The sequence below is a fragment of the Anastrepha obliqua genome, chromosome 4 (genome assembly GCF_027943255.1).
Source record: "Anastrepha obliqua isolate idAnaObli1 chromosome 4, idAnaObli1_1.0, whole genome shotgun sequence".
Taxonomy (NCBI): Eukaryota; Metazoa; Arthropoda; class Insecta; order Diptera; family Tephritidae; genus Anastrepha; species Anastrepha obliqua.
Genome location: NC_072895.1, coordinates 126,212,221 through 126,281,103, shown reverse-complemented (window position 1 = coordinate 126,281,103; position 68,883 = coordinate 126,212,221). Strand labels below are relative to the sequence as shown.

Genomic DNA, 68,883 nt, shown 5'->3' with positions numbered 1-68,883 from the left:
AAAAATGAATTTTGAGGGGGAAGGTTTAAACAAATTAATTGGTTATTTGTAACAATTAATTGATTCAAAAAAAAAAAAAAATTTTCGAAATGTTGTTTGATCTAGGGGTACGGTAATAGACGTGATTTAATATCTGGTACGAAGGCATTGAGTGATCCACTGTAAAAGTCCACCTCGTTGTGCAGAGAGTTGTATATAAATAGAACTTTTGGAAAATATATACATATATATTTAAAATATTTGTACATCCTTTTTTATTTACATATATATATTCATAAAAATTGTATACATGTACTAGCAAACCCGGGCCGCTTCGCTGGGCAAAGACACGGCGGGTCCACGTTTTGGCATATATTTCGAGACCCTAGTCATCAATAGGTATGAAAATTACCCCGTATTAAAGCACTTATCAACAGCTTTCATTTGATATCCATATTGTACATACACAACCAAAGGTTACCCGCTTCCACGTTTTGACTTTTATCTCGAGACCCTAGTCACGGAGCGGCATGAAAAATACTCTGTACTAAAGCATTCACCAACAGCTTCCATTTGATATCCATATTGTACAAACACATTCTAGGGTCCACGTTTTGGTCTCTATCTCGAGACCCTAGTCACGGAGCGGCATGAAAAATACTCCGAACTAAAGCATTCACCAACAGCATCCATTTGATACCCGTATTGTACATACACATCCGAAGGTTACCCGGGTCCACGTTTTGACCTATATCTCGAGACCCCAGTCTCGGAGCAGCATGAAAAATACTCTGTACTAAAGCATTCACCAACAGCTTCAATTTGATATCCATATTGTACAAACACATTCTAGGCTCCACGTTTTGGTTTCTACCTCGAGACCCTAGTCACGGAGCGGCATGAAAAATACTCTGAACTAAAGCATTCACCAACAGCTTCCATTTGATGCCCATATTGTACATACACATCCGAAGGTTACCCGGGTCCACGTTTTGATTCGAGCCCTATCCACCAATAGGCATCCAAACTATACGTAAACCATCTTCAATACCTACTTAACAATGTGTGTAAGTTTGGTTTAATTCGGTGCAAAGACACTAACCGGCCGCGAACACACACAAAAAGTTGACTTTATTTTATATATAAGATATATCACCATAACGTAATGGCTTGGTTAGTGACTACCATTCAGTAGAACCCGGGTTCGAAACACCGGGCATGGAACCCCAAATTATAGTTTTTTTTAATAGCGGTCGCTCCTCGGTAGGCAGTTGTAAACCGCCGAGTGTAGTAGGTCCCTCCGTTTGTGGATAGACCTCCAGACGCACACCACAAAATAGAGGAGGGACTGGGCCAAACGTTCACGAAAGGGTGTAAGCACCGCTATATGTAGATAGGTATATATGCAAATTTTGTACCTTCTATTGAAATATATTGCAATGTTTTAAACGAAATAATCAACCTTTTTTATTAATCTGAATAATTCTTCATATGTGTGCTTTATATACACAAATAAGATGGTTAGGATTTCCATAGGTCAAGATTACAGGCAGAGGAGGGTGGCGCAAAACGGCCATTGTGCCTTCTTGAAATGTTGGGATTTATACTAATGTAAGATTACAAACGCTTCAGATATTTGTGTTTAAATGAAAAATTGAAGTATTTTAAAGTACATATGTATATATATTGTTTTACTTACCTAGAAATGTAATTATATTTGTATAATCCTGAAATACTCTTTTCACGTGTGCATGTACAATATACCCATAATTTTGTATATCTTTCTTCCTTTCTCTTATACTATTGTTAGTGCACTTTTATAATACAAATGAATATTATCGCAATATTTTCAGATATGTTTATTTAATTAAGTTCACATATTTCTTCCCATATGTACTATTTAACTGTTCCACTAGACAACAAATTTATAACTCACTCTTTCAGAACTTTACGATAATAATTTAATGTACTTATAGTCGGATCATATAGCCAATTCAAATTAATAAGGTATGCCTGCATGGTGTGAAGCTTATTGAACTAGAGCAGGCAATGGATGAAACTCATAAAAATGAAGTCAAATAAACCGTGCGAAACTTGTGGTACTCCGTTGCAAACGTATTCCATTTCCTGTTCTAATGGGCATTTGTGTATATGAACATGTTTTTTGTGCCTAAATGACGAAATCGTCATTAGAATTCTCATTCGCTTTTGAAATTAGATATAAGAATTCTTCAATCCGATACCAGTGCGTATAGGATATATGCATGTGTGAATATAAACTTTATTCTCCTCGATCACGTATATATATTTGAGCTTATTGGTTACACATTTGCAATTTTTAATAAAAGAGTTTTTCTTTTCTCTAAAACAACAGCGACGTATTTATAAAATCAACGAAACAAAATTTCAGAACCTCTTATTGTTATTAATATTAATTAGTAATTTTTACAGCAATTGCAAAATATCGCAAAATGGAAAACGCCATTTTTATTGAACAATTTCTTATCGGGATTCCCTTTTATTATTCCTTCGTGGGGAATTTGAAGCTATTGTGAATATTAATTCAAACAAGGTTGCTTTTAAGAATATTAAGAAATCTCACAAAGTCCCGATTTACACGAGGAGACATCTGGAAGGGAGACACTGGAAATTCTCTTTTGATGTTTCATTCGCGCACACACGGGCAAAAATGTTTCCGTGACATTTTGACATTTAATACTTTAGCATGTTGTTGTTGTTTTAACAGCATAGTAAGCCCTGTCAGTGTAAGTATATCATCGGTCGTCTTCGTCTAGCTCATCTAAGGGTAGGCCCAGGAAACATGCTGTTTCGACAGGTTGGGTCCAGAGGAAGAGGGGGGTTAGATGAGTCGGTTTGAGGGGGCATGTGAAGAGGTGGTTAGTGTCGTGCGGGGTACCTTCACATGCCGGACATGTGTTTGGTATGTCGGGGTCAATTCTGGATATATAGGAGTTTAACCTGCTACAGTATCCAGAACGTAATTGTGCCAATGTTACACGAGTCTCAAGGGGAAGCTGGAGCTCTTCATCTGCGATAGGTGGTGGTTGGACTCCGATTACGGCATTCACAGGACGGGAGTTCATGAAGGTGGTAACGGTCTCCCGGTGAATGTCGTTTATTGACTATCTAAATACTGTCCGGTCCAGTAGGTTTCGGTCAGTTTTGTCCTGGAGTTCGTCAGCGTAGTCTAGGAGGTATCTCCTGACGTGCCTGGGAGGCGGCTCAGGCTCAAGCAGGTGTCTGCAGAATGAAAAATGCAAACTGGTTAAATAATAAATAATTTGTTTGTTTTTTTTTATTGAAATATATTTATTAAGAATTTATACTTGAATAAAAAAAATTAAATTAAAAATACTTCATATGTAAATAGTTAACTTAAAATTAACTTGAGTACCTAGATGCAGGGAAAAATTAGAAATCAACATAAACATGTCCCATAACTATTTTAAATTATACCTACTTTACTAGCAAAAATAATCGTGCATTTCCCAAGCAGGGTTCGGATGTTTGTCATCGTTGTTATCTTCCGTTTGATTGAAAACCAACACATAACTTAGAACTTTCTTCCACAAAAGAAGAAAACGAATGAAGCAACTGTCAAAAATTGCTTTAAGATAAGAAATACGAATAAGAAGAGCAAAGCGTGTCGCCGAGTACGGGAGACAAAATCCCTTCTCTCTTCCCCGACCGTCCTTCGCCCTTGAACAAAATGTTTCCCTTCTCCTCGTGTAAATCTGGTCAAAGGGACTCTAAACAAGATAATATCAGTAGTACAAAAATAAAATTTCTAACAACCAATAGAAGTTACTGGTAATAAGTCGCTTGTAAGCAAGCAAATTTTTCATTGCTTTCAAAGGTCAATTTCAACGAAATTGTCAATCAAGACAGCAAATTGAATGAATTTGGCAATTCATGCCATGATGTCTTGAATAAGTCATCTGTGAAGCAATAGGCTTTCATGTTGAATGATTGACAGCTAATTGGTATTTTTTGTGATGCTCACTTTGGCAGCGTCTTGATTAATTATAGTTTTCCAGACTATGCAACAAGTCTTTTCAAAAAGGACTCTCCAAGAACTTGGCCGAGCGCGAATACAACGTACTGTCTAACTTGACCGCATTTTCAAAACGCCGATAACGTATCATGGTAATGTCCGCACATTACGAGCAAATTTTTCCTATCAGAAATATACTCGAACCGCTATTAGAAAAATTCGAACATACGTTCTCTCTGTGAACTCCTACTTATATGTGAACGTATTATAAGTCCCCTTCACGCGCCTCAGCCGGCTATATACCAATTTTTATAAATTATAAACCTAAAATTAAAGAAATCGCTGGCGGCCACTCGAAAATAGTCAATTGTGTAATATTTCTCATTTTTTTAAATTGTCACCGACAGTTTGCATGTGAGAGGGCATTCCCTGGTTGACGTTCGAAAAGAGTGGTCGTCGGTTCGTTGTTCTGTGTATTTCTTTTAATTAATTATAACTTACAAGTTTTTTTAAATATAAATTTTAACCAGAATAAATATAAATTTGTTATTCTTGACAGAATTATTTGTCAAAATGTGTTGAATCGTGAATTTAGTCATGGAGATTGCCGTTACTATATGTGTATTAATTTACAAATATGTGTGTTAATTTACGAAAAAGACAAGGAATATTAAATAAGTGCTTATATTTTCATTATGAAGAGTTACAGAAATGCTTAGCGAATTACTCATTTTGTATTGTTATAATTCGTGCTTTAACAAGCGGAACTTTATTACTTTATTTTGATTAAAAATCACAGTAATCACCAAGCCCTTTACTGAATATTCACAAACAACTAAGTTCTATTCCTTTTGTCTACAGTACTGACGTCATTGGTGGACAAAATCGCGAAAAATAAAGTAACGGTTTTCGGAAGGCGCCACCCTCCGTATTCTGTACACCCATCGCATATCACCGCACTTTTCAGTTTACATTTACTTTCGCTTATTTTTCCTCTCATTTTTGGTTTTTTTTTATTCGCAGCTCTGATGTAAAGACAAATTAAGACGGCGCAATCTTGTATTCTATCATTTTGGTTAATCACCTCTGATAAATTCACTTATTCCAATGTCCATTTTATTCAAAGTGCGGGAAAATTTGGCAAATAGTTATACTTTAGATCTTCATTTTTTACCAGCTAAAGTAAACGGGGACGGTACAACAGACGTAAATAATTACTTCAATTCTTATACAAGTGTGGAGCATGACGGCATTTTAACAAACGCTGTTCGTGGTTTTCCACTAAAGGGTGAAACACTGGAGGTGCCTGAAACACACAAGGCATTCATATTGCAAGAATCCCAAAAGCCTTTGAATGCTGAAAACCGCAATTTATATGTAACAGGTAACTTCGAAAAGTTCTGCTACTGGAATTATGATAAAATACCAACTAAAGCTGACACATACAAGCAAGCCTTGCAATTGCTCGATATATGTGAAGAGGTATTTTTAAACCATACAAATCCGTGTAATTTTTATAATAATGTGTATATGTATATCCTTCCAGTTTACTGCATCTATATCAGACACATCGCTACAAGCTGAGATAGAGAAAAAAAGGAGATGTGAAGCAAAGGAAAATACATTTTAGCATGCGTTCCCTCCCGACAGCCGGTTCTACATTACCGGAACGACTCGTATTTACTATATTATATATCCAGCCAAGGGAGGTCACTACATCGGCACTCCCGTACATGAATGGGGAATGTTTTATCCTACAATAATAACTTTTTAGCATTGAAGATACCGCTTTGTACTGACCATATCCATAAACGACTTAAAAAAATATACATTCAAACTTTAATTAGAAAAATTATGGATGAGGAATATTTATTCAGAAATTTCTAAGTACTAAATTATTAATTTAGATTAGTTGTAATGGTTACTCCTCCGCATCGGCAAATCGTTCATCGTTTAAATTTAAGTTACGCATTCCCCCTTGAGCTTCTTCAGCATCATCTCTTCCACCATTCCCAGCCGGACCAATGCCATTACCAAAACTCTCGCCATCTTCATCGTCCATAAAATCGCTTTCTTCAGAAATACTGTCTGCTGAATCATGATGTAATGCTTGACATTCATTCATTGCTTGAAACATAATATCAACGGTGTTCACATCATCCGGAATAAGCCAGCATTCAGTCAATTGGTCACTATTATGTTCGTCTTCCTCATCAGTAGCATTACCTTCATCTACATCCCCATCGCTTTCATTATCTAGTTGCTGCTCCATAGGAAAACCATTATTATCCCCCTGACCACCTTCTGCGCCATCAACATTGCCATTGTGATTAATATTGGCAGACACCCGCGTTGCCTTATCATATACCCCGCGCCACTCAAGATTGTGGTCTAGCATGAAATATATGCATTTGCTTGGATTTGCTGATATACCATGTATACTAATTTGTTTCCAAAATATGGATATACCTTCGTTCATATCTTCCGCTTGCCACCCTAAAGAACTAAAAAAAGTAGATACATATAATGTCTAACATACACCATTCAATCGAATCATACTTTTGACTTATATATAATGATCCCTTTCCAATAATCTTCTCGCCAATTTTTAACTTTATATTTCTAGCAGTGTAAATCAGACCTTCTGCAGGTGGGGTTATATGTGCTATTAAAGCCATTACTCTGAACGATTTGCAAACTTTAAGCAACAAAAAAAGCCGGCACTTTATAGTGAACGAAAAACAATAGTCCACGGCGGTTAACAGTAAAAATGTATTAGGGTGCTTTCACATCACTCGAAAGAATATTGTCAAGCTTGTCATTGATATGTAGGAACCAAGGCGAATTTATTACAGGTGACAGCAACCACATATACGCAAAACTCCACATGTATTTGTTGTTGCCTTTGGTACAAGCATCAAGTAAAAATACAATACAATACGAATGTAAACATACCAATGCATACAAACAAAGCATATCATTTTGACGTAAGCCATATCGATGGCGAAAAATTCAGCTGGGTGAATTCTGTCACCTATAATAAATCCACCTTGGTAGGAACCTTCAAATAGGTGCGGTACGGTATACCACTGTATCAAAGTGTACAGAATACATAAGGTTGCCCATTCCTAAAACAGTTACTTTATTTTCCGCGATTTTATAAACCACTGACGCCACTGCTGCGAATAAACAAATACAAGAAAAATAAGTTACTTGTTTGTGAATGTTGAGTGAATAGCTTGTTGAATATTGTGATTTTTATTAAACACCTGTTAAATCGTGAAATAAATGTAAATAATAACTATACCTTCAAACGATTTGTTTTTTGCTTTTTTGCGATATATTTAACAGTTTTTCCTTCGTTCGTTTACTTTTCCTCTTCTTTTGTTTGTGTATTTGCAGCATTGACGTCACGGCAATTTCGGAAGGCGTAAATTTGTATTCTATCATTCTTGTTACGCAATGACGAATGCAAAACAAAATTGTGTTTGAAACAGATGAAACTTGTTCTAAGAAATGAGAACACAATAGTCCATAGCCATTGCCCAACGTTAAAACACATTTTAGTTTAAACCCACTTCTAGCTTAAAATCGGTTTTTAAAATTTTATGAACCATAGTTTTTCTCTAATAAACGGGTCCATAACTTTTCCGAATTCTTTCACTGGATTGCTACATAAGCAAATGGTAAAACATCTTCCTTGATTTATTTAGTTTCAATCTCTAGTCACTTTATATCACTTTCTTCAATTTAAGACTCATTCCCTTGCACGCGTTCTCCTTTGCTTATAGTTATACATGTGCTTAACAACTATTTTAATTTCTACGTATGACAGCTCACATTTTCGATCCTCCGAGAAATTTGCCCTCCCGTATGCTTGAACAGGAATAATCATCTCAATGCTGCATGGTCTGTTCTAACTGGAATCATCGACCGCATAAGTATTTGTGAAAATGTTTTAAGAACTCCTCCTGTTCCGTACGCGCCAGCATCTCCATCCACATCGAACTCTTCTGCCGCGACCGGATACGCCAACGTAGGCGCAGTACAAAGAAGCTTTTTCAGCTGCTGGAACGCTCCTCTAAGTATTTTTGAAAATGTTTTAAGTACTCCTCCTGTTCCGTACGCGCTAGCATCTCTATCCACATCGAACTTTTCTGCTGCGACCGGATACGCCCACATAGACGCAGTACAAAGAATATTTTTCAGCTGCTGGAACACTCCCTGTTGTTCTTTTTGCCACACAAAAATTAAATTTTTTTCTCAGTGAGATTGTGAAAACTCTGGGCAACATTTGTGAATCTTGGAACAAAACGACGGTAATACGTGCACGGTCCAACGAAACTTCGCATATCGTAATACCGCGGTCGCTCAAATTTTTACCCATGCTGATGACGTCATCCAAGTGCGTTGCATAATCCGATAGGCATCTCAGAAAACTGCCACAAATGATCTCCTATGTTCAAGGCTGATAGTAATTCTCAACTTCTGCCTTCCAGTAACCACTTTTTAAATAAAGCGTGGAAAACCATTTCGCACTGGATAAAGTGTCGAGAGTGTCATATATTAGTGGTAATGCGTAGCTGGCATTTTTCGTGATTTCATTAAACTTGCTATTGAATAGGCTCCGCATTCGTTTATCTCCACAGCACAATGCGGCTAATGGTGTTAGGTCAGAATATTGTACAGATGATACGGAGGTATTTGTTGACGAAAGCCTCGTTGTGATGGATTTGGACCAACCACGTTTCACTTCCGTTAAACTACACAGATTTCACACATGAACTGAATATTCGCAGTTTCGCTGGTACGATGTTGACCTCTAGTCCGGCAGTGCCAACCAACGTGACTATTCTGTTCATCTTCGCTTGCATGTCAGTGAGTTTGTGAGAGAGGAGGCAGATGTCATTGGCTAAATCCAGGTCCCCAAGATATATGGTGAAACTCCATATGATGCCTCTTTTGTACAGGGTAAATTGGGTCGTAACGTCCTCTAGGGCGATGGCGAAGAAAGGGGTGTCAGGGCGACCTTGCCTTACGCCTGCATTGGTGGTGAATGGGTCACTCACTGATGTTGCCATGTGCAAAATAAAAATTTCTCAAAGTGACACAATTTAGCACGAACTATGAATATCCCAAGGATCATAACCTTCACCATGAACCTTAATTCAAGCTCAAGGATGATAGAATACAAAGCTGTGCCTTCCGAATTCGCTGTGTTGTCAGGCTCCACAGAGAACGTTAAATATAGAGAAGTCTCACGAGCTACGAATGGTGTGAATTGTCAAAAATGAAGTCTAACCGCGGCCGGGGTTTAACAGAGCTGATTGCAGTGAATTCTCTCTTCCTATATTGGCTCTGCACACAGAGAACGTTCTCTGTATATCATAACGTTCTCTGCTTTTGCTTCTGTAGAAAATCAAATTGACGATTAGCCGACGGCATTTTGCAAAGAATTTGCTTGTTCATTTCTACATATGTTCCCTTGATGAATGAAAATTTATTCAACTAAATGATTATTGATGAATAATTTGAATATTTATTATATGCGCCAACATTTCAAATCAAAGTAACTTTAATATTTTGATTTAATTTAAAAAAATGCACTATAAAACGACCTCTCACATCTTGGTATGTGCATTTTAGTAAATTGAAAACTATACAAATTTGATGAAAATTTTTACATACAAGTGCTTTGGTATTTTGACATATGTATGTAAATATATGTATATCAATATATACATATGTATATGTATTATGTTAGCTATGTTTGTGCAAAAGTTCAATTGGATCTTCAATTCTTATAGTGTTACATATGTATGTATATACCATATTTACATTTGAATATGCATTCATTTGTTCCTTTGCAAACGAAATTTTTTTCAATTTAGATTTATTACATGGAATAATATATGTATGCATTTTATAGATAGTATAAAACTTTGAAATTTAAAATAAATAAAAGAAAACTTCAAAGAAACGTATGTATTTGCATATACATATATATTTGTTATTTTTGGACAAAAAGAAATTGGGCATTGTTATACATACATTTGTTTGAAATAAAATTGACTGACAGCATTTTGCAAGGCATTTGAGGCATTACGTTTTTATTTCCGTTCTGTAATTTTTCATCCACATCCTATTGCAGGAGGTATACAAGCATGGTTTGTATACAAGTTTTGATATTCAAAATAAATAAAAGAATAATTTTAACAAACCCAAGATATCCTCCATATTTACATATTTTATAGGATAAAAAAGCATATTCGTATGTTACCGTAAGTATGTATATTTGGATTAGTAACAAAATCTGTTTAAACTGTTTCTTACTACAAACATATGTATGTACATGTATGCATACACATGTAAGAAACAATTAAGCAAAAGTTCAATGTACTGAAGCAACCATGACCTACCTCACGTATTGGCATATTGATGCCCTATTGTATGTATGTCCGTACATACATATACATACATTCTCGACTCCCAGCAAAACTATGCTTATTAGTATATACATACATATGTATGTACATACAACAGCACACACAAAGCACTGGCTTTATGCCTCTGCACGCGTATGTTTCCAAAGCTAAAATTATAAGCCGAGCGACTGCAAGAACAAAATATGTACATTCATAGGCGCAGTCGCAGCGGTCAGATTTTTTTAGTCGCAACGACGCTGAAAAATCCAAAATATTCTATAACACTAAGTTCGAGCTCATATGCCCATATGCCCATATGCCAATTTTCTCGCCAATTCGAAAATAGTCAATATTGTAATATTTCGCGTTGAATTATTTGCCAATATTTGGTAAATCTTCAATTTTTGTGAAGTCGAGTGGCCGCGGCTCCGTACATATGTATGCATCAATATATGTATGTAAATATGTGTTCTAAATTCTCGACAACAATAGCAAATCGAAATATTTTTTCTGTCGAATGTGCTCGCAGTCTCATATGCAAGTATGTCTATGGCAGTTTGTATGCATGTATTTATGTACTATATATGTGTGTTTGCTTTTGCACGTCCATAGGAACGATTTTTCATATGCAGATATTTATTTTATTGAGCTGAACGAATATATTGATATTGTAATGAAATCCTGTCGAATTATATTATTGGTATATGTTTCTTTAAGTTCCTCTTACCAAATAAATATTATTATCCTTAAGAAAATGAAATACTAGTTTTTTTAATTTTAATTTTTTATTTTTATTCACAGAAATTTAAGTAATCTTATATGTATATGTATATGTACATATATGTATATATATTACAATGCTATAAATAATAGGTATTTACATTTCCTGAAATGAAAAAAAAATATATATAAAATTGTTAAAGCACGAATTACGAAATTGTTCTCATACTACAACAATTTCTCACACTACTTCGATATTGACATCGATTAAGTCATTGCGATTTACCTGATTTTTAAAACACTACTCTCAATCCATCATGATTAAGAAAAAATTGTAGTGCTTTAAAAATCTAGGCTCGTATAATAATTCAATGAAGGTTATAGGCATATTTTTATTATGGAAATCCCTTCCCACAGCCCCCAGGCCGCGCCACCATTCTCATTCATCACTAATAATCGAATATTGCTGAATGTACTTTAAATCTCTTCATATTAGTCCCTACTCCTACTACTACTATTTTTACCTTACTTTCCTTTTAATACTTTATCTTTACTACTATCTGTAATTTTAATTTAAATTTTGATTTTACTGTTAATCCTTTTATGTAAACTATTCTTAAGGTCAATCATTGTAAAAATAACCTACGGTTGTATGTTTTGACTTTAATAATAATAAATAAATAATATTTGCTTAAATTTAATCTAAAAACTCTTAGTCTTCCCTATTTCCCACTATTTATAGCACACTCTAGACTTCATAATCCGCATAAGCTGTTCAAATGCAAAGTTCAAAAACGGTTTGAGATAGAAAATTAATAAAAATAATTTTGCTTGATATTTTTCTGATTGGTTGTTTTGATTTTATTCAACAAGGCATAGCAACGGGTATTGTAATATTATGGTTATTAATAAAAAATTATTTTCTATGAAATATATGCACATACACATTCAAAAATAATTTAAATTTCTTAACTTCCTCCACTTTCCTGCCTCAAAACTCTAATGCTACCAGTTAGCAAACCTCACCCTCAATAAAACCTATCCACCCTAATATTATATCAAATGTATGCAATAAAACCTATCCACCCTAATATTATATCAAATGCATGCAATACATATGTAGGTATGTGTGTTTGATATTCTTGTAGGTTCGCTTTAGCGAAATCAAAAGTTTTTCTCAAACTAAAGTTCATTAGACTCTTTTGGTTTGACATGGAAATTTTGGCGCAAATTACGCAAAATCAATTGAAATTTAAAAATGAATTTTCATGCAAATAAAGAGACAAAAAGCACCTGTAACCTAACTTTGGCACAAAACGGAAAGTTTCCAAAAAAAAGCTCTTAATTCTCAAAAGCTGTTAAATTTCTGCAGTTGAGCATATTTCTGTTAACGTTCTGTGAAAAATGTCGCTGTTGTGTACCACGCGCGCAAAACGAGTACCCCTGAAAAGTGCTGCCATTTCAGTCATTGAGACTTCTCTATATTTAACGTTCTCTGGGCTCCATGAATAAACCAACAAAAGCAAGGGAATTATTTGTTTGTGAAGAGGAATAGTAGGCGAAAACAATAAAAGCTTTCAAACTCAAGAAATTATACACACACATACGCATTCTTGCCACGGCATCATCTGCATAAAAAGAAAAAAAAACTGGATGTGAAGGCATTACATTCATGTATGCTCTTATAATTTAACCGTTTTCATTAATTTGTTTAGTTTATATATCACAAATCACAGGGTACCAAACCATTTACTAAGTTTTCACAAGCATGCAAGTTCTCTTCCTTCTTTTGTTTTGTTCGTTTGACTTGTATTGGAAAGGTGCCTGACGTCATACTTCTCGAAAAATAAAGTAACTGTTTTGAGAAGATGCCACCTTCAGTATTCAATTCGCCTTGATTCAAACTGATGAATTTTTGGCTGACGAACATGTTCACTAATGTGGCAATCAATAGAGCGGTTATCGATAAGTTCAATGATTACTGAAGAAGTTCTCCTCTCCAAAAAATTGACTTTTTGGAAGTGTTCGCAATTTATTGTCGTCATTTGTTTTTTCTCAGCGAAAAGTAATTAGTTTTGTACAATACTTGTTTAAAAAAATGGGCAAGCGTCGAAAGCAAACTTTAATCGATTCTGAGGACGATTCTAGTGATAATGAGTCTAATCTCGAGTCGGTATGAACAGCATTTGCAGAAAATCTATATTAATCACATATCCAGATTTATATTTTATGGAAAAAAAATAATTTCAATCCATTTTGTAGGAATTACTGTCTTTAGCTAAGAAAAAGCCCAAAACAAATATGGTTCAAAATAATGCAACTGCTTTGTCCGAATCTGATTCAGACTCGGATTGGGCGCAGGGTGCAAGCACTTCTACTGCTGGAAAGAAGAAACGAATAAAAAAAGTTAACAAAGAATCTGACTCCTCTGATCTAGAAGAAAATAATAACCGAAATGAAAACAATACAATAGAAACTGAACCTACAAATAGAGAGGAAGGAGAAGTTTCGGACAGTGATGATAGAGATGATGGCAATTCAACCGATTCAGGTTCATCCGGAGAAAGTACAGATAGTAGTTCTGATTCTGAATTTGATGACGGTTATGATGAAAATCTCATGGGAGATGAGGAAGATCGCAAACGTCTCAATGGTTTGTCTGAAAAAGAGCGTGAAACTGAGATTTTTAAACGAATTGAACAAAGAGATTTGTTAAAAACGCGCTGGGAAATTGAACGAAAATTAAAACTTGCACGACGTGGGGATAAGACCACAAAAATAAGTGGAAAAAAAGATAAAAAGAAGAAAGTGCTGAAAAAATCTAAACAGAAGCAGAAGGAAGAGCCAATTGAACCGAAAAAGGTTGACATAGTTGCTGAAAAAGAGCCAGACGGAGAAAAGGAATCACCAAATGTGGTTCAAGATGATGGGGAGCAAACATCATTAGCTGGGGAAACCTTGGTTGACCGAAAGTCTTCTATAGATGATCAGAATGCTGTGGACAATTTAGATCATAAAGAGCGTTCCAAAGAGCGTAAGAAAAATGTTGAAATGAATCGGACTGACGATAAGCGTAGTACTGCTATGGCAATGCTAAAAGCGAAGCGTGAAGGCAAAGCTAAACGAGGTAAACCTTGTATATACTCGCACCATTTTGTACATACATATATACAAATAAAAACATGCTTTCATTTTTTAAAAATATTTTTTTTAGAGGAAGAAGAGGCTAAGCGTCAGGCGGAACGCGACCGAGAGGATGAGAAAGAAGAGCTGGAAGGTGTTTCTGGAGGAAAATCATCCGTAAAACTTAAAGCTTCTGAAATATACTCGGATGATTCAGGCAGTAGTGATTCTGATGACGAGAAGCCATCAGAGAAGCGTTCACGCTCAGCGAGTAGCAGTAAATCTTCTAGCGAATCTGAAGACGAAGATGATACAATAAGATCACCAGTATATATTAGCACTCGAGAAGAACTAAACAAATTACGGTTATCAAGGTTCAAAATGGAACGGTTTATTAATCTCCCCATGTTCGAGCGCACAGTTATGAACTGTTTTGTGCGCATCAGTATTGGCAACAACGGTCAAAAACCAGTTTATAGGGTAGCTGAAATAGTTGGAGTAGTAGAAACTGCAAAAATTTACAGCCTGGGAAAAACTCGAACAAATCGTGGTTTGAGGCTTAAACACGGTACACAGGAACGTGTGTTTCGTTTAGAGTTTATTTCAAATCAAGAGTTCACAGAAAGTGAATATACTAAATGGCGCGATATATGTACACAACAAAACGTGACGATGCCAACAGTAGACATGATAGAGCGGAAGCAACAAGATATTAAGGAAGCACTTAATTACGAGTTCAAGGATGAAGACGTTGACAAAATAATTGAGGAAAAAAATCGGTTTCGAAATAGACCGACTAATTATGCAATGAGAAAGACATGTCTGATGAAAGAGAGAGATGCAGCAATGTTGCGTGGTGACTACGATGTAGCACAAGATCTAGGCCAGCAAATTGACGAACTTGAAAGTCGTGCTTCAGAACTTGATAAAAAGCGGTCTAGCAGCATTAGTTTAATCTCTTATATAAATGATCGCAATAGAAAACGAAACGTAGAGGATGCTGAAAAGGCAATTTTGGAAGAAGCTCGTGCTAATAGAGGTTTAAAAATTTCGGATCCATTCACACGGCGTATTACACAACCGCGCATGGGCTTCAAATCTGCTGATAAAAAAGAAGAACTTTCCGTTCACCAGTCACCAGCTCCTCCAGCGGTAAAACGAAAAGTAGAGGAAAGTGCTACTACTTCAAAACCAACCGAACCCAAAGCTGACTACAGCCTATATGCTCTGCATGATTTTGATATCGACTTGGACGTATCACTTTTGAATGCGGTACCGACCACACGATAATATAAAATTTTGGGCGATTAATAGATGTAAAAAAATATACATCTTCTTAAATAATAAAATTCAATTCCCAAAATTTGTTGATTTAAGCGACTAAAAATTTTAGCTTGTCTGAGATGGACAGGACTGGTATTAGCAATTTTGCTCCATGTCTCGTACTATTACAGACATTTTGTTATGATTTAAATCTTTTGTGGAATACTGCTTAAGCAAATTGGCTGACGGATATACTCGTAAAATCGTGTCATGCCCTATGTTTTGCTATGTTATTTCATTTGTTTGTTTCATTTGTTTCAAGAATGATAGAATACAAGATAAATGGACCTCACATAGTTATGCGCTTTTAACTCACACCGATGATATCAACTCAAGTAGGATATTTTGTGTTGTTGCTTCCCACGTAATTCGCTCAGTTTTCTGGTGTTCTTTTACAGATCGGATGCTTATAAAGTTCTCTGGTGTTTGTTTGATGATTTCTACTTACTTTTCCTCTTCTTTTTGTTTGTTTATCCGCAGCACTGACGTTACGGCAAATTGGGAAGGCGCAAACTTGTATTTTATTATTTTTGTGTAAAATGCGCCTCATTCAAATAAATAAATAAAACAGTAGGATATTTCCAGGAATACATCAAGTGATTTTTTATAAAAATATATGTACAGAAGATTTAACTCTTTAAAAGTCCCAAAAGTTCTATGGAAATTCATTGTTGATTTTTTGTCTTGCGAAACGGTTACTTAGACCTAAATGTGTTATTATTATTTATAGGGGATATATACAATATAACCCTAACTTAATTAGCACGCTGGCTACTAGGGCCTTCAATGCTTCATAATAATGACAAAATTACTTTTAAATACATAAGGTTTGATGCATTAATACATTTCATATAATTATATACTTTAATTACATTGTCAAAGGTAACGTTATTTAATTGAGTGGATGGTAGGGTAACTGCGGGTATTGTGGTATAGGCGGGTAATGTGGTATACCAGCTTTATTCGAAAACTAAAGACGTGAAAATAACGGGACCAAGTTAGATATTTCGGCATTTTCAGAATCTTAAGAAAGCGTGATTTGATTTGTGTTTTGCAAGGCATACAGTGAGTCAGTTGTAAAAAAATCGCGTGGTCGTGTGGTTGGCTTTTTTTTGTGCTCAGTGGAAAATTTCTGGCAAATTAAAATCCTGTGCTTTAAACTGCATTTATTCATCGGGAATTAATAAGTGAGTTTAAGGCTAGTGAAGCATATAAGCAATATTTTTGTATATTTGGTCGATATTTAATTATTCAAAATTAATTTGTTCAAACTCTAATGCGGCTATTGTGGTATAGGTAAAGGCGGCTAAAGTGGTATAGTTTACCATATTACCCTCTCGATCAAAAAAATCCCGAAGAAAGGTGAAATACGAAAATGGAAAGCAGAGGATATGAAAAAAGCTATCCAAGCGGTTAGAAAAGGTGAAATGGGTATTCTCTTGGCTTCCAAGACATTTAGTGTCCCCCATACCACTCTGCAGCGCATGTCAAGAAGCGAGAAATCCATCGAGGAGCTGTTGACAACTAAACTTGGCCGGGCTCCGATTTTAACAGCGGAAATTGAAAATGACTTAGTTAAATATTTACTAGAAATGGAGTCAAGGTACTGGGGACTAACACGCTCAGACGTGCGGTCATTGTGTTATCAAATTGCCATAAGAAACAACATTCCCAATAAGTTCTCCGTTATTAAAGAGTACGCTGGCAAAGATTGGCTAAAAGGCTTCTGTAACCGACACCGAAATGTTCTGAGTTTTCGAAAGCCAAGTGGAACAAGCATCGACCGTGCACGTGGTTTTTCTCGAGAAAATGTTGATATATTTTTCAAATTGCTGGAAGACGAAAACGCAAAACATAATTTTCCACCTACTCGTATCTGGAACGTTGACGAAACCGGAATATCAGTAGTTCCTTCGCAGCAGGCACAAATAATCGCTCGGAAAGGAAAAAACAGATTGGAACAATGACTTCAGCTGAGCGAGGATCGCTTGTTACAGTCATCACTTGCATGAGCGCAGGAGGTGGTTTCGTACCACCATTTTTCATCTTTCCACGAAAAAACCATAACGCTCTTCTAATGAAAGACGCTCCCCCTTGCTCAAACTCGGCGTGCCATTTGTCTGGATGGGTTCAGATTCCCATCTTCACGAAATGGTTCAAGCATTTTTTAAGCGTAACGAAACCATCTCCGTCTGAACCTCTGCTTCTTATATAAGATGGGCATTATAGCCACACACGCAATATAGAAGTTATTGATCTAGCAGGCGAACACAATGTGGCTTTTATGGGACCTTTTAAGAAGTACTATAATGACGAAATAAGACGATTTATGCGTGAACAGGGCAGAAAAGTTACACATTTTGATATCGTAGGACTATTTACTAAGGCTTATTTGAGGGTTCAAACTAGACAAAATGGTTTTAAAGCCACAGGGATTTATCCGTTTGACAAACATATTTTCACAGATGCAGATTTTATAGCTGGGAACTCATCATCATCAGGTACAATTCAGTTTTAAATATAAAAAATCTTGCTAGATATATTGTCTTCTCAGAGGATCCAGTTGAAACTATAAATTCAACGACAGAAGAAACCCCAGGCGGATCAACCATGAAATTCGTAAGTTTCGCAATAAAATCTATGGCAATTTTAGGAACGCTATTTAATTTGTTTATAGAAGCAAGCACAAGCCGAGCACTCGTTACTCCCTGGGAAATATCTCCACCACCAAAGCTACGAGATCCTCCACCTAATCGGAAAGGCCGGAAAACAAAGGCAACTGTTTTAACAACTTCGCCTTATAAGTGTAATTTGTTACAGAGCATTGGAAGCATTAACAGAAAACGTAATGCTCCGGTTAATCCATCCTCAAAACCCTCTAACAAAAAAAATATTTCTACCAAATCGTTTGTTGACTCGCATTCAAGTGACAGTGAAGAGGAGTTTCCAGATGTTCAACCAACAAAACAATCCTCTTGCAACTACTGTGGCAAAATTTATGGGGAGGATATAATAATGAAGTCTTGGACCTCTTGCCTGCAATGTGACCAAATTTGGGCCCACGAAAAGTGTATTCCCAATCGAAGTGCCATTTTTCTTTGCGATTCTTGTAAGTAATACTCTTACAAGTGTTATGAGTTTTATTGTTGCGTTTTTTGTCAATTGAAGTTTAAAATATTTTTGTTCAATATATTTTAATTCAGTTCATAACCCTTTTTTAAATGGTTCGCAATAAAATTTTAGTTATCAATCAAAAGTAACTGACTTATTATTAAAGGCATCCTATGCGGGTAATGTGGTATACTATACCACATTACCAGAATAAGGTATACCACATTACCCGCCAATTTCTTCAAGGGCTTGTTTCCGTCTTTTGCAGTACTTTCTTAAATATTTCTGAAGCTCGCGGCTCTAAGGCTTTTGAAGCTAAGTTTATTTGAACTTAATAACGGTAGCATATTATTGATAAATTTTCATTCAAATCAAATAAAATTGAACGAACACAATACCCGCAGTTACTCTACGATAGTACCAAATTCAGTAGTCCGTTTGGTGGTTAGTGTTGGACAGAGGTTTAGAATGTGTTGGATTGAGAGATGCCCTCCACAAAACTGACAAGTCCGGGAAAGAGAGTTGAGGAGAAGATGTTCGTGTGTTAGTTCAGTATGACCGAGTCTGAGACGTATGAAAGTTGTGATTTGGTGTTTGGAAAGGGAAGTTGGGAATAGGGATTTTTTACAATCAGGACTTATAAGGGTGTATACATTTCGGAATGACTCGGGCTTTTACCGACCAAGGGCTGCCGCCCCAGTAAACTCACCCTGTCTAGTGTACCGTATCCCACTCCCAATCTTTCGTCACAGGAGCAACTCATTGCAGCAAGTTTGCTCCAAATACTTCTCTTCCGGGCTGGCGTCGAACCCAACCCCGGACCAGAGGTATTTTACTGCTGCATTTGCCACAAACGGCTCCACCCGAACTCCACCTCGGTTAGGTGTAATAAGTGGAACGGGTGGTGCCATCTTAAGACCTGCTCAGGCCTTAAGACACAGGGAGTGGTCCACAAGGTATGTGGCCACGTGTTGCTCCCGCTCTCAGGCGGCCTTTGCCTCAATGGCGACACTGCCCTCAGTGCCGGCACGTCATACTGACACCACTAACAACCCCTCAACGGTAAGGAGCCCCCACGAGCAACACAACTCCCTCTCTGACCCACAACCCTCCTGCTCCTACCCCAGTGCGGGGACAAACCAGCAGCTCTTGGCCCCCCGCACAGTGTGCTCCGTGTGTCAGACAGTAGTTCCTCGGAACTTGTCCTATGCAATTCTTGCAGTAGCTGGTGCCATTTTCGGAGGTGCTCCGGCTTGCACACAACCCGTGAGTGGACACGCGACTACGTTGCCCCTTCTGCAGAGCTCTGCACCCGCAACTGCCCCCAGTGGCGCGGCCGCCAGTCAACATCAGGGCACAACCAATTTTGCGGAACGCACAGCAGGACCAACGTAGACAACATCACACATCCCTCACCCCCCAAGTTACGACCATACTCCCGCGAAGTTTCAAGCCATTGCAACTGAACTGCACGGACTCACGAGCAAGATTGACGAAATAGTCGACTTCATAAGCCGGTATGGTATCAAGATAGCTGCGGTCCAGGAGACAAAACTGCACGCTAGCTCCCCCCTGATAACCAGGGACGGCTACAACGTGCATAGAAAGGACCGCGAGCGAGACAACGGTGGTGGCCTAGCGTTCATAGTCCACTCATAGTCCCACCGATGTGCGCGCAGGCGAACGCGCATTCCGCAAGGTTATCACAGCCACCGCGGCTCGCTTCATTTCATACCCGCTGGACGGATCCGGGACCTACGTCCCAATTTCCCAGCTGAAGCAGCTGTTCTGGCGAACGAGCGTGATCGCCTACGCCATGCCTATCCCGGGGATCCTCGAATAAAGGACCTCAATTCAGAGAGCTGAGTCCACTGGGAGTAGAATTTCTCACCAAGGTCTTCAACCTGTCTATGACCACTCTCATCATCCCTGACAAGTGGAAAGCAGGGAGAGTGGTCCCACTACTGAAGCCAGGGAAACCCGCCAACCAAGGGGAGTCCTATCGTCCGATAACTCTCCTTTCCCCAGTAGCGAAGACGCTTGAAGTCCTTCTACTCCCACTCCTTACAGAACACCTCACACCAGCATGGTGTCCGAAGAGTGCACAGCACTCACCGTCATAAACACCCAGGTAAACCGTGGACTAAACCAAAACCGCCTGCGAGAGGACTGTCCTAGTAGCATTGGATCTACAAAAGGCTTTCGATACAGTCAGCCATGCCACGCTACTAGATGACATTTTACAGTCGACACTCCTGTCAGGGCTGAAGAGGTGGACAGCGAACTACCTGAGTGGTCGTCACTCGTCGCTGATATTTCGAGACCAAACGTCAAAACAGAGAAAAATAAAGCAGGGAGTACCGCAGGGTGATGTCCTTTCACCCTTGCTTTTTAATTTCTACATTTCGAAACTCCTCCAGCCACCAGAGGGAGTCTCACTGGTCTAATACGCCGAGGACTGCACGATAATGGCGTCGGGCAATGACATACACCCCTATTATGGTATCCGCCGGATGGTTGCGGAGGGAGTTATACTCGATCCGACAGTATTCGGTATCATAATAAACGTCGGATAAAGCAGTATGCGGATCGATAATGTGGTTTACGGATCGATTAAAAAAATGGCATTACCAACAACGCATTCAATTCGCGTTTCAAACAAATTTACTCGTTTCTCATCCGCAGGTCATTGCGTTGCGGATATTATTATAATAAAGATGGAGAGCAATAAAATGTAAGGAAAAACATTTTTATTTGTTTTTTTCGGATTATATATATTGGCAAAATTTATACAAATGGCAAAATTTATATTTTTTAGGAAACGCACAACCACCAGAGAGCAATTTAAAGGTTTAATATCTCGTATGAAGGAGCGTCCCGATATTGCAAAAAATTTTACCAGAAGTGCTCTTAACGAGGTAGAGCAATTTTGGGAGAGTGTGCGTGAGGAACTGAATTCATTAGGGCCCCCATCGAAGAGTATTTCAGAATGGAAAAAGGTTTGTTGATAATTCAAAAGTTCATTGAGAATATAAGTACTTACTAAGGTTTGGTCAGATTTTAAATCAGCAGTAAAGAAAAAGTTGGCGCACAATAAAAGGGAATTACAAGCAACTGGTGGAGGCGAAAATAGGGAACTACCTTTATCGTTATAATAAAGGTACGAATTGTCTCCAGCAGGTTTCAAAATTTGTATGTGGGTGCCATCTACGCATATAACTATGCCGGGAATTCTTGTTTTTCCAAAAAAATATCTTTTGGCTTCAAGCTCTTCAGTCTCGGTCATTGCCAAGCTTATCCATTTGGGGCATAGTGTTGCCTCTAAAATATTTAAACCTTCTGACAGTACTATGGACACTGTGGACTGCGCCATGCCAATATTAAAATCTTGCCCAGTACCATTTTGATAACCCCCTTCAGCAAAAAATCTTAGACAGGCTTCTAGTTTGAGCTCTGGCTATATCGACCATGTTTTAATAACAGGAGGCATTTCCATCTTTGATATGTTAAGAACATATTGGAAAGCTATCTTATTAAGGCGGAAGCGCTTAACAAATCTACAAGAGGAGTTCACATAAATTTTCGTCAATTGTCCTTAAAAAGTGAACTTACACATCATCAGGCAACTGGAACACGTCAACAGCATTATCCCTTACATTTTTCCGGGTTCGTCTTGCATCATTGCTTGTACTTTCAATAAAATCTATATAAAACGCTATTGAATCCTTTTTACACACTTAACAAATATTTATTGGTCTTTTGAAATTTTCGCACAGCTGTTTATGCTGATAACACAGTTCACGGATTGTAATGCAGTGCATCCGTCGGTAACAATAATGCCATTTTAGTGAAAAAGTGAATAGAGTGCGGATCGAGTTAACTCCCGCCGCATATCATCCGACGTTTATCATAATAGGCATGATTGATGGCCTATGCACCAAAGTAAACGACTACCTCGCTTGCCGACAGCACTTGGGGCAAAGACAAAGAAATGTTGCTGTCGACTTTCAAAGCAATAGGCCGACCGGTTCTTAACTATGCTGCGCTTGTCTGGTCACCAGGAACCAGTGATACGCAGTGGACGAAGCTCCAGACCTGCCAAAATACTGCTATTAGGACCGCGACAGGATGTCTCCTGATGTCCCTAATACAACACCTGCATGACGAGGCTCACATGCTTCCTGTAAAGGAGCATAACAAACTGCTCAGCAAGCAGTTTCTGGGGTGTCACCGTAGGCCTCACCCATGCAGACACCTGCTTGAGCCCGAGCCACCTCCCAGGCACATCAGGAGGTACTTCCTCAACTACGTGGACGAGATCCTGCACAAAACAGACAAGCCACTCCAGGATCAGACAGTGTACAGACAGGCCATAAACGACATTCATCGGGAGACCCTTACCACCTTCTTAAGCTCCCGACCTCCGAATGTCGTTATCGGAGTCCAACCACTACCTATTGCAGACGAGGAGCTCCAGCCTCCCCGTGAGTCCCGCGTAACCTTGGCACAATTACGTTCTGGATGCTGTAGCAGGTTAAACTCCTACTTATCCAGAATCGACCCCGACATACTAAACATATGTCCGGCATGTGAAGGCCCCCCGCTCGACACTAACCACCTTTTCACATGCCCTATCAAACCCACTCATCTAACACCTCTCTCCCTCTGGACCCAACCGGTCGAAACAGCTAGTTTCCTGGGCCTACCGTTAGATGAGCTAGACGAAGACGACCGGTGATTACACTACACTGACAGGGCGAAGATACTGCTACAACAACAACAACAACAACAACAGGGTGTGAATGATTAAAATGAGACTATTCAACCTTTTTCAAGTGGGAAGAATGAAGGTTGATCATTTTAGGGTGTCATTCGAGAAGGATGTGTCGAAAGTGATGGAGGGCTTGCAATATGTATTTTAGGTTGCTGCATCAGCTTTTACGTTTCCAGGGATGCCTATATGGCTAGGTATACATAGAAACTTTATTTTGTTAGGATATTCTATTAATTTATCCCTGATTCGACAAATGACCTATAGTGTCATATATGTACATATTTTTCAACGCTAGACATACTGACAAGCTGTTTGTACATGCCTATGCCTCTGCAGAAAAAATGAAGCTATTCGGAGTCAGCCAACCATTGGATATCAGACTTTATGAAAGTATTAGTTTACAGAAAAGTGTAGAATATCAACTAAATTATTTCTCTAACCGGTGTATTATGATATGCCTCTCTCCTAGCGTATTTTTTTTATTTACTAAAATAAATAATAAAGGGTTTTTCAATAAAGGCGGGTAGATGTTGAAATGGAATAGAATGGCGTTTGCTGTGTGGCACGTAGCGCCGTCCTGCTGGAACCACATGTCGTCTAGCTCCATAAAAAATTGGAAGGGCCACCACGTCTACCGAAAAATGGGCGCAATGCGCGCAACGCTTGCGTTAATGAACACTCATTTTGATAATAAAGTTTTATCATTTGAACGTGCTGTTTAATCGTGATCATGATTTGGCATAAACAACTGAATAATAAACAAAAGATTTGACAGATGTCACCAAAACAAAATGGCTGCCTCAGGGCGCCAAAATCGACCCGAGCCAATTGAAAAACGTTTGCGTTAATCATGATTCAATTATACAAGGTTAAGTAAAGTTTGACAACTGATTTCGGATGCTACTTAATCCATTGATGCAATTTGGAAGCAAGGGAAAAAAGGGAATAAGTTTATCCCCTTTCTGAAAATGTAGTAAAAAATTGAAAAAGGTCGTTGTAAGCCATAGAATAATTTTATGTTATTTTATAACTGGTACTTAATTATTTATATTTTTAACTTAACTATTCCCATGGATTTGTGTCATATATATATGTATTTTGACCATGCATCGGATTGGAATCTATATGTGCCACTTGTAAACCTACACTGAAGTAATAAATAAATCAAATAGTGGAAACTCTTAACAAGGAAAAACCACTTTTATTTCGTCACGTCCGCTAATCGTACATTTGATTTTTTTACGAGATTATCTGCAAAGTTACAAGTATAAAATCTGTGTTAAAAAAAATAAATTTATATATACGCAGAAACACAAGTAGACGCCCAAACAATAAAAGCGTAGCTCCAATTATAATCAAATTGAGCTCTGCTGCAGATCGCTCTCAACTGCTGAAAGCTGTAGCTAAATTCTGCAAAGATAAGAGACGAGCACTTTCTCTTAGTGATGTCGACGTCAGTATTGAAGGGAAGCTATTTATCCACGAATGTCTTACAAGAAAAAATCGCGAACTAATGCGTTTGGCTATGCAGTATAAAAAGCAAAAGCGTCTAACGTCAGTTTTCTCTGTTCGTGGGCAAGTGTTTGTTAGAGCTCGACCCCAAACTGATGCTGATGCTTTCCATTTCAATTCAACCGGGCTATTCGGGTCATGTTCTTCGATTTCGATGTAACTGAAATATGTTGCTCTCTGCTCAAAATAATGAGACACGTATTTTTTTGTTCGCCCGAAAAAAATTTTTTTCAAGAGTTATCGGCAATTTTGTTTTTCGGCTCAAACTCGATTTTTTTTAATTATATAAGAAAAACATTTTTTTAAATGCCCATAACTTAGTCAAAAATGAACCGATTTTAATAATTCTGGGTTCAAAATGATCGTAATTACTTACACGAGCGACTTTATTCAGAAACAATTGCAAAAAAGTAGTTGAAAATTTTTTATTTTGCAAAACACAAAAAGTGCGAAACAGGTTTTTTACTCAAAAATTCATTACTCAAAAACAACTCATTTTAGCTACTGGGCATTCAGCTTAATTGAAGTTTGATGTGTCCTCTTGATTTGGAAAAAGTTATAAAAAAACAAAATACTCTTTTTGAAATATTGAATTTCGAAAAAATTTCAATTTTTTTTCTTTTTTGCTAAATAAAAAATTTTCAACTAATTTTTAGCAACTGTTTCTACATTAAGTCACTCGTGTAAGTAATGAATGAATGAATTCAGAATTATTAAAATCGGTTCATTTTTGACTAAGTTATGAGCATTTAAAAAACAAAATTTCTTATTTAATTAAAAAAAATCGAGTTTGAGCCGAAAAACAAAATTGCCGATAACTCTTGAAAAAAATTTTTTTCGGGCGAACAAAAAAATACGTGTCCCATTATTTTGAGCAGAGAGCAACATATTTCAGTTACATCGAAATCGAAGAACATGACCGGAATAGCCCGGTTGAATTGAAATGGAAAGCATCTGCTGTAATTATAACTGAAAAAACGAGTATAGAGAGCATGGCAACTGCTAATATGTAAAAACAAAAACATTTATGCGTTATATTATTAATTAAAGTGGTGCACAAATGACTTGCTTATTACAAAGCAACAAGTCACACATTGCATGTGACACTGTTTGTGAAGACAAAAAGCAATGTAGGCACACAACTTGAACAGCAACGAAGAAAAACTGTCTTCAACAAGCAATACTACTTCGGCTCTATCGACAGTGCACGAATTGCACGACGCTGCTTATATGCTTGCATGGCAATGGTAGAAAAACATTCTCATACAAGCTTTGCCGAAAGACATCAAGTACAATGTGTGAATTGGTGTCATATGTATGTATGTACGTAGTGTCTATTAGCACACCTTCGAGATGTATGAAAATTGCAAACATACACATTTCTTCGTTCCCCGCGCACTTTTGCGTATTAAGGGGAGAATATTAATAAATAACGGTAAACTTTCGATGAATAATTTTTAAAGCTATTGAAGTTATGAAATAAGACAGCTTTTAGTAAACTTAAAATCCAATAAAGTGCGCAGAAGAATATTTGCAGGCAAAGTGTAAGTTACATTCAAATATTAGTCAGAATTTAATTTTTATTCGACAAAATCATCATACCAAACATTAACTGCCTATTTGATTTTAAAATATCAGGAATTCATGTAAGTAAATAATCCACATTTGACACAATTCACTTGTTTGAATTGAATTGTTTTTCATTGCCTTTCAGTGTCATTGCTTTTCTTGCTATCTTGCCGAAATATGTGTGTTGTGATAATGCTGAGAGAGAAACAAGTCATACAAAAGCATGATTTGGTTTTCTCTCTAGCTGCTATTGCCTGTTACTGTTAGTTGAGAACAAAACACTGCATTGTTGTGTGAATTTAGCAAATGACTTGAAAGCACATATATGTCGACTTGTGCACCACTTTATTATTAATGTTATGTCTGCGTTAAATTTATTCTCTTATTTATCATTTATGTTTTTCAAACTCTTTGCTTTGCATTGTAATCATTTTTATTTTAGTATCATTTCTATTTCATTCATCTCATTGTTACATTTCATATTCTTGGCTTTACAATGTAATCTTTTTTATTTTGATGTCATTCCTATCTATCTCATTATCCCTTTGCTTTATTTAAACTCCTTCACCTTGTGTATACTCCCAACCATAAACTGTCAATGTGTAATGCAATAACAAAACAAGTAGACAAAGAACATGCAAGAGGATTGCTTAAACTCATTTGTAATCGCTACAATGGGTTTAATGTCTGTCAGTTGAATGCGCGAAGTTTGAATGCTGAAAAAATTGACTATCTAAATTTTGTTTTTGATAATTTGAGCATTGACTTAATATGTATTACAGAGACATGGTTTAAATACTATATTGATAATAATGTACATTCCCTGTGCGATTACACTATTATTAGATGTGATGGGACTACGAAGACTCGAGGAGGTGGCATTGCATTATATTTTAAAAATAATTTTAAATGGAAAGAGATCTGTAGATCAGATTATTTTCAAGAAGTCGAATACATTTTTGTTGAATTTTATGATAACAATACCAAATGTCTTGTTGCATGCATTTACAACCCTAGCAATAGAAATGACCTCTCAGTGATATTTGATAAATTAGCGGAATTCCACATCTCCTATGAACATATTATTGTGTGTGGTGATTTAAATGTAGACCTTCTTTGTGATAATTTTTCTTCCAGGAGTTTGATAGATAGTTTCCAATCATTAGGAATTTCCTTAATCAATGAATATGATACTCGCTTTGCACCCCACTGCAAACCAAGTCTTTTGGATGTATTTTGCGTCAGTGACAAAGATTACGTCAGTCATATTGATCAGCTTCCTATGGCTGGAGTTCCCGACCACGAGTTGATATTCTTATCTTACAACATCCAGTTCAACAAACACAATCAAGTAAAGTAGATATTTTTTAGAGACTTTAAGCTTATTCAGCATGATCTCTTAAATAAGGAGGCTGCCGAGCTTAATTGGAATATGTGTCGGTTATTCACAACAGTGGATGAAAAACTGCAACATTTCAATGCTTTAGTCAGCTATCTATTTGATAGGTTTGTTCCGATGCGTAAAGTTAAATTAAAACTTGTTAGATTACTCATTGTTCCTCGTGTATCATACGCTGAATTAGTATATTGCAGGCTTGATAATAATTCGAAGCAAAAATTGCAAATCGCTTTAAATAATGCAGCGCGTTAGTGTTTGAAAAAAAAAATCAAATAAATTGAAATTGAAATTGAAAGATGCGAAAGTCTAAGCAAAATGGAATAGGCAAAACAGTATTGCCTGCTAACTTTTTCAGCAAAAGTTTTAATTTCTACGCTTTTGTGCATGATTCAATTATACAAGGTTAAGTAAAGTTTGACAACTGATTTCGGATGCTACTTAAATTGATGCAATTTGGAAGCAAGGGGAAAAAGGGCATAAGTTGATCCCCTTTCTGAAAATGTAGTAAAAAATTGAAAAAGGTCGTTGTAAGCCATAGAATAATTTTATGTTATTTTATAAGTGGTACTTAATTATTTATATTTTTAACTTAACTATTCCCATGGATTTGTGTCATATATATATGTATTTTGACCATGCATCGGATTGGAATCTATAGGTGCCATTTGTAAACCTACACTGAAGTAATAAATAAAATAAAACAACTTGAGAATAGTGGAAACTCTTAACGAGGAAAAACCACTTTTATTTCGTCACGTCCGCTAATCATACATTTGATTTTTTAACGAGATTACCTGCAAAGATACAAGTATAAAATCTGTGTTAAAAAAGATAAATTCATATATACGCAGAAACACAAGTAGACGCCCAAAGCATTGCATACTTTACTTACAATTATCTTATCGAATTCTCATTAATTTGAACAATTTTTGTAAAAATGATATCCCACCGTAAAGCTCCCTGCCGTTGAACTGGTTAAACGCTGATTCCAACATTTTAATTTTGTCCAAGAACTCGGTGCTTGGTTTAACTAATCCGCCCTTAGATAAAGTGTCAACCCAAGTAAATGTAAGCTCATTGCATGAACAATTGGTCAACTTTAATTTGCGTATTATGTAACCGGCAATATATTCAAGGGCATCTTCGTGTAAGCTATCAAAGTCAGCGTCCTCATTTAATGAATCGTTGGTATATTGGTTATTACTTCTACATTAAAACAAAACAACAGAAAAATTATTGTTTTTGTTTTAAAGCGAATATAATATTTACTTAGAATATTTTGGATGTTTATCTAACACAAGAGCACTCACAAATATGTGATGTTACTTATGTATGTGTTTTAAGTTAGTTCGCAGTTGTAAAACAAATATTATTTAGATGGGAAACGAGACAAAAGTAAAAAAATGGAGTCTTTAAAGGAGTATTTTCATTACATTAAAATGGAAATGCAGCTAGTAAACAAAAATATTTTGGAAAATTATTTCACTCTTATGCATATAAAGCCATGTTTAGTAACCTTTGCATTACGACGTGTTGCAAATTTCCTCATTTCAGTACTGTACGAACGTAAATGTACGTTCCATAACTGTTTTTACAAACTTTTATTCCTGAAATAAATGCTGACTTTTAGCATCCTTCATATGCATTAAGAGAGTAACTTGTTAAACCATTGAATTTGATATAGATTTGCCTGCCATGATATGTTAACGACAGGAATGAGATAAAACAGAAAATTTAATTTCGTATTTCGAGCATAACAATATATGACAATATATGTATGTCCATTTGTTACCGTAAAGACATTGCAAAAGCAGAAGTTCAGTCGATCATTCCTCCACGTAAGAAAAACATTGGAGTTAGAAGAGTTAAAATTGAAAAAATTACAAATTTATTAGTTTATTGTTTATTTATCTTGCAAACGCTCCCTTATCAACTCTGAATTGCTGGTCAACGTTACAAAGGCGCTCCTCTTATCCTCTATCAACTATGGCGTAGAAATATATGGCCAACATGCAAAAATAACATCAAGCTCCTAGCGTCTCCTTACCATACTGCTGTCCGACGATCTTTACGTGCATTTCCTACTTCGCCAATAAAAAACATCTTGGCAGAATCAGGTCTACCATCACTAGTCGACAATGTGGAGGACAATATAAGGAAACTTTATCCTAAGCTTGCTCTCACTTCTAATGCTTTGCTACAAAAATGCTTTCACTCGGCAGCCGTGCGTGCACGGCTCCTAAGATAGCTTCATAAATTTCCAAATGCGCCTCTTTTGCAAAAGACAATGGACTGCCCTTAAGACTATTATCGACGAGACATGGCCATTACCCGCCATAGGTGCTAAAAAAATCATCTTTTATAAACGACTGCGTTATCTTTTTGTTTATTTAGCAATTGTATTGTTATTTAAGCCTTTAAAAAATAAAAAAATAAATAAAATAAATAATTTTCACAGAACTTTCAATAGAATTGAAAGATGCGAAAGTCTAAGAAAATAGAATAGGCAAAACAGTATTGCCTGCTAACTTTTTCAGCAAAAGTTTTAATTTCTAGGCTTTTGAGTACTTTTTCTTTAGAATTTGCTCTGAAATAAAAAGTAGCTTTTCCAAGAGGACAACACGGATTTATTAAGTAGCTTCAAGATGGCTAACACAGGGTGAAAATTGGCTACTTACATCACCTTTAATTATTGCTTCATGGCTTTTGTGTACTTTTTCTTTAGAATTTGCTCTGAAATAAAAAGTAGCTTTTCCAAGAGGACAACACGGATTTATTAAGTAGCTTCAAGATGGCTAACACAGGGTGAAATTAGGCTACTTACATCACCTTTAATTATTGCTTCATGTACGTTAATGAACACCCATTTTGATAATAAAGTTTTATTATTTGAACGTGCTGTTCAATCGTGTAACTTGCCATAATGATTTGGTATAAACAACTGAATAATAAACAAAAGATTTGACAGATGTCACCAAAACAAAATGGCTGTCACAGGGCTCCAAAATCGACCCGCGCCAATTGAAAAACCCTTTATAAGAATTGTTCTCTTTTAATTGACTGCGTTTTTTCGTGTTTCGCTTTATTCTTTTCTCACTTCTTTCCTTTGACGCTTCGTCCTGCACTTTTATTTTGCACGGTATTGAAAACGTTTAGAATTTTAACAAAATTCGGAGTATTATTTATTAAAAATAGCTATAAATCAATTCTTCAATTGATAAAGTGTGTTTATAAGTGAGTATTGTTTCTTTTCGGTGTTAGTATGTAAGGGGGTAGTATGGTTAATTCGGTGTAAAACAAGCATATTTTTCGAAATTTTTTTTGTCGACACAGTTGATTTATTCAAAATTTTAAAATTACTTCATTATAAAGTCATATTTAAAGAATATTGTGTGAAATTTTCATTGATTTTTATGAAGAAATGAGTTGGTGGCAGCGAATCTTCACGGACGTCTCATAAAAAAGTTTTATTGCGGTGTCGCTCAGAACTCATTACTGGATCAACTAAAATCAAAAAACCAAATTGATTTCATCAGCTAATAAAGTTTCGCAGGTAAAAACGTCGAATTTTTTTTTTAATTTTTTAAAGCGCTTTGAAGTCAAAACACCGATTTTTCATAAAAAAAACTTGAAAACTTTGTTGTTTTAAAATATGACAAAATTTAAAAAAAAAACTCGACGTCATTACCTCGTGAATAAAGTAAAGAAACCAAAAAAACCAAATTTGAAAAGAATCGGTGCAGTAGATATGAATCTACAGTGGACACCGACCGTAAAAAAGGCAAGTGTGAGAAAAACGCGTTTAAAGATTTTCGGCAGCGTGAAATCCGGTTGGAGAGGTAGATACTTAACCCTTTGTGTCTTTGTCAATTTTACTCTAATGCACTTCAAACTTTCACACAATAATCTTAAGATGTTATAGAATAATTAAAAAAAAAAAAAAAAAAAAAAAATTAAAAAAAAAAAAAATACCATACTACCCCCTTAAGTGAAATAGGCCCATGGAACAGGGCATTTTTAACGTTAACAATATTTAACGTTAATTATTATTCATAGTAGTACTATAAATCAAAAGACTTATTTGTGACTATATTTATGTGTAATAAAAAACAAACCTTTGGTAGTAGTAATGGAAAGCCAGCACCTCACTTTCTCTCCGGCACCGATATGCTCTGCTAATAATAATTATAAAATAAAACGAAGAGAAGCAGCAGAATGAATTACGCACACGCTGGCTTGCACATACATTCCCATGTGGAATTGGGTGAATGCAAACAAACAAAAAAAAAAACAAGGAAGTAGACTGCTTTGACACACAAAACACAAAATCAGCTAGTGTCACCACCTTGAATGAATTTGTATTGGCTACATTTTATATATTAAAGGCCCTCTGCTCAATATTTCGTTAGTAATATTTTTAACCGGGGGTAATTTAACCGAGTGATAAATTGAAATGAATTGAATTTAATTTTCACGCGTAATTCGATCATTATGATTTATTTTGTTAACATTTACTTTTGTCACATAAAGTATGAATGCACCTTAAATGGGGCAGTGGGGAGATATGTGTTAATGAAATTAAACTTAAATTGTGTTAGTTGGGTAAATTTTCCAAAAAAGATTATGTATCTTTTCTCGCAGTTTTTCATAAAACTTTTACTTTCTCAAACGTACACCAAAACTTGAGAGATATTTTTGAATATGCCTAAATAAGCAACACTGAGTTAAAACAGTGCGACCAATATACAACAAGGCTTTTTGAGAAACACGTGTTGAACTTTTTTCATTGCATTTCTTGAGTACCATCATTTTCCATAGCTTGTTGAAGAATATATCTTTTGTGTTGGTTTTGTCTAAATATTAAAATATATAAATTATGGGAAAACCAGGTAAATATAAAAAGATGGTTTCCCAAAGTAAAAGACATTTAATAACAAATTGTAATTTTAAAGGTTTCTCACCACGCGGCGGAGGTCGTGGACGCGGTGGTGGACGTGGTGGTGGTGGTGATCGAGGCCGTGGAGGCTTTGGTGGACGGGGTGGTGGTCGTGGTGGTGGTGGTGGCGGTGGCGGTAGTTTTCGTGGTGGAGCTGGTGGACGTGGAGGAAGAGGTGGTGGAGGCCGTGGCGGTCGTGGCGGCGGTGGTGCAGGCGGCTTTAAAGGAGGTTAACTTGAGTACTTTATGTGAAATTTTAAATATTGTTTGTAAATCCGTAGGTAAAACTGTTGTAATTGAACCCCATCGTCATGAGGGAGTTTTCATAGCGCGTGGAAAAGAAGATGCTTTGGTAACACGGAACTTCGTCCCAGGATCAGACGTTTACGGGGAGAAGCGTATATCAGTAGAGGTATTTTATACGGCATTCTTAATGGAATTGTGTAATAAACAATTATGATGAGACTGTGCAGGGGTACAGAACTTGGCAATTTGTGGCCATGAAACTATGTCGAAAAAATTAAAATCGCTGGTTTGAGACCTGTATGCGTATTTTAATAGGACAAAGTTTTAGAATAATGCACAACTGACTCTATTATAACAGCTAAAGTTTGTTTATCATTTTCGTATTTGATATGTATATGTGTATATTCTTTTTGCAGACTAATGGCGAAAAAATTGAGTACCGAGTTTGGAATCCTTTTCGTTCAAAACTTGCAGCCGCAATTTTAGGTGGAGTGGATAAAATTCACATGCCTCCGGGCTCTAAGGTACTTTATCTAGGCGGTGCTTCCGGTACAACAGTGTCGCATGTATCGGATGTTGTAGGTCCTGAAGGTCTTGTATATGCCGTCGAATTTTCACATCGTTCGGGTCGCGATCTAATTAACGTCGCTAAGAAACGGACTAACATAATTCCTATAATTGAAGATGCTCGTCATCCTCATAAATATCGTATGCTCGTTGGAATGGTAGATACGATTTTTGCGGATGTAGCCCAACCAGACCAGGGTCGTATAGTCGCTTTAAATGCTCAACATTTTCTTAAGAATGGTGGACATTTTGTTATATCTATTAAAGCTTCTTGTATTGACTCAACTGCGCAACCCGAAGCTGTGTTTGCAGCAGAGGTGAAGAAAATGCAGGCCGATAAATTGAAACCGCAGGAGCAAATTACGCTAGAACCGTATGAACGCGATCACGCTGTTGTAGTCGGTGTTTATAGGCCACCAGCTAAAAATGTAGGCTCTTAGAACCCATGGTTATGGCAATGCAGAACATATTTTATAACTGATAATATGTATAAAATTTGAAGATAAAAATGCAGATTGCAAAATAATAATTAAATTTAGATAACATTAACTTTTTTATCTGAATTGAATATATTGTCCATTCGGGTCCGAAGGAATTAGTGTCGAGGCTTCAGGCAAAGATTAGCTATAAGTTTGTTAGTGTAAGTGAATTTTCTTATACATAAAAATATTTTTATCATAGAAAAAAATACAAAATATGTAAATCCAATGGTTTAATTCATTGAGTTATAAATTTTCATAAGGGATTGTATATCGCGCCATTGTGTGTGATTTCGACTTTATATACATAGGAACAATTTTATAATTTCAAACAAGCTTTGCAACACAATAGATCGTTAAATATGATACGTATACACATATGGTCTTTAAGATATGTACCCCCCACGTTTATACGGAAAATGCAAGTGTTTTAAATAACAGTCAATACATATAAATATAATTGGCGCGTAAACCATTTTTGGGTGCTTGGTCGAGTTCCTCCTTCAATTTGTGGTATGCGTCTTGATGTTGTTCCACAATTGGAGGGACCTACAGTTTTAAGCAGACTCCGAGCGGCAGATATTTTTTATGAGGAGCTTTTTCATGGGAGAAATACACTCGGAGGTTTGCCATTGCCTGCCGAGAAAATAGGAATAAAAAAGAAATGTGGATGTGGTCATTAACATGAGGTTAGTGGCTCTACTCCATACCAAGAGAATTGTGACTCTTGCGTAAAGGGATCCTTTTAAGTCATCAAAGGCCACTACAGCTGAAATCAACAACGTAGTATCAGTGAAAATTGTACAGCCTCGATTGCACATCATGAGCCTACCAGGAAGAATAGCTCGTTGCCACATTCCCATGGCAGCCGGTTCTACGTTACCGGAATGACTCGGGGGGTTTTCCCCGACCAAGGGCTGCCGCCCCAGTAAACTAGCTCTGTCTAGTGTACCGTATCCTACTCCCAATCTTTCGTCACAGGAGCAACTCATTGCAGCAAGTTTGCTCCAAATACTTCTCTTCCGGGCTGGCGTTGAACCCATTTTTTTACTGCTGCATTTGCCACAAACGGCTCCACCCGAACTCCACCTCGGTTAGGTGTAATCAGTGCAACGGGTGGTGCTATCTTAAGACCTGCTCAGGCCTTAAGACACACAGGGAGTGGTCCACAAGGTATGTGGCCACGTGTTGCTCCCGCTGACAGGCGCCCCTGCCTCAACGGCGACACTACCCTCAGTGCCGCCACCAACAACACCTCAACGGTAAAGAGCCCCACGAGCAACACAACTCCCTCTCTGACCCACAACCCTCCTGCTCCTACCCCAGTGAGGGGACAAACCAGCAGCTCTTGGTCCCACGCACAGTCTGCTCCGTGTGTCAGACCCTAGTTCCTCGGAACTTGACAACTGTCCAATGCAATTCTTGCAGTGGCTGGTGCCATTTTCGGAGGTGCTCCGGCTTGCACACCCCCCGTGAGTGGACTCGCGACTATGTTGCCCCCTGCTGCAGCCGCAACCGCCCCCAGTGGCGCAGCCACCAGTCAACATCACTGGAGAAAACCGATTGGTAGTAGGTGACTTTAACGCGCATCACGATCTTTGGCCTTCAAGCCTGCCAAATAATCGTAGGCAGGGCCGTAGAGAGCATATCCGGGCCCCGGGGGAAAATTGCAAATGCGGGCCCTTTCCAATTATGTCTAATTCATATAAATACGTATAATCTCGAGTCCGGGCCCGGGAGAAAAAGTACCCGTTCACCCCTCCTGATGTCCCCAATTCAACATATGCATGTTGAGGCTCACATTCTTCCTGTAAAGGAGCATAACAAAATGCTCGGGAAGCAGTTTCTGCTAGGGGGTCACCGTAGGCCTCACCCATGCAGACACCTGCTTGAGCCTGAGCCACCTCACAGGCACATCAGGAGGCACTTCCTCAACTACGTGGACAAGATCCAAGACAAAAAAGACAGACCACTACAGGATCAGACAGTGTACAGACAGGCCATAAACGACATTCATCGGGAGACCCTTACCACCTTCTTAACTCCCGACCCCCGAATGCCGTTATCGGAGTCCAACCACCACCTATTGCAGACGAAGAGCTCCAGCTTCCCCGAGAGTCCCGCGTAACCCTGGCACAATTACGTTCTGGATACTGTAGCAGGTTAAACTCCTTTTTATCCAGAATCGACCCCGACATACTAAACATATGTCCGGCATGTGAAGGCACCCCGCACGACACTAACCACCCCACTAACACCTCTCTCCCTCTGGACCCAACCCGCCGAAACAGCTAGTTTCCTGGGCCTACGGTTAGATGAGCTAGACGAAGACGACCGGTAATTACACTACACTGACAGGGCGAAGATACTGCTACAACAGCAACAAGAACAACAGCTCGTTGCTGTTGTTGTAGTAGCACAAATATTCCCCATACATGCACGGGGAATGCTGCTGGAGTGACAGTCCTCGGCTGGATATAAATCCAGGTCGTTTTGGTAGCGTAGAACCGACTGTTGTGGTTAGTATCGTGCGGAGTACTTTCACACGCTGGATGGGGTCAATTCCAGATAGGTAGGAGTTTAGTCTGCTACTGTATCCAGAACGTAATTGTGCCAAGGTTACGCGGGACTCTCGGGGAAGCTGGAGCTCTTCGTCTGCAATAGGTGGTGGTTGGACTTCGATAACGGCATTCGGGGGTCGGGAGCCTAAGAAGGTGGTAAAAGTCTCCCGATGAATGTCGTTTATGGCCTGTCTGTACACTGTCAGGTCCAGTAGATTGCGGTCAATTTTGTCCTGGATTTCGTCAGAGTAGTCTAAGAGATGTCTCCTGACGTGCCTGGGAGGCGGCTCAGGCCCAAGCAGGTGTCTACAGGGGTGAAACCTACGGTAACATCTCAGCAGGAACTGCTTGCTGATCAGTTTGTTATGCTCCATTACTGGAAGCATTTGTGCCTCGTTGTGTAGGTGTTGAATTGGAATTGAATGTTGTCCACTGCGTGTCACTAGCTCCAGGCGACCAGACAGGCGCTGCATAGTTAAGAACCGGCCGACCAATTGCCTTAAATGTTGATAGCAACAGTTCTTTGTCTTTGCCCCAAGTGCTGCCGGCAAGCGATTTGAGGACCTTGTTGCGATTTTGGACTTTAGTGGCAATTGCGGTTGTGTGCGCTGAGTAAGAGAGCAAACTGTCAAAGGCTACACCCAAGATTTTGGGGTTGTTTACCGTCGGAATTGGTGCGTCGTCGACTTTTACCTTAAGGGACAGTTTGACTTCCTTTGTCCAGGTGATAAAGAGGGTCGCCGTGGATTTAGTGGGGAAAGTTGGAGATTCCTCGCAGTGAAAATGCAAGAAAGGTCGGTGAGATAATTGTTCACTTTGGAACACAGGCCATCGATGTCATTGCCCGACGCCATTATCGTACAGTCGTCAGCGTATGAGACCAGAGAAACTCCCGCTGGTGGTTAGGGGAGCTTCGAGATTTAGAAGTTGAACAGCAAGGGATAAAGGACACCACCCTGCGGTACACCTTGCTTTATCTTCCTCTGTTTTGATGTTTGATCTCGAAAAATCACTGACGACCGCTCAAATAGTTTGCGGACCACCTCTTCAGACCTGGCGGGAGTGTCGACTGATAAATATCATCTAGTAGCGTGGAATGGCTGACTGTGTCGAAAGCCTTCTTCAGGTCCAACGCTGCTAGGACAGTCCTCTCGCAGGGGCGGTTTTGGTTAAGCCCGCGGTTTATTTGGGCGTTTGCACTCGTCGGAAGCCGTGCTGATGTGGGGCTGGGGCCAGGTGTTTCGTGAAGAGTGGGAGTAGGAGGGCTTTAAGTGCCTTCACTACTGGGGAAAGGAGAGTTATCGGGCGATAGGATTCCCCTTGGTTGGCGGGTTTCCCAGGTTTCAGTAGTGGAACCACTCTCCCTGCTTTCCACTTGTCAGGGATGATGAGAGTGGCGAAGGACAGATTGAAGACCCTTGTGAGAAATCCTACTCCCAAAGGTCCCAGGTGCTTCAGCATCAACGCGTTTAATCCGCCAGGCCAATGGCTTTAGATGTTTTTGATTTGTTGATGGGCCCCCTGAACCTCATCACCGGAGAAAGTGGCGCACTGTCGTTCGTCAGGTTGTGCAGCCTTCTGGTAGCACGACGTTTGGTTCTGTCGCCCGGAGGATGCAATATGAAAAACCGGCTAAAATAGCTCGCGCATCTCTTCGGGGCCGACGAAGTACGACCGTTGAAGGTGAGGGCCACCTTGACGTTGTGCCTCGTCGGGTTCGACAGGGACCTAACGGTGGACCAGAGCTTACTCACCCCAGAGGTGAGGTTACAGGTCTTCAAGTGCTCAACCCATTTAGTCCGCTTGTGTTGGTCTACCAGTTGCCGGATCTCCAAATTGAGATCCCTTATGCGGGGATCCCCGGGATCGGCCTGGCGTAGGTGGTCACGCTCGCATGGCAGCCGGTTCTACGTTACCGGAATGACTTGGGTTTTTCCCGACCAAGGGCTGCCGCCCCAGTAAACTAGCCCTGTCTAGTGAACAGTATATCACCCAGTTCTAAGTGCATACCCCGTTGCTTGAACTACAGGGATTGCCTCGCACTAAACACCATAGAAATTGGAAAGGTACGCAACCTTTGTTTTTGTTATATCAAGAAAATGTTTTATAAAGTGAAAGCCTGATTAAAGCATTCCTTGTGCACTAGTGATTTCACAGACGGTGGAATACCCTGGTATTTTGTGGATTTTCATCTCGCCACTTAAATAAAAGGAAAAAAATGCATAACACCATTAAGGTAATAATTTATAAAAAATCAACGAGATTTATAAGCAACTTCGAACTTACACTTTACTATACTAAAATTTATTAAGCTATAAAACTGCACACCAAAAATCTTTCTACAATTTTTAATTAAACACCGTGGAACTGCTGATTGCTAAGCCGCACTATATGGCAGTAGAGCTGTGCGCCAAGGCTCTGCATAGTCGGTCAACTTTGCTATACAATGTCGTGTCGTGCAGTTTCGTTGCCGCATAATGTGGCCTGCCTCATATCTTACCTATATATAAAATAAAGTCAACTTTTTGTGTGTGTTCGCTAACCGGCCGTGTCTTTGCACCGAATTAAACCAAACTTACACACATTGTTAAGGAGGTATTGAAGATGGTTTCCGTATAGTTTGGATACCTATTGGTGGATAGGGCTCGAGATATAGGTCAAAACGTGGACCCGGGTAACCTTTGGATGTGTATGTACAATATGGAAATCAAATGGAAGCTGTTGGTGAATTCTTTAGTTCAGAGTATTTTTCATGCCGTTCCGTGACTAGGATCTCGAGATAGAGACCAAAACGTGGACCCGGGTAACCCTAGAATGTGTTTGTACAATGTGGATATCAAATGGAAGCTGTTGGTGAATGCTTTAGTACAGAGCATTTTTCATGCCGCTCCGTGACTGGGGTCTCGAGATATAGGTCAAAACGTGGACCCGGGTAACCTTTGGTTGTGTATGTACAATATGGGTATCAAATGAAAGCTAATGATAAGTGCTTTAATACGGGGTAATTTTCATACCTATTAATGACTAGGGTCTCGAAAATATATGCCAAAACGTGGACCCGCCATGTCTTTGCACCGAATTAAACCAAACTTACACACATTGTTAAGTAAGTATTGAAAATGGGTTTCGTAAAGTTTGGTTATAATTCGGAACACTGGCAACGCGTACAGCGTTCTTTTGAACCAGCCATAATGTCGTTTACTTTTTTAACGCTTGGGGCGGAACAGAACTGTCAAATTGACAGTGTGAGTTACAATGAGTCAATATTTCTTTCTGATTTGGACGCCATAAGGAGAAGACGTAAGTGCAAAGTATAAAAAATTTTTGTGAACTTTTTTGGAGTGGATTTTGGAACAGTGAATAATTTCTTACGAAATTTGAGAATTTAATGTGAAATCCGAATGTTCAAATGAAACTTACAAGTTAATTTGTAGCGATATGTAACGAAATTAACACTAAACACAAATGTTCGCGTTGAACTCCAAAATGATTCAAGTGCTGAAGTTTTTTCAAAACAATTGTTACAAATTGGCAATGGACAAATTCCTATTGATAATAATGGGTTATTTAAATTTCCAGATCATTTTTGTCAAATAGTAGAATCAAAGGCCGATTTGGTGCAAAAGGTTTTTCCCGACACAAAATTACAAGAATCACAATTGGCTAAGTGAACGAGCTATATTAGCTGGTACGTATAAAGATGTTAACGAGATACATGCAGATATCTTGGATAAAATACCTGGTGATACTGTTGTATACCGGTCTGTTGACACAATTATCGACCAAGATCAAGTAGTTAACTATCCAACCGAATTTTTGAATTCATTGGATATATCTGGATTTCCGCCACATTATTTGCAATTAAAAGTCGGTGCAACCATTATTATGCTTCGGAATATTAATCATCCAAAATTATGTAACGGAACTAGACTTGTAGTCAAACGATTGATGAATAATGTTATCGAAGCAACTATTTTAATTGGCAAATTCAAGAATGAAGACGTTCTAATACCGAGAATTCCAAGGATTCCACCTGAATTGCCATTTGAATACAAGCGTTTGCAACTGCCCATTCGTTTAGCATTTGCAATAACTATCAATAAATCACAAGGGCGAACTTTAGAAATATGCGGGATGAATTTAGAAGAACCAGTATTCACCCATGGTCAACTGTACGTTGGGAATCCAACAACATTATATATTTACTCAAAAACAAATACAAAAACAAAAAATATTGTTTATGCCAAAACGCTTGAATAAAGATAAAGAATTAAATAATATGAAAGCCACATCTTTTCTGTTCTAAACCATGTCTATTCTATTTTAGTGTGCCCAGCGAAGCGGACCGGGTTTGCTAGTGATTCCATATAAACTCTTTTTTTTATATTTAGTAAAAAAGAAATAGTATTAAATATTATGTAACAAGTCTCTATTTACTCTATTAAATTAAATTCTTTAAAATCGTAATATTAGCATTTTAGTTCCTTTCTGTTTTTATAATTTAGCTCGAGTTTTTAAGCCAACGCTCTCGATTACCCCGCAACTTTGAAGGTGCTTTAAAAGGCATTCCAAATACTCCTCCCGGTGCCTCACGAAATGTGCTGCATGCTGTGAACGTTCCCAACATTTGAATGAAACTTTGATGTTGGCGCGTTCCCAATTTTCACGTACCGCTTGATTCGACGAAGGTGGTCCAATTGGATCATTCTCCGATACAAAAAATAATGCTGGCTGTTTAACCAATGTAGAATGAAACATTTGGCTGGATCGCATATAATGGATTGTGGCTTGATTGTGGAATGTCTTCATGTGGTATCTATTTAGAAAAATGCGTGTTTTAAATATTTTTGCAAATAGAACATATGTACATAGGTGAATATAATGTAACTATAGTAATTAATGTACGTTTGTTTCTAAATAACTTACAACATATAGTTACGTAGCGCACTTTGCATGCGGGGATTTTTCGGAAATATCGACTTTGGCACGCCAATTGGGATTTCTGTAATATCAGCAGCACTATCCCAAATTTGACAAGCAATTCTATCCAAGACTTGTGAGTAACTAGAAATTAAAAAAAATCTGTATTTATTCAATTTGACAAACTTGACTCATTTTTTTATTATTACATTAGTCATTTTGCCATAGCATCATAGCTACAACATTCCCTTATAATATATGCATACGTATATATTATATATAAGATATGTCTATATATATATAATATATATACATTCTACAGAATATATGTGTATATACATATAACTGGTGCTTACACCCTTTATTGGGTGCCAAGTTTTATGTCGCCTCCGAACTACAGATGGTTTTTTAGGAGGAGCTTTTTCATGGCAGAGACTTTAATTGATCTGCCAAAATTCAAATTTTTAATACTGTTAGCTCAGAGGAAACCTTACGTAATAGATTTATAAAATTCCAAATTTGTATATACCGTTCCATGTCACGAGCCATTTGTAACATCACTTCGCCCAATTGATAAGCACCCACTGAAAATCCATGAATAACAATTGGCGCATAAGATTTGTTGATTTCCATAAATTTAAGCGTATCTGCAGCGACAACCTATAATTTAATACGTGCACGATAAAAAGGCAACAAATAGAAATGAAAACAGCCGTATTTTGTTAGTATAAAGGCTTATAATACCACGGTCCAATAGCATTTTTGCAACAGAAAAGTGTCCATATAAAGTACAGCATGAGTATACCATTTTTTTATTTTTTTTTGACAAAGTTGTACTTGTTTCAGTTTTCCTTTTCAGTGAGTCAAATTTTCTAAATTTTGTTCATATAAATCTTTACATTACACAGTATGTACTCGTATAAAATGTGTTGAAGCCGATATAACAGGTAGTTTTCTGTTTTTACTTTCCATAATTGCATAAGTGTTTTTCTAAGTAGTTTTCCTTCTAAAAAGTGATATTATTGCTTGTCATATCTATAAGATTTCCGGCATGTAGATATGTATCTACTTATTGATAGTCGAGTATTTCTGCTAATTACGAGTATATACTTTCCTATTCCTAACTTTTACGATTTCGGCAATTCCCACGGTATCACCAAAATTTGGAAAATTTGACCCAGAATAAAAAAGACTGATACGTGCTATACTACTACTATACATGCTGCACTTTCATGGTTATATGGCCGGTTTTCTGTCCCACTCAAAAATTTTATTTGTTGTACTGTATAATTATATAATAATATAAAGTGAACTACTTTTGTTAAAATATAGAAACAAACCTGTGTTCCCTTAACTGGCCAAAGAAGCTGCCACGGTGTAACGTGTACGGCCATAACATCGAATCCCATATCAGTATAGATTTGAGCATACTTCCTTAGATGTTTTTGACTTGCCATTAGCCACGCCATAATTAAAACAAGTGGGTTTCTGGAAGGTTTCTTGAATCTGAATGGGAATATTTATTATTTTTAAATCTAAAATTTTATAAATTTGTCTGACTAACTCAAGCGTCTTTGGGTCCACTTCGCTGTTGAATGGTTCATTTGTGAAAAATGTCATATTTTTAGTGATTTCTCTGGTTGAAAGGAAACGACGATTTTTCCAAGTCGCCATTGTTGTCTAAACAGTGTTAGAATTAAGAAATAATCAAATATTTTCAATATCATTAGATCTAGAAATTCAATGATTTTAACAGGGGTATTCATAGCAAAATTTTTTTATACGATTTGCTGCACCAGGAACGATCTTAAAGAGAGAAATACGATTATCTAAAAAAATTGGATAACCGGCTTCCTTAAACATTACTCTAAGCAGTAATTTTTTCGACATTGAAATTTAGTAAAATTGTACAGCCCATCCTACCTCCCTATAGAAGAAATTTTAAAAGACGATAATGCAGATGCTCATGTACATATGTATACATATATATGTATATGTATATATATGAGTATGATAAAATTTCTTTGGAAATATGTTTGGAAGAAAATACAGAACAAGGCTATTAGTGATTTAATACAATCTTAATAAAAACTGCGCCTGCTTGTTAGGGAGCAATAGTTTGTAACCAAACTTCATATATCATACATATGTATGTATTTCATGAAAGTTTAGTTGAAGCTATTGGTTTTTATTTTTTATTTGAGGTCTAAATTTTCACTGCCTGTCATAACGTTGATTGGAGTCGATTTCATTACTTTGAGAATTATTGCAGACTTATAGTGTAGCTCAAAGAGTGTGTTTATTGAAAAGAAGTAATTTTTTCTGACGAATCACATTTTGATCTCAGTTGTTAACAAGCAAAACTGTTGCATCTGAGGATCGAAACACCAGCACGTGATCACCAGTAAGTCAATGCACTCCAGGGAGTGACAATTTGGCGGATTTTAGAGCGGTGGGAACATCGGCCCTCTCTCCTTTTAATGCCATTTCGGTCTATGGTGATCTCTACAGAAGCATTATAAACGATTTGCTGTTAACAACAACAACAACATTTGTACCGCCTGAAATTGAAGACATGGATTTGAACAATGGTTCGAGCAGGATGTCGCACTATGTTACAATCGATCCTTTGCGCGCCATTTTCGGTAATCGTGCTCCATCAATAAAGGGAATGTTTGCTCTTTCGAAAAATTAACATTTTTTTTGAGTAACCACTGTATAGACTTCACTGTACAATACCGACATATGTATAAGTATACCTATACATAAGATAATATTAAATATTTTGTCCCATAGATATATGTACATAATAATTCGGGAAACTAGTTGGTGGAATCACTATGTGGATAATTCTATAAGGAAAGTATTAGGATTGAATGGTCTTACTTGATGTATTAATTTAGTAGGCTCGAACTGCAATGGTATCTGTAGACTTGAAAAATGTCTGCAATTGGTCTGCTGGGCGTTAAGAAAATGCCTGTTTAAATTAGTGGAGTACCCACAGTTAAAAACTAGTGACGTAATGACTTTGGTGCCGCAGTTAGCTATTATGGTAAAATATGAAATTAAATAAAAAATAGTAAGCTTTTTAGAAGTTAAAAACAATTTACATAAATTTTGTTTTGGGTAGAAAGTATATCAAATTTTGGTTTTTTACCACCAAAGGATATGTCGGTTACTGGTGGCGCTGCTACTACTGCTGTTGAATTATTATTTCCTGTTGGTAGGACTGTAACGGTGTTGATGTTTATTGATTTATTCACGTTGTAATATTGCGGAAAGTTAATATTTGACGCTCCCGTCAATAAACGGAATATGCGTGCAGTGCTTCCAACACAATACATCGAAGAAACCATTTCGAATACACAGCGGCCCAAAAACTGCAATTGAAATAATATAAGATATTGATATACGTTTTGCACGCATATGTACATATGTATGCCTATGTATGTACATAGTTGCGTATAATTATGCTTGCTAGTTTGGCATTCACTAAGGGTTTAGAAAGATTATACGACAGTAACTCACATTTTGTGACTTGCTGTGATTACAATCCCACAATTAGACTGGCTAAAAAAGGTACATATGTTCATGTTTATACTATATACATATATCCAGTCGGAAATTGTAATGTATATTCATGTACCGGCTTTAAAATATGCATAATACATTCCACGATGTATCTTTTTCCTCATTCTTTCTCTCTTATAATATCATTTCTCTTCTCGATTAAGTGGGTTTATGCATTCCAGTATGCTACCTTTTATATACGTTAACATATGCATCGAATGCCATGTTTGCGCATAAGTATATATTATATATGTATATAATTAGCGCATACACCCATTTTTGGACGTTTGGCCGAGCTCCTCCACCTCCTATTTGTGGCGTGCGTCTTGGTGTTGTCCCACAAATGGAGGGACCTACAATTTCGAGCCGATTCCGAATGGCAGATATTTTTTTATGAGGATCTTTTTCATGACAGAAATTCACTCGGAGGTTTGCCATTGCTTGCCGAGGGTGACTGAAAAAAAAACTTTTTCTTCATTCGAGATTTAAACCAACGTTGTCTCTAAATTCCGAATGGTAGTCACGCACCAACGCATTCGGCTACGGCAGCCGAATTGCATTTACAAAAAATATATTTTATCATTTTAACTAATGCCGTTTTGGATTAATCATTTAACAATACTACACTTCTGAATATGAATTAGAGTTTTTAAATATATTTACAAAGTTCTTATTTATTCAATTATTTTATTTCTTCGATATCACATATGCCTTTTATTTGGAGTCTTTTTGAAAATTATGAATTAAAGTACAAAATCTTTTTGTCCTGGGATCAATACGTATCGATTGGTATCCCTCTTAACCTTTTTGATTGGTTTGAATTTTGCTGTTTATCAAATTTATCAACAAAAAACTTGACACAACACAAAAATTTTTAAACAAACTCAGCTGGTATGTCTTTTTCTACAAGTTTTTGGAAGTGATGGATAATTTTCCGATTGTTCATTTATTGACTTTTTCTTCTCTTTTGGAGAGGGGTTGGTGGTTCATTTTGTCATCCAAAACAACTATTACTAGTTCGCTGCCTTTTGAATACATGCTAAAATGCTCTCGATTCCCTATAAGTTTTCTTAGTAAAACGAAGCGCTTAAATTACACTATAATTTACTTAAAATGTAGGGTTGGGTACGTATCTCTACATATATCCTTAAATTTCCGAGTGGGTACCAACAAACACCTGTACATATATTTAACAACGAATCATTCAAGCGTCGACACGTTTGCACACATATGTATGTATACATTAACACGATAATGTATGTATATATTTTACACAAACATGAATGCAATTATTAGACTTTGAACCTTGCACCGTAAAAAGTTATGTATATGCATATGTGGAATTGAAGTATTGCTAAAATAACAAAGGGGTTTAACATAGGAAATCTTTAATGTTCCTATGTGTCATTCCCCAGTTAAACTAAAGTGAATCGGGCAGCTTCAATGCAGTTACCAGAAAATGTCAATGAAATTCACTGGGAAGAGAACTAGAGACGCTGCCCGAATATATTCTATAGTCGGATTAGAGAACAAATTACAGTATGCGCTTAAATCTAAATGCTGGTTAAATAGATGGTATTCCAAACCCTTTTCCGTTGATTTAATGGCAATTATTTAAAACACTTGTATTATTTGTTCAATGATAGACTTATACAATAATTGTCTAATAATCGCACAAGAAATTCCGTCAAATGCACTACTGTCCCTCAAAATCCATAAATACTTCTGACCGTAGTCAAATATCTTTGTTTTCTTTATGCCTTTATTATCAGAACAGAAATGCATTTGCCTGCATTTACAAAACTTTGAATGCATACATACATGTAGAAGTAAGAAATGTCAGAGCGGACGTGAATGCTCAGTAACAGCTGTGATCAACGCCTCCATTTGTTCATATTTCTCCTACCCTGTATCGACATCGCTTGAGTTTTTGAAAAAAAAAATAAATAAAAATTGAGCTATTTGCCGTCAGACTACACCAAAGTGACAGCCACTTGTGTAAAGCTAGCTATTCACGAGCACACTTGGTCTGCACACCCCGTCGCACATTGAGATCTATACACTATTACTACACGTTGTACAGACATCAGTTGCAGTGATCGCTGACCGAGTGAACATCATGTCATCGGAAAACAAAAAAATAATCGCGCTAATGGCAATGAAATGAAAATGAAAATACAATAAGAGCGAAAAAACGTAAACAACGCTTTTGGAGTGAACAATTTTATACAGAGCGAGCACGTTCCACTCCTTAAAAGCACTTGAAACAAAATCTGAAAAAAAATTTAAAAATTTTGTACGGATGAATAATGAAAATTATCAAGAACTTCTAAAAATGGTAGAGCCTTTAATAAAAAAGAAGGACACCTTCATGAGAGACGCGATTACGCCCCATGACGGCTTTCAGCTACTTTAAGATTTCTGTCATCAGGTGAAAGCTTCGAGGACTTAACATTTTTGACAGCAATATCCCCACATAGCCTAAGTCGGATTGTAATTGAAACTTGTGAAGCTATAATTAAGACATTGAAAGATTATATTCAGGTAATTTATTAAAAAAAGTTCAATATTATAATTCATAAAAAAAGAAAAAATTAATTCAAAAAGTTAAACTTGAGCTCACTCAGAGCTCCTTAATGCGTGTAAGCGATTACACCTGCGATTACGATTACCAGCAAAAATATGATGACATATTCCCCAAGCTCTCTCCTGTAGCAATTCTGCATGCCATTAATTCGTTTTTTGACGATGTCAACTGTGGCTTGCGAATCAATTTCCTTATACTTTTCCAACAGCTTCTGCCAACTTTGATCACGCATCACTTTGTTTTTGTGATTCTCGTTTTTTACTTCCCATAATATTTTTTCGCCCCTAAAGGCTTCAATGAAATCGCGCCAAGCTTGATTATCAATTATAGCCATTGCACACACAACCTTTCGCGTTTAAGTTCACTCAAGTATGAGCTTTGGCATGCATTGAGCCCTATACACATGCCCACATGTAGCAACAATGTGCAGAAAAATTTAATCGATTCAATTTTCTGCAGTTGAGTGCAGACCAACATTTTGGTCTACACACTCGCCTATCCACGGTACGATTGTCTATACAACTTTGACAGGTACTACAGACCGTCTGCTCGTGTATAGCTAGCTTAAGGCAAATATTAGATAAGTCACTTCTGTTTGGGAATATTTAGAAATGTAAAACGATCGATAGAGCAACCACCGATAGTTTAATGTGTGGCGGTTAATCGGGTGTAGCGAATTTGGAGGAATCAGCTGATTTTCTGACGTAATATGAGATATGATATGTCTACACCACAGGTCAGCATAAACTGTAGCGGCGATGGTCAAAATAGGTAAAACTAAGATTTTAATTTATTTTATAATTCCCAAAATTGATAAAACAAGTCTTCGGCTTATCCGAAATTTATTTTTCAAGGAAAGTTCATTAGCGCGCTGACTGTCTGCCTCCCATGAGGATTGTATTGGATCCGTAAATATTTTAATGTGGTATTTTGTAAAAATATTGACAACATCACTTAAGCGTTTCAATGGGCTTACTTTATTCTAGGATCAACTTTCATAGATTAATATATCTTCACTTCAGAAAATAATTCGCTTTTAAATTTTGTGGGAATATAGCATTCGAGAAAAACTATCAAAACTCATCGATCGCTGCAAAAAAAAATAAAACTATCGATAAGTACATCGATAATTTGATACCTGAACTAGCCATTTACAATACACAAATTTGAAGGAAAAAGTTGTAGTTTTTTTGTTATGACATTTTTTACTCGAAGAACTGTAGTAGACTTGAAATAAATATGCTTCGAAAGTATACTGCTGCAGTTCAAATATTGTAAGTAAACGTTTCCAAAATAAAACGATTTCTCTTAGATATATACGAGTACATATTTTTTTAATTATTTTAGATCGAGATTATCTCACAAAAAAAATACTTGTTTTAAAGAACGGAAACAAATTGCTTCAAAAGCTTCCAAATCAACGACTAATGAAAACTCAAATGAGCCCGTAAAATTCTTTGGAAGTCGTGCCGCTACTTGGCGTGCCCGTGATACAAGGAGTGGCGGCTCCGAGGACATATTGTGGTTTCAACCTTACGTCATTTCAGGAAGTTTGGCCGTGTTTTTGTTATACTTTTGCATTCTACGTGAAGAGAATGATATTGACAGACGGTTGGAAGGTAATCTGTTTGATCAGGTTGCTGGTCTTGAGGAAGTACAGCTCACCATGAACTATAAATATAACAAGGAAAATGGTCTGGACACTTCTGAAATTGAGAAACGTTTATCTGAACTAGGGATCGATATAAAGCAATTCGATTTACAACAATTACATAAGCATTGAAAAGCCGAATCCATTTGGTTTCTGCTTACCAATATTTATATGCATGATATTCGGTACCGTTTACTAAGACCAATGCTACTTCCTAACAGTTGGGTAGTTCACAATCATTTCTATTTGTTATATTAACCAATTTAAAAACAATATACATTTTATCATCATTTTACATTCTGTTAACTTAATTCGAATGCGCCGAAAAATGTTAATATGAAAATCTTCTCACAAAAAACCATCTGCGTTCGGAGGCGGCATAAAACTGTACGTCTCTCTATTTGTGGAAAGATATAAATACGCATACCAATAAGAGGAGGAGCTCGACCAAGCACCCAGACGTAAAACAACATTTTAGTCTTGAACAAATTTTCCGGGTAATTACTGAGATTTCACGACTCCGAATAAAATATTCACATAAAAACTATCACGTTTTTTTTCGCATATCAACACGTTCTCCTTTTTTGCCGACGTTTGTAAACAAACCACTATCATATGCCCCCTTAAGTTCGCAAATCAGCTAATTCCTTCAAAAGAGCTGAGGATCCGATAACGATCTGATGTTGTTCGTTTCTACGACAGTCGGTTCTACATTACCGAAGCGACCCGGATTTATATCCGGCCAAGGACTGTCACTCCAGCAGCATTCCCCGTATGTAAGTATGGGAAATGTTTATGCTGCTACAACAACAACATCTGATGTTGTTCACACCTTCTGTATTCTCTTCACCACGAGTCTTACCTGTATAAGAGTGGTTTTAGCTGTAATAATTGAGGCACGTTCTGTCAAAAAATTTCTGCAACAATGTCAACTTCACGCGTTCTGTCAATAAAATATGGACATTCTGATGATGATCACCAGCTAGCTAATTAGCGCAAAATTAGTTTTTTTTTTAATGCGATTTTATAAGTATCGGCAAAAGGATCGTAATATTGCGGCGAACACACCAACACCCATATGCTTATACCACGGAATGTGGTGATAGGATGAAATGACAGTTTATAAGCTTCCAATATAACATTTATTCATAATTTAAGAAAAAGGTATACATATCTATTGGAGTGTTATATATCATGTTACAACTATATATATAGTCAAATTTTGTTTAGAAGACACTACTGAACTTTTCTAAAGAGAAACGTATTTTCAAGCCTCATTAAGCATGTTCTTGATATAGTTTGAACTATTTATTCACATCAGCTTTAACAGATGCTTCTGCTTCATGAATTAACAAATGACGTTTAAGACGATAATTTTCGTAAAATTTCTTACAACATATGTTACATTGTAACCTTGGTGGCTTGTGTGTGCGCAGATGGACATTTAAACTTGTACTACTTTTATACGATGCTCCGCATAAATCACAAACGTAAGCACGAATGTCGGTATGTGCCACCATGTGTAAGTTATAATCCGTCTTTGTTGAACTAATGTGCCTGCACAGTGGACAATTCCATACATGCTTCTTCGTATGCCTATTCTCGTGATGCTTCCAAGTAGAAAGATGTAGAAATGAACGTTTACAATGCTGACACTTGAAGGGTGCATCATCTCCATGAGTATAGTGGTTATGAACCAACAGTTGATTTTGCGTTTTAAACTTCCGCTGGCATTTGTTACAACATACCAATTGTAAATGGCTGAATGGAATAAATTCTAATAATTTATTAAAGTATGCGGGATGCGCACATACATAACCATCACGACTCCAACGACCTCTTTTTGACTTGATTTTCGTCTTGCTTAACTGCAACGAACGGAGATACTCACGTTCAAACCACCGAATCAGGGAGAGTATGCTTGATCGGGCTAATTGCGGCGATATACATATGTTAAAGTAATCTTTCAGTTCTGTACAAATTTTTTTTGCACTCTCATCTCTTTTTTCTTTGTGGGCAAACTCATAATCTAGCTGATTCCATTGACATGGATGGCGCCGAAAAATATCAATGAAACCCAATATAATGGACGAATGAGTAGTACGTAATTGAAAGAAAGACCGCGCAGTAGAGCCCACTGTTTCCATCTGAAATAATACAATGTATTTAAATTGGAATCATAAATTAACTAACATAAAATATTTGTAACATAATTACATAAATAATAAACTTACCGTGTTATCAAATGAATAGTTCTTTTCGAGATTGTCTTGAGTAATATTTGTTTCTCCGGTTATCTTCAAAGAAATTATATTAAATAAATATTGATATATTTATGTTCCAAACTCATATACATTTGTATATTATTTACCTCTGAAAATTTTGGCAAAATTTCTACTTCTAATCGTACTATCGATTCCTCATCAAGGACACCCTGTTGGTCTGTATATTTTGGCATTATATCAAGGATGAAATCGGAGCTTTGTAAATTTTCTTTCGCAAATGGTTCACTTTCAGGCTCAATATTCTCAGCACGCAGTACCCCTTCTGTTGATATTGGAAGAGTCGGCTTCTGCTTCCATTTATTTTCTTTTTCACAGGAAGATTTAAAGAAGTTTCCGTTTGCATCATTAAATTTTTCTTCAATAAGGTAATTTCTTTTAAAATCGTCATGTGTTAAACTCATATGCAAAGTAAAATGCGTCCATTGCTTAAACACCCGTAAGCATATTTGACATTTTATTTGAAATTCGAATTGTTTATCGCTATTGATGTAGACACGCCCACATTCGCTACTATTTTTAAATGCCCTTGAAAACATTTGCTCTAAATATTGTTTAATACTTTATAAAATAGAATCAATTCATGTTCCTAAAGAACAATGTAAAATTTGTCAGCTGTACTAAAACGGATGATACTCAATAATGATAGAACACAAGTTTGCGCCTTCTGAATTCGCCGTGTCGTAGGGCCCATGAATAAAAAAAACAAAAGGAAAGAGAACTACTTTTGACGTGATAACGTCTTATAATTCGATTTAGCCGGCTGCACGCACGAAAAAATGTGTCGTTAGCTTGCTCATTTGTCGTTACCTTGCACATTTGTCGTTACCTTGCTCATTGCCGTTACCTTGAATGAACTGCAAGCGAAAGCGCGGAACGAACGATAAAGCAAACAAAGCAAACGAACGGCAACGTTCGACATCTTGCTCTCTCCTACTTAAGTGAGCGTATATATGTATGTATATGCGCACATGTTCATATATAAATTCACGTATTTGTATTTGCATATGCCTTCTTATTGATTATTATTAATTTCATTTACTTGAAGAATTTAAAATAAAACCAAGTTTGTTTATAATACCTGTTGTTTTCATGCTATTATTATTAATTTTTTTATTATATGTGAAGGAAAAAGTGTATGGTAATATTTACCATATACCTTATAAGATATGTTGTATACTAATATATGTATATAAACATGCATATACATATACAATTTCGCGCAATTTTCAAAAAGAACAAATTTATATGTAAAGATGCATACAAGTCATATGGACATATCAAATATACGAATCTATTCCGTACGCAAGCAAATGTTCTCTGTTGAGAAAAGGACGATGATAGAAAAAGTAGGAAATGAAAGGGAGTGTTTCGAGTGTAAAGTGTCTTGAAAAGTGTCAATCGAAATTGAAGATATCTTTCATGAATTTGATAAATGTTTCGTCATTTTTCACGTTTGTGTAAATGTAACTTAACCTATTCCATTGCAATTCCATTTACCTCCTCCTCTATATCCCTACAAAATATCTATCAAACAAATAAAATTAAAATTTTGTTTTGAAAATTGCAACCATTCCATCAATATTTTCTTATGACGTTGTCACGTTAAACTATCGTCAGTAAACCGACTTTACAGACAACCTCTTTTTTTTTAAAAGGAAGCAGAGAGCGTTAATATATTACATTCTCTGGAGGAAGGAATAGGTGATAACAATGGAAACAACCAAACACAAGAAATTATATGCATACACACACACTTTCTTGCCACGATTGCGCTTTCTAAATTCGCCGTGTTGTTGTTGTTTGTTGTTTTAACAGGAACAGAAGCCCCGTCAGTGTAGGGTGCATCACCGGTCGTCTTCGTCTAGCTCATCTAAAGGTTGGATCCAGAGGAAGAGCGGTGGTAGATGAGTAGGTTTTAAAGGGCATATGAAAAGGTGGTTAGTGTTGTTGTAGCAGTAACTTTGCGGGTTACTGACTACTCACAGTGCCGTCCGGGGTGCCTTCACATGTCGGACATATGTTTGGTATTTCGGAGTCAATTCTGGATAAGTAGGAGTTTAACCTGCTAAAATATCCAGAACGTATGACCCGATTTACACGAGGATACATCTGGAAGGGAAACATTTTGTTCAAGGGCGAAGGACGGTCGGGGAAGAGAGAAGGGATTTTGTCTCCCGTACTCGACGACACGCTTTGCTCTTCTTATTCGTATTTCTTATCTTAAAGCAATTTTTGACAGTTGCTTCATTCGTTTTCTTCTTTTGTGGAAGAAAGTTCTAAGTTATGTGTTGGTTTTCAATCAAACGGAAGATAAAAACGATGACAAACATCTGAACGCTGCTTGGGAAATGCACGATTATTTTTGCTAGTAAAGCAGGCATAGTTTAAAATAGTTATGGGTAATTTTATGTTGATTTCTAATTTTTCCCTGCATTTCTAGATACTCAAGTTAATTTTAAGTTAAATAATTATTTACATATGAAGTATTTTTAATTTAATTTTTTTTATTCAAGTATAAGAATTTATAAATATATTTCAATAAAAAAAAACAACAAATTATTTATTATTTAACCAGTTTGCATTTTTCATTCATATATTTAAGAAACTGTTGTCGAACGCTCTCTGCTTTACATGTAAGCGCGTGCTAGAATACATCCGCACCAGACGATGCTAAAGTATTAAATGTCAAAATGTCGCGGAAACATTTTTGCCCGTGTGGCCGCGAATGAGACATGAAAAGAGAATTTCCAGTGTCTCCCTTCCAGATGTCTCCTCGTGTAAATCGGGTCTTTGCTCTTCTTATTCGTATTTCCAATCTTAAAGCAATTTTTGACAGTTGCTTCATTTGTTTTCTTCTTTTGTGGGAGAAGGTTCTGAGTTATGTGTTGGTTATCAAGCAAACGGAAGATAACAAAGATGACAAACATCCGAACACTGCTTGGGAAATGCACGATTGACCCGATTTACACGAGGAGACATCTGGAAGGGAGACACTGGAAATTCTCTTTTGAAGTTTCATTCGCGTTCACACGGGCAAAAATGTTTCCGCGACATTTTGACATAGTAGGTATAGTAAAGATAGGTATAATTTAAAATATATTATGAGGCATGTTTATGTTGAATTCTAATTTTCCCCGCATTTCTAGATACTCAAGTTAATTTTAAGTTAATTGTTTATGTATGAAGTATTTTTAATTTAATTTTTTTTAATCAAGTACAATAATTTATAAATATATTTAAATAAAAAAACAACAAATTATTTATTATTTAACCAGTTTGCATTTTTCATTCATATATTTAAGAAACAGTTGTCGAACGCTCTCTGCGTTACATGTAAGCGCGCGCTATAATACATCCGCACCAGACGATACTAAAGTATTAAATGTCAAAATGAAAACATTTTTGCCCGTGCGGCCGCGAATGAGACATGAAAAGAGAATTTCCAGTGACTCCCTTCCAGATGTCTCCGTGTGTAAATGGGGTATATGCGAAAGGAATGGAAACCAGTGATGGTAAATGTAGGGAAAATTCCCTACATGTAGGGATTTTTGTCGAAAAATGTGGGTGTAGGGAAAAGAAGGGCAGATTTGTTTAAATTCTGTAAATGTAGGGAATTTTCAAGAAGGACAGAAAAAATTTTAAAATAGCGGGGTAAAAATAAAAAAGTTCATTTAAAGTAAAAATCCGCAGTAGGATTTCATGACAGATTTCTTTTCCTTATGGCAGCATACTTTTAAAAGCGTTAATACGGCAACATTGCCTTTTTTTTCTTCGTTAACGCTAGCACGATTTTTTCTTTGCGCGAAAATTGTTAGTTGTCCCACGTTTTCTGGTGCTTTTCACTTTTGAAATAAGTTTGCAATTATTTTAGTTTTAGCTTTTTTTATATTTAAAATTCATATATCTTACAGAAATGAGCTCCTCTTCTTCGACTGACTCTTCGGAGGAACACCAGGAAAAATAATGCAAGTATCGGAAACAAAAGTTCAATAACAAGTGGCTTGACGACGACAATTTTAGTGGATGGTTGTAAGCTGCGGCTAAAGTTTTGAGCTGTGGCAAGTCTGATTTACAGAAGCACGCCAAAACAAAAATGCACCAAAATATATGAAGGCGTTTAAAAAGACATCTAAAATAAACAGCTTTTTTTTGGAAAAAGCGAGTAAACCAAAAGGTTCCAGAAATTTCGAAATAAGACTTAGCATGTTCTTCGCTGAGCATAATGTTGCGCTGCAAGTGGTGGACCATTTAATCCCACTCTTAAAAGAAATCGTGCCCGATTCTGAAATAATAAAAAAATCTGAGCTCGGAAGAAAGAAGTGCAGCAGCATAATAAAAAATGAATTGGCAAAAGAGGAAAAAGACAATCTGGGAAAACTTTAGTATAATGTATATCGCCTTGAAAAAAACGGTTAAACGGGGGTGATAAAGGGGTGTATCCCCATCTTAAAACTGAAAACAGAACCGGCCGGAGGCTTATAGTTTTTAAGTAATTTAATGTTAAAGTTCTCTAATTTAGCGAAAAGCTGGTCTTGCCATACACCTCAAATGAAAACGAAGTTCGCACGCAGGGATGTTCAGTGGAAGGTTTATTGTAAAACTGCAATATTTTTTGCTGTAATTTAAAGTTGAGAAATATTTTTGAAAATAAAAACATGCAACTCATTTAAACTTAAAAACAATGATATTAATAAAGTAATTAAAAGCCAAGATTACCGTTTATAACTGTATAACATTGGAAAATAACAGTTAAACAAACGGTATACATACGCAGGTTCCTTTGCATTTTACAGGAGCGTCGACTAGAAGGGTTTTTGTAAATTTGTAGAATTTTTGCGTAGAACTCCTAACCCTCATCAGTCAAACTCCGGCTACGCAATCCACAGTACTTTTGCGTAGAACTCCTTTTCGCGTGGGCAGCCTTCGGCCGCGCTTCAAAAAAATAACCCTCATAAGTCCAACTACGGCTACGCAATCCACAGTATTTTTGGGTAGAACTCCTTTTCGCGTGGGAGGCCTTCGGCCACGCTTCAAAAAAAAACCTCATCAATCCGACTCCGGCTACGCAATCCACAGTATTTTTGCGTAAAACTCCTTTCCGTGTTAAAACCATTGAACCCAAAATTAAAACGTTATAAGCGTGTATGTAGTAAGGAGGCACAATAATCCCCATCCCCATCATTAACACTAAACTCAAGTACTTAATTTTTGTTTTCATATGCAGACATCCGGCAACACCATACTGTTGTCATTCCAATCTTCTTCTTATTCGCGTTTAAAATTGGAAAGTGATTGCATGGGCAAATGAATTTGCATTTAATTTTAATAGAAATAATTAGAATATTAGCATAAAAATCAGTAAAAACACGCGCGTGAGTGTAAATTTGGTGAATTTTAGTGAAATGTTAAAAAATATAGAGTGTAATGTGGGAAATTATAGTGAAGTGCCAGAGGGCATTTTGAATGCAAATAATTAAAAAATTATTATTTCCCGAATAATTTAAAGTTATAAAGAGTGTTCCTTAACACCTCACTAACATATCCACCAAGTTTCATTAAAAAAAACATTGTAGTTTGCAAAAATTCCGAAATATACATTGTTCTAAATTCCAGCCCTTGAGGCTGGGCATTCAAAATGCCCTCGGGAACTTCACAATAATTTCCCACATTACACTCTATATTTTTTAACATTTCACTAAAAACGTTTGCTGACGTGTAAACACGTGTTTTCGGCTACTCAGTGTTTTTATTAAAAATAATTGATAAATTGTGCAGTATTAACCGCAACTCTGTAATTAATGTGATTCTGCGTGCTACCTGTCGTAACTAACACCTGTATCTATTCTTCTACACTCTGTTCCTGTAATTATGGGACCAAAAAAGTTAAACGTAGAAGTGGCATACTGTGGCAAGTGCTCTGTAATTGTCCGCGAGGGAACGTCTAGTATTCAATGCACAGATTGTCGTCTCTGGTTTCATCATAAATGTACCAATCTCTCAACCGCTGATTTTAGGAATCTGGCAAATCGTATTAAGAAAGGTGAAGCGGCCTGGCATTGCTATCCGTGCGAAAGTGAGGTTAGCGTCCGCACGTTCGGCGATCTATTAGAGGAGGACGACAAACGGGATCCGATGGGCAATCTCGATAGTCTGCTGGATAAACACTTTGTGCGTTTCACCAAGCAGTATGAGCAAAAATTTGAGGCCTTTAGGTCCGAAATTACAAGCAATCTGGCAGACATCAGAGCAGAGGTTAGTAAGCTGTCCCAACAAAATGTTAACCTCTCCAATAAATGCTCAAAAATTGATGACAGGTTAACGTTAGTCGAGAATAAGATTAACTCCCATGTAAGCTTACCGGCATCCAATGAAGCAGTTTTCGTAGAGCTGAGCGAACGTAAACGCCGCGAGGCTAATGTCATTGCGTTCAACGTCCCTGAATCATCTAAAGCAACTTGAAAGGAGCGGCTGGAGGATGATAGATCAAGTCTGTCATCTATCCTGCCACCAGAGTTATCTTGTGACTCAACTGGCCTAAAACTTCGTAGACTGGGACGACACACACCAGGTCGTTCCCGTCCACTACTTGTAGTGACCCCAACTGCAACGGATGCACTCACCTTACTCAAAAGTAAGCCAGCTGATGGTAACACCACGATATCTTTCAAACCGGATCTCACTCCAACACAGCAGGAATATCTGAAGAGCTTACGCTCTGACCTTGCCTCCCTTGAGAAGAATGGTGATTTGAGCAAGACAATAAAATATGTGAATGGCATACCGAAAATAGTAACAAAGAATTTTCGTTCGATCAGAGAGGAGGAGGAAAGTGACAAATCTCACCGTCTACTACCAGAATGTTCGCGGTCTACGCACAAAACTCTGTGAATTTCTCAAAGCCACGTCAATTAGTCAATACGATATCATCTGCATCACCGAAACCTGGCTACAGCCCGCTATACATGACGGTGAAGTACTGGACCCCACTTACAACATCTATCGCAGAGATCGTAACCAGGCAACGAGTGGTTGTCAGCGTGGTGGAGGTGTGCTCATAGCTACAAAACGGCACATTCAAGTAGAATCGATTCAAATCAAGGAAAACAATATTGAGGAACTCTTTATTAAAATTAAGATTAACAATGGCAATCTTATTTTAGGCTGTGTCTATATACCGCCACATACCACGTACGAAGCCTATCACACGCACTTATCTGCTATTTCTTCTCTTTCCGATAGCTTCCAGAATGTCAGTCTATTGGTCCTTGGTGACTTCAACATGGCAAGTAGCTCACCCAGAAATGAATGCACGAGATTGTTATACGACAGCTACTCTACATCCGGATGCAAGCAATGCAATCGTGTATTCAATGAGCAGGGAAACTTACTCGACTTTTGCTTCAGCAACACCAACACAATTCCGTATAGAACTGCTGCTCTGGTTCCTGAGGACAAGTATCACCCGGCCCTAGCCTGTCAGCTCAACTTCCAGCCTAGCTTAACACCGGTCGGTATCCCTAACTATGCTTTCAAGAAGGCGGACTATGCCAGCTTGAATGTCTTTTTTATGAGAACCAATTGGACAGATTTGTACCAGCAAAAATCTGTTGATGATAAACTGCGTTGGCTCTACAACATTATTCAGGAAGGTGTTACCCAATTCGTGCCGGTTTACTTCAGCAAACCCAGTAGATTTCCACCTTGGTTTTCTAGGGAATTAACTGAGAAAATCATCCTGAAAAAAGCAGCGCACGCACAGTATAAAAAACAGAAAACCAGGCGAAACTACATACTCTTTAGTAACCTGAGGCAAGAGTGCAAAAATCTCTGCAACATGTGTTATAATGCGTATGTTGATAGGGTAGAAGGGTCACTGAAAGGTGATACCAAGGCATTCTGGAATTATATCAAGGATAAGAAGCGAGGAAACAGTGACATTCCAGCATCCATGGTCTGGGATAATCAATCAGCATCTAGTGGCGTAGAGATCAGTAACTTATTTGCACAGTTCTTTAAAAGCATATATGCACCGGTGTCTGACGATAGCGTAACCCTAGCACACTCACACCCTTACACGCAATCGGTAAACCTAAATGACTTTGAGGTTACCTTTGACAATGTCTTCAAGCAACTGAACTCCGTAGATCCTAGAAAAGGTGCGGGACCTGATGGCCTACCGAATGCCTTTCTTAAGAATTGCGCCAATGGCCTCTGTGAACCGCTGACACACATTTTCCAATCGTCTCTGCAGTGTGGTGTTTTTCCTACAGACTGGAAACTCTCGTACATCAGCCCCATTCATAAAGAAGGTCCAAAGAATACAGTCACGAATTATCGGCCAATCTGCATTCAGTCGGCCTTGGCTAAACTTTTTGAAAAGCTGATCCTACCGAAACTCTCTGCTGCTTTTGGTCCAATCATTACCACAAGACAGCATGGTTTTATTAGTAGCCGTTCAACGTCAACTAACCTTTTCGCCTACACCAACTATCTACTGAACTCACTGAATACCAACACCTGTGTTCATAGCATCTATACTGACTTCAGAAAAGCGTTCGATCGAGTTGACCATGACATCTTGCTATACAAGCTCAGGAAATATGGCGTCGGCGGCAAAGCGTTAGACTGGCTTAGGTCATATTTAGCTGGTAGGCACCTGCAGGTCAAAGTGGATGGCCACCTATCCGATGAATATGTGGCTAACTCGGGTGTTCCGCAAGGTTCTCACCTCGGTCCGATTCTTTTCAGCATATTCGTGAATGATATTGGTAACGACTTCAACTCGGAATACCTACTTTTTGCAGACGATCTTAAAGTTTATCGATCAATCACTAGTGTGCTGGATAGTCATCTACTACAACAGGACGTCGATAATCTCTCTGGCTGGTGTGCAAGGAACAAACTGGATCTCAACTTTAAAAAGTGTGCTGTGATGTGCTTCTCGAGATCGCGCACTCCCTTACCTGCAGTGTACACACTCAATGGTGATAAAATAAGGGAGGTGGATGACATCAAAGACCTCGGTGTCACGATTGACACAAAACTAACTTTCCACAAGCATATAGACGGAATAACTCAGAGAGCTTTCAAGATACTCGGTTTTATAACTAGGAATAGCAAGGACTTCAAGAATCCCTACTCCCTGATTCGTCTTTTCAAAACTCAAGTTCTTCCAATACTGGAGTACGGATCCATAATCTGGTCTCCATACACTGAAGCAGGCATTACTAGACTTGAAAGAGTGCAGCGTAAGCTCTGCAAGACCTTAGCCTTCCGACATTCATCATCAACCGCTTCAGCTACAGAAGATATCTACATTCGGTACAACATCAACAGTCTGCGGGCTCGCCGTCGCATAACTGATCTGGCATTCTTCTATAAAGTGGTAAATGGTATTATTGATGCCCCGGAAGTACGCAGCTCCTTCGAACCTGCCCCGGCTGGTCTCACACTTAGGAATAGCCGTCTACTGAAAACAGTCGCTACTTACAAAAGCTACGTCTATCACGGCCCGTGCAATAGAATAGCCATCAGTGTCAACTCACTTCATGGTGTTCTCGACTTCTATGGTGGAACCTATGATACTTTTCTGCGAAATGCCAAAAATATCATCCTATAGATTTTTTTTTCTCAAGAACCGTCCGGCCCATTTTCTTTATCATTGTATTACATATCAGCCCTCTATATGTTCTGTTTCTGTACCCTCTTTTTATTTGTATGTATATTGCCGATTGGCGTTTGTTAAATAAATAAATAAATAAATAAAATTCACCAAATATACACTCACACGCGTGTTTTTACTGATTTTTATGCTAATATTCTAATTATTTCTATTAATAATCAAAAAATACTGCAGTTTTACAATAAACCTTCCACTGAACATCCTGCGTGCGAACTTCGTTTTCATTTCAGGTGTATGGCAACACCAGCTTTTCGCTAAATTAGAGAACTTTAACATTAAATTACTTAAAAACTATAAGCCTCCGGCCGGTTCTGTTTTCAGTTTTAAGATGGGGATACACCCCTCTATCACCCCCTTTTAACCGTTTTTTTTCAAGGCGATATACATTATATGTACTAAAGTTTTCCCAATGAATCTGTTGAACATTGAGATTTTAATATTTCTAATATTTGAATTAAACAAACTAATAAAAACATAATTTCAATATTAACCTGAACAAACTTTTTTTACATTTTTACCATTTCCACATACTTAAATTTTGTTTTTGTCCTACTTCTACCACCTGGTGTGAATTCTAATTGTCTATCGATACTTTGCTTTATTTTATTTGTATCGATATAAATTATCTATTTCCAATTTTGATGTACATGAAAAGCGCAGAAAGTGTTTAATTAATTTTGTGTATTTTCAAGTTATGTTGGGCTTTACAAGACTTTTATTACATAAAAATGGAGTTTCTGCTATTAATTGCAGGAGTTCCTTGAGCCGGCATCATCACATATTTAGCTGCAGGTTTCAAAAGGTGAATTTTTTTATAAATAATGGTGTATTACGTATACTTGCAAGAAAGATTACCATTTGAGTGTATAAAAGCCGTGCTGAGTTAAATTTATCTTTATGGCAAATTGATTGTATCATAAAAAGTAAACAATTTATATCTTTTTTCACTCAAGGACATAAAATTGGTAACTAAAGGGGTCAGAAATTGCCAAATTCGATGCAATAGCAACCAGGAGAGAAGTGATAAAGTAATTGGTTCGTGGTTACTTTGTTGTGGTGGTATGGTGTATGTTGCAGTCGCTTTAGGTTTGACTGAATATATCCGCATTAAAATACTATGCCTACACGTTTATTTTAATAGGTGGGGTAACCAGGCTTACCGAGTCAGGCTTATCAATGGTAAATTGGAAATTGCTCGGTGAAAAGAAACCATCAAACTTAGAGGAATGGGAATCAGAGTTCCATAAGTACCAACAGTTCCCTGAATTTAAATTGTAAGTAAATATGTTTAAAAGGGCTGTGTTTGCATTATGAATACTAGCTTTTCTATGTATGTATTGTAGTACATATTCTGTCGTAGCAACAATATAAAGATTTATATAAAGAAACGATTGTCTTCATTCTCTTTTTTTAATTTACTTTTAGAAAAAATAGTTCAATGACTTTGGAAGAGTTCAAATTTATATATATGATGGAATATATTCACAGAATGTGGGGTCGCGCGATTGGAGCTGCTTTTCTATTTCCAGCAATATATTTTTGGAGACGGAACTACTTTACCAATACAACTAAAAAATATGTTTTGGTACTAGGAGCATTTATTGGTTTACAAGGGCTTATGGGTTGGTATATGGTCAAATCTGGCTTAGAAGATAAATTTCAAGATATAAACGACGTACCCCGAGTATCACAATATCGTCTAGCTTCGCATTTAGGCGTTGCATTTATTCTATACAGCTTATTTCTGTCATCGGGTTTGAAGAAGTTATTACCACCAACTAAAATCCTATCGTCTTCAAAAAGTATTGTGCACTTGAAAAAATTAGCACACCTTTCTAAAGGCTTTGTGTTTCTTACGGCGATATCTGGTGCTTTTGTAGCAGGTCTTGATGCAGGATTAGTATATAATTCCTTTCCAAAAATGGCTGATAAATGGATTCCCGATGACATTCTTGCATTTGAACCAATACAGAGAAATTTTACCGAAAATCCCACAACAGTCCAGTTTAATCACAGAGTATTGGGAATAACTACGCTGGCGACGGTATCTCTCTTATGGATGTATTCAAGAAGATGTGTTTTGCCAAAACGTGCATATTACGCTATGAATGCCACCATGATTATGGTATGGTTACAGGCTACTTTAGGTATAACAACATTGTTAAACCATGTTCCAATCCCACTTGCCACAGCTCACCAGTCTGGTTCCTTGTTATTGTTGTCCTTTGCTCTTTGGCTAAGCCAAGAATTGCGGGTGCTAAAGTATATTCCAAAATAAAATACATAATACATATAATAATATAACAAATGTTTTCATTTAATACTTGCAACAACTCGATTATTTGGTTATAAAGTGTTTTTAATGTTGTGTTTTTAAACGTAATGACGTAATGATTTCTCTGTAAATTTGAATTAAATAAGACGACTGTCAAAAAAATGGCAAAGTGTGTGGTGCGCTTAAAAACGCTTATGAACGCGGAAAAGGACTTTTTTCCAGTTCCAATTAGAGAGTCTGTTTAGGTCCACATCGCGCAGGACGCAGCTTAAAAGTAAAAGTTTCGTATGTAATTTTCGCGGTTATAAAAAATGTTCTATTACCTTAGCCGTTTATTTTTCTCTCAGATTTTTTTCAAAAAGCAACAAACACAATTTTTCGAAAAATAACCGTCAAGCAAGGTTCAAGAGGTAAATCCATTATTTAAGCAACCTCGAGATAGATTTAAATATTTTATATTTACTTAAAATGAATTAAAAAGTAAGTAAGCTAGAGGATAGTAAGCAATCAACTGAGCCGATATCAATTCAATTGTTTCACGTACAAAACATAATAAAATCCGGGGATTCCCCGACCGCATTGCTCTTATGTGACCAGTCGTAAAAATAATTTGGTTGGTTGGTTGGTTGGTTGGTTAGAGTGGTGATTCAGCCAGAATCCAACTAGCGCTTCCGCACCATTTTGTTGGCACATCCTCGTTACCAAACTGTTTAACAGTTATTTGCAGCAGGACTATATCCAGTCTGTGCGGTTTAGGAACCTTATTAGGTTGTTGACGTCTAAGCCAGACAGTTGCTCGAGACTCTCGAACAGCGGTTTGCCCAGGGTTAACATTCTGTCCTTTCATAGGGCAGGGCATTCACAGAGGAAATGGAAGATTGTTTCTTTTTTCTCCGGTTGTTTACAACTGTGACAGTATGTGTTTTGAGGGATGCCAATTTTGGCGGCTTGTTCTCCGATAGACCAGAAGCCAGTTATGACTGTCGTAAGTCTACAGGTGTCCCGTCGTTTCATGTTTATTAATGTCGACGATTGCTTGAGGTTGTAGGTGGGCCATAACGTTCTGCTGATTATGCATTTCGTCTGGTCTCTCCATCTACAATCTGCAATTCGAAGGTATTTTAGAAGTTCATCAGCTTTTTCGTTACCTTCTATGTTCCGGTGTCCCGGGACCCAAATTAAGGTTACTCTATGGTTTTCACTCAAGTTGGTGAGGCTATTCCTACTTTGCTCCACCACTTTAGAGGTTGTTATAGTCGCGTCCAGCGCCTGGATTGCGGCTTGGCTATCCGAAAGAATAGCGATATTGCCCTTAAAAGAGAAATCTGCGATTAGTAACCTACAGGCTTCCCCAATTGCTAGTACTTCCGCTTGGAAGACGCTGCTGGTATTAGGGAGACGCACAGATTTTTCAATTCCAAGTCTATGAGAATATATACCAGCTCCAACACCACAATCCATTTTACTGCCATCTGTATAGACTGTGGTGTCGAAGTTGTTTAGAGAGAATCCCTTATTCCATTCTTTTTTAGATGGAAAGAGTGTGGCAAAATTCCTATTGAACGTTACCATCGGGACGATGTAGTCAGTCCTCACCGAGACTAGCGTGACCATAAGTTTTTCCTTTCCAGCGACCCGCTTCATTTAACCTAAATGCACTCATGGTTGCCGTCTTCTTTATATGTAGGTCTATTGGAATAACGTGTGTCAGTGCATTGAGAGCCTCTCTAGGACATGATCTGATTGCACCGACCGTTATTGCACAGGCTGATCTTTGTATTCTGCCGAGTAATTTGTTATTGTACTCTCTCCCTAGAGCTTTCCACCAAACTACCGAACCATACGATAAAATGGGTCGTATAACCGCCTTATACAGCCATAATGTATGCTTAGGTTGAATACCCCATCTTCTTCCAAGCATACGCTTGCAGGCATATAAAGCAATTTCTGCTTTCCTTACCCGTTCTTCGACGTTTAACTTCCAGCTAAGTTTGGAGTCCAAAATTACCCCTAAGTACTTTGCACTGGTTGATAAAGACAGAGTTTGTCCGTTGATATTTGGTAGGGTAAAAGTTGGTATCTTATATCTGGTGGTAAAAAGCATAAGTTCTGTTTTATGCGGGTTTAAACTTAGCCCACATCCTGTGGCCCAAGAGTTAAGCTCGCCTAACGCCCTTTGGATGATCCCACTAATCGTATTTGGACATAGTCCTGACACCATTAACACCACATCATCAGCGTACGGCACCACTTTTACCCCGCCTCCGTCAAGTTTTATTAAGATTTTGCTAATCACACATAGCCAAAGAAGTGGAGATAATACTCGCCCTTGTGGAGTGCCCCCGTGGACCTTCTTGGTTATGTTGATATTACCCATATTAGCTTTGATGATCCTGGTTTCTAGCATGGAGATGACCCAGTTACTGATGCAACTGTCCACCTCCAGGTCTATCAACGCCCGTTGGATGGCATCTGTGCTAACATTGTTAAAGGCGCCTTCGATATCCAAGAATGCCGCCATGGCATAATGTTTGCTCTCTAGAGAGCCCTCTATAGTTCCGATTACCTCGTGAAGAGCTGACTCCGTAGATTTGCCTTTAAGGTATGCGTGTTGTGCAGTTGATATACCAGAGCTCTCCAAAGAGCTTCTGAGGTGCGTATCCAAAAGTCTTTCAAAAGTTTTTAACAGGAAAGACGAAAGACTGATTGGACTGAAGTCCTTCGCTGATTCATGTCCTCTTCTACCTACTTTTGGTATGAAGACGACCTTGACTAGTTTCCAGCTATCTGAATTTGGTTACTCATTACAATTGTGTGAAACAGGGTGTAATTGAATTGGAATATATTTTATTATTTATTAATACAACGTATGATTTTTGTTAATTTCAGTCAAAAAATTGTTACTCTAGAGTATAAAAGGTAAAGGGCATTCACGGGTAATCAAGTTGACAGAAAAGTATCTATTGCGTAAAACGGTTTTGATTTGCACTCCAAAAGTCGTCAGATAAGTCGCTAAATAATTTTTGTCGTCAAAACTTTTTTTGTTGCCAAGACTCAAGCAAAAGTCGTCAATTCAACCGACAAAGTCGCTAAATTGGCAACACTGATAACAAACATTTAACTAAAATTATGTTTACAAATCTGTTTTCTTTGCCGGCGTCCATTTCATTTAGTTTTTGTTTTAATATTTCTCTTCACATTCGTAATAATAATTATCGATAACACAGAAAACACAGGGTTGTTTGTCCAAAAGTATAATATTCGTAGGGTTTCTACGACGGATTCTGTGATAGAGCTGAGTATTTCAAGTTTACCATATTCGTATTTTGTTGGAAATGCGCGACTAACTAATTTGATCTATTTGTCATTCATTCCATTCTTCTATTCTCTATGGCTTGACATTTTCAATTGAAAAATGTTGTTGTTGCTCGAATGCTACCACCTTGAATAGTGCGCCTTGTTTACTTTATATTTCGCAATTCTGACAAGTCGACAAACGAACAAAACAAACAAAAGGAGGAAAAATTACATATTTGTGAAAATTCGGCGAGTGGTTTGGTTCTTTGTTAGATTTAAACTAAACAAATTAATGAATGTGAACTGCCACGTGTTAAATTGTGAAAGCGTAAATTAATATTGTAGAAGCTACGCGATCAATAATGATAGAATACACGATTGCGCCTTGCGAATTCACCGTGTCGTAAGCAGAGAACGTTAATGTATAAGAGCGGATGAATACACAAGCAAAAGGAAGGGGAATTACTTGTTTGTGAAGAGGAAGAGTAAGCGAAAACAATGGGAACAACCAAACACAAGCGATTATACATACGCACACATACTTTCTTGCCACGGCGTCTTCCGCATAAAAACGTAAACAAACTGCATTTGGAGGCTTTATATTCATTTGTGCTTTCACAATTTAACACGGGGCACTGCGATTTCATTAGTTTGATTAATTTAAATTTCACAAATCATAAAACTACTAAGTCATTCACTGAATTTTAACAAACACGTAATTTTTGCTACTTTTGTTTGTTTTTTATTGTGAACTGGGCGGAAAATCGCGAAAAATAAATATTTAATGGCGCCACCATAGATACTCAATTCGCCTGCAAGTGAATGACATACTAAAACAAAAACATAATAAACCTTGATGGCGAGACAGAGTACGCTTTCTGGGTCCACCGTTAGATGAGTTAGACGAAGACGACAGACAAGGATTAGTAAGCTGCTACAACAGAAATCGCCAGAAGATACGTACTGCCACATCTAGAAATTGAGGTAGTTATTAAGCACACGTATATAAAAGTACTTTCACATATGCATTAATTACCAATATATATATATATATATATATATATACGCGTACACCCTTTTTGGGTGTTTGGCTGAGCTCCTCCTCCTATTTATGCAGTGCGTCTTGATGTTGTTCCACAAATGGAGAGACCTACAGTTTCAAGCCGACTGCGAACGGCAGATATTTTTTATGAGAAGCTTTTTCATGGCAGAAATACACTCGGAGGTTTACCATTGCCTGCCAAGAGGCGAACGCTATTTTTCGTCATTTTGGTGTTTCACGGACACTACGTCATTCGAACCTACGTCTTCCAAATGGTAGTCACGCACCAACTGATTCGGGTGGCCGCAAAACTAATACGGCTATGCAAAATGACATATTTCAATACCGGCAGCGCTGTCAAATTTAAACTTCGCCAAAATCCCGTCTTTTTTACTTTGTATACCATGGTGCATGACGTCAGCGGCATTTCCCATGGCAGCCGGTTCTACGTACCGGAATGACTCGGGTTTTTCCCGACCAAGGGCTGCCGCCCCAGTATACTAGTCCTGTCTAGTGAAACCCACATCATCCCACCCCTTACGTCACAGGAGCAAACCCTCGCAGCAATCCTGCTCCAAATACTTCTCCTCAGGGCTGGAATCGAATCCAACCCTGGGCCAGAAGTATTCTACTGCTGCGTCTGCCTCAAACGGCTTCACCCGAATTCCACCTCGGTTAGGTGCAATAAGTGCAACGGGTGGAGCCACCTTAAGACCTGCTCAGGCCTTAAGTCGCACAGGGAGTGGTCCACACGGTATGTGGCCACGTGTTGCTCCCGCCAGCAGGCGTCTGATGCCTCCACGGCTAACACACCCCCTGATAGGTCGGCACTACC

General features: G+C 37.5%; 11 protein-coding genes and 1 long non-coding RNA gene across 19 annotated transcripts; 9 read left to right on the top strand and 3 right to left on the bottom strand.

Moving 5' to 3' along the window:
• Positions 1–5,017: 5,017 nt before the first annotated feature.
• On the top strand, positions 5,018–5,849 carry LOC129245101 (uncharacterized). The gene is made up of 2 exons (XM_054883085.1): positions 5,018–5,476; positions 5,541–5,849. The coding sequence occupies exons 1-2, from the start codon at positions 5,102–5,104 to the stop codon at positions 5,622–5,624; spliced, it is 459 nt and encodes a 152-aa protein (XP_054739060.1). The 5' UTR covers positions 5,018–5,101; the 3' UTR covers positions 5,625–5,849.
• LOC129245100 (methylosome subunit pICln) lies at positions 5,833–6,766 on the bottom strand. The gene is made up of 2 exons (XM_054883084.1): positions 6,554–6,766; positions 5,833–6,498 (listed from the first exon to the last, which is right to left on the bottom strand). Exons 1-2 carry the CDS (start codon positions 6,670–6,672, stop codon positions 5,916–5,918), a joined length of 702 nt encoding a protein of 233 aa, XP_054739059.1. The 5' UTR covers positions 6,673–6,766; the 3' UTR covers positions 5,833–5,915.
• Positions 6,767–13,125: 6,359 nt separating this feature from the next.
• LOC129245098 (RNA polymerase-associated protein Rtf1) lies at positions 13,126–16,175 on the top strand. 2 transcript variants are annotated; one of them, XR_008582398.1, is made up of 4 exons: positions 13,126–13,312; positions 13,402–14,266; positions 14,354–15,920; positions 15,984–16,175. XR_008582398.1 is itself a non-coding variant. In XM_054883080.1 (3 exons), exons 1-3 carry the CDS (start codon positions 13,238–13,240, stop codon positions 15,550–15,552), a joined length of 2,139 nt encoding a protein of 712 aa, XP_054739055.1. In that variant the 5' UTR covers positions 13,126–13,237; the 3' UTR covers positions 15,553–16,175. The 2 variants fall into 2 exon arrangements, 1 of the variants encoding a protein (XP_054739055.1); XM_054883080.1 differs by having other exon boundaries at positions 14,354–16,175.
• A 1,694-nt stretch (positions 16,176–17,869) lies between these two features.
• LOC129244419 (uncharacterized) lies at positions 17,870–18,373 on the top strand. The gene is made up of 3 exons (XM_054882040.1): positions 17,870–18,086; positions 18,140–18,204; positions 18,263–18,373. The coding sequence occupies exons 1-3, from the start codon at positions 17,870–17,872 to the stop codon at positions 18,371–18,373; spliced, it is 393 nt and encodes a 130-aa protein (XP_054738015.1).
• Positions 18,374–21,212: 2,839 nt separating this feature from the next.
• Positions 21,213–22,098, top strand: LOC129243478 (uncharacterized). Its single transcript, XM_054880522.1, has 3 exons — positions 21,213–21,430; positions 21,515–21,695; positions 21,744–22,098. The coding sequence occupies exons 1-3, from the start codon at positions 21,279–21,281 to the stop codon at positions 21,849–21,851; spliced, it is 441 nt and encodes a 146-aa protein (XP_054736497.1). The 5' UTR covers positions 21,213–21,278; the 3' UTR covers positions 21,852–22,098.
• A 10,484-nt stretch (positions 22,099–32,582) lies between these two features.
• Positions 32,583–34,415, top strand: LOC129245759 (rRNA 2'-O-methyltransferase fibrillarin). Its single transcript, XM_054884130.1, has 4 exons — positions 32,583–32,839; positions 32,903–33,115; positions 33,168–33,298; positions 33,549–34,415. The coding sequence occupies exons 1-4, from the start codon at positions 32,827–32,829 to the stop codon at positions 34,137–34,139; spliced, it is 948 nt and encodes a 315-aa protein (XP_054740105.1). The 5' UTR covers positions 32,583–32,826; the 3' UTR covers positions 34,140–34,415.
• A 5,511-nt stretch (positions 34,416–39,926) lies between these two features.
• Positions 39,927–41,024, top strand: LOC129243871 (uncharacterized). The gene is made up of 2 exons (XR_008582350.1): positions 39,927–40,039; positions 40,319–41,024. It is a non-coding gene; the product is annotated as an uncharacterized LOC129243871 (long non-coding RNA).
• A 122-nt stretch (positions 41,025–41,146) lies between these two features.
• Positions 41,147–47,199, bottom strand: LOC129243870 (uncharacterized). 7 transcript variants are annotated; one of them, XM_054881271.1, is made up of 8 exons: positions 47,051–47,199; positions 44,817–45,039; positions 44,546–44,703; positions 43,224–43,339; positions 43,000–43,165; positions 42,189–42,319; positions 41,666–41,803; positions 41,147–41,555 (listed from the first exon to the last, which is right to left on the bottom strand). In XM_054881271.1, exons 2-8 carry the CDS (start codon positions 45,013–45,015, stop codon positions 41,234–41,236), a joined length of 1,230 nt encoding a protein of 409 aa, XP_054737246.1. In that variant the 5' UTR covers positions 45,016–45,039; positions 47,051–47,199; the 3' UTR covers positions 41,147–41,233. The 7 variants fall into 7 exon arrangements, with proteins under 7 accessions (XP_054737246.1, XP_054737245.1, XP_054737243.1 ...); XM_054881270.1 differs by lacking the exon at positions 47,051–47,199 and adding an exon at positions 46,768–47,017; XM_054881268.1 differs by lacking the exon at positions 47,051–47,199 and adding an exon at positions 46,816–47,017.
• A 1,774-nt stretch (positions 47,200–48,973) lies between these two features.
• Positions 48,974–49,762, top strand: LOC129244663 (uncharacterized). The gene is made up of 2 exons (XM_054882417.1): positions 48,974–49,090; positions 49,164–49,762. Exons 1-2 carry the CDS (start codon positions 49,056–49,058, stop codon positions 49,597–49,599), a joined length of 471 nt encoding a protein of 156 aa, XP_054738392.1. The 5' UTR covers positions 48,974–49,055; the 3' UTR covers positions 49,600–49,762.
• An 824-nt stretch (positions 49,763–50,586) lies between these two features.
• Positions 50,587–52,396, bottom strand: LOC129244662 (zinc finger protein 33A-like). Its single transcript, XM_054882415.1, has 3 exons — positions 51,839–52,396; positions 51,702–51,764; positions 50,587–51,614 (listed from the first exon to the last, which is right to left on the bottom strand). Exons 1-3 carry the CDS (start codon positions 52,286–52,288, stop codon positions 50,772–50,774), a joined length of 1,356 nt encoding a protein of 451 aa, XP_054738390.1. The 5' UTR covers positions 52,289–52,396; the 3' UTR covers positions 50,587–50,771.
• Positions 52,397–57,494: 5,098 nt separating this feature from the next.
• LOC129245908 (uncharacterized) lies at positions 57,495–58,159 on the top strand. Its single transcript, XM_054884347.1, has 2 exons — positions 57,495–58,004; positions 58,067–58,159. Exons 1-2 carry the CDS (start codon positions 57,621–57,623, stop codon positions 58,085–58,087), a joined length of 405 nt encoding a protein of 134 aa, XP_054740322.1. The 5' UTR covers positions 57,495–57,620; the 3' UTR covers positions 58,088–58,159.
• Positions 58,160–62,056: 3,897 nt separating this feature from the next.
• On the top strand, positions 62,057–63,746 carry LOC129245164 (cytochrome c oxidase assembly protein COX15 homolog). Its single transcript, XM_054883186.1, has 4 exons — positions 62,057–62,236; positions 62,388–62,520; positions 62,576–62,708; positions 62,860–63,746. The coding sequence occupies exons 1-4, from the start codon at positions 62,129–62,131 to the stop codon at positions 63,710–63,712; spliced, it is 1,227 nt and encodes a 408-aa protein (XP_054739161.1). The 5' UTR covers positions 62,057–62,128; the 3' UTR covers positions 63,713–63,746.
• The last annotated feature ends 5,137 nt before the right edge of the window (positions 63,747–68,883 follow it).

Excerpts from the sequence above, each read along its gene's own strand:
- LOC129244419 (XM_054882040.1), top strand. The coding sequence starts at position 17,870 with ATGGGACCTTTTAAGAAGTACTATAATGACGAAATAAGACGATTTATG. Across the intron at positions 18,087-18,139 it reads TGGGAACTCATCATCATCAG|AGGATCCAGTTGAAACTATA; the intron begins GTACAATTCAGT and ends TTGTCTTCTCAG. Across the intron at positions 18,205-18,262 it reads GCGGATCAACCATGAAATTC|AAGCAAGCACAAGCCGAGCA; the intron begins GTAAGTTTCGCA and ends ATTTGTTTATAG.
- LOC129245100 (XM_054883084.1), bottom strand. The coding sequence starts at position 6,672 with ATGGCTTTAATAGCACATATAACCCCACCTGCAGAAGGTCTGATTTAC. Across the intron at positions 6,499-6,553 it reads TCATTATATATAAGTCAAAA|TTCTTTAGGGTGGCAAGCGG; the intron begins GTATGATTCGAT and ends TACTTTTTTTAG.
- LOC129244662 (XM_054882415.1), bottom strand. The coding sequence starts at position 52,288 with ATGTTTTCAAGGGCATTTAAAAATAGTAGCGAATGTGGGCGTGTCTAC. Across the intron at positions 51,765-51,838 it reads TTTTGCCAAAATTTTCAGAG|ATAACCGGAGAAACAAATAT; the intron begins GTAAATAATATA and ends ATTTCTTTGAAG. Across the intron at positions 51,615-51,701 it reads ACTATTCATTTGATAACACG|ATGGAAACAGTGGGCTCTAC; the intron begins GTAAGTTTATTA and ends GTATTATTTCAG.
- LOC129245908 (XM_054884347.1), top strand. The coding sequence starts at position 57,621 with ATGGGACCAAAAAAGTTAAACGTAGAAGTGGCATACTGTGGCAAGTGC. Across the intron at positions 58,005-58,066 it reads TGGCAGACATCAGAGCAGAG|GTTAACGTTAGTCGAGAATA; the intron begins GTTAGTAAGCTG and ends AATTGATGACAG.
- LOC129243478 (XM_054880522.1), top strand. The coding sequence starts at position 21,279 with ATGCGGATCGATAATGTGGTTTACGGATCGATTAAAAAAATGGCATTA. Across the intron at positions 21,431-21,514 it reads AAGATGGAGAGCAATAAAAT|GAAACGCACAACCACCAGAG; the intron begins GTAAGGAAAAAC and ends TATATTTTTTAG. Across the intron at positions 21,696-21,743 it reads GTATTTCAGAATGGAAAAAG|GTTTGGTCAGATTTTAAATC; the intron begins GTTTGTTGATAA and ends GTACTTACTAAG.
- LOC129245164 (XM_054883186.1), top strand. The coding sequence starts at position 62,129 with ATGTTGGGCTTTACAAGACTTTTATTACATAAAAATGGAGTTTCTGCT. Across the intron at positions 62,521-62,575 it reads GTATGTTGCAGTCGCTTTAG|GTGGGGTAACCAGGCTTACC; the intron begins GTTTGACTGAAT and ends TTATTTTAATAG. Across the intron at positions 62,709-62,859 it reads CAGTTCCCTGAATTTAAATT|AAAAAATAGTTCAATGACTT; the intron begins GTAAGTAAATAT and ends ATTTACTTTTAG.
- LOC129245101 (XM_054883085.1), top strand. The coding sequence starts at position 5,102 with ATGTCCATTTTATTCAAAGTGCGGGAAAATTTGGCAAATAGTTATACT. Across the intron at positions 5,477-5,540 it reads TGCTCGATATATGTGAAGAG|TTTACTGCATCTATATCAGA; the intron begins GTATTTTTAAAC and ends ATATCCTTCCAG.
- LOC129243870 (XM_054881271.1), bottom strand. The coding sequence starts at position 45,015 with ATGGTTTCTTCGATGTATTGTGTTGGAAGCACTGCACGCATATTCCGT. Across the intron at positions 44,704-44,816 it reads AACCGACATATCCTTTGGTG|CTAACTGCGGCACCAAAGTC; the intron begins GTAAAAAACCAA and ends TTACCATAATAG. Across the intron at positions 43,166-43,223 it reads GTGGACCCAAAGACGCTTGA|ATTCAAGAAACCTTCCAGAA; the intron begins GTTAGTCAGACA and ends ATTCCCATTCAG.
- LOC129244663 (XM_054882417.1), top strand. The coding sequence starts at position 49,056 with ATGCTTCGAAAGTATACTGCTGCAGTTCAAATATT. Across the intron at positions 49,091-49,163 it reads ACTGCTGCAGTTCAAATATT|ATCGAGATTATCTCACAAAA; the intron begins GTAAGTAAACGT and ends TAATTATTTTAG.
- LOC129245098 (XM_054883080.1), top strand. The coding sequence starts at position 13,238 with ATGGGCAAGCGTCGAAAGCAAACTTTAATCGATTCTGAGGACGATTCT. Across the intron at positions 13,313-13,401 it reads ATGAGTCTAATCTCGAGTCG|GAATTACTGTCTTTAGCTAA; the intron begins GTATGAACAGCA and ends TCCATTTTGTAG. Across the intron at positions 14,267-14,353 it reads TGAAGGCAAAGCTAAACGAG|AGGAAGAAGAGGCTAAGCGT; the intron begins GTAAACCTTGTA and ends TATTTTTTTTAG.
- LOC129245759 (XM_054884130.1), top strand. Across the intron at positions 33,116-33,167 it reads TGCAGGCGGCTTTAAAGGAG|GTAAAACTGTTGTAATTGAA; the intron begins GTTAACTTGAGT and ends GTAAATCCGTAG. Across the intron at positions 33,299-33,548 it reads AGAAGCGTATATCAGTAGAG|ACTAATGGCGAAAAAATTGA; the intron begins GTATTTTATACG and ends TTCTTTTTGCAG.